We start from the raw sequence: 72,089 nt of genomic DNA on the forward strand, positions 1-72,089 counted from the left end.
AGAAAGACTTCTTTTTAAAATAAATTCTCTTCTTTTTAACTTTTCATTCATCAAAGAATCCTGAAAGAATATCACAGTTTCAGCAGCACAACCCTGATAATAAATCATCATATTATAATGATTTCTGAAGATCATGTGACACCGAAGACTGAAGTAATGATGCTGAAAATCACAGAAATAAAAAAAGATTTTAATGTATATTAAAATAGAAAAATGTTGTTTTACTTCATAATAATATTTCACTTTTTTCAGTGTACTTTTGATCAAATAAATGCAGTTGTGATGAGTAAACTCCTTAAAAAAAAATAATAATCAGTTTTTTCATCAAAATAAATCATTCTGATCCCAAAGTCTGAATGGTGTGTGTGTGTGTGGCACTTACACACTAATCCCCACAATAATAAAGATGTTAAATACTCACCTTAAGAGGAAACAATGTTGCATCATAATGAAAGGTTGTGTGACGTACACTTTTCTGTAAACTGAGCCAAACATTTTTTCACTGAGTAAGAATATTTACTGTATTGCGCAAGTTAGTTCATACTTAGATATACTTTTATATGCAATATTACCTTTTCTTTTCATCATCATCTTTAAGAGTTCATGATAATTTCTATTCAACTTTATTCCTCAGTTGATAAATCCATCCAAAATTAATAAAACACAACACATGCAACTGAGGTACAAGAAGGCTTTACTTTCAAAAGTCATTGAAATCATTTAAAAATCAAATCGACAAGTAAAAAAAAAAAAGCCTGGTCCAAATATTCATTTATCACCAATTAACTGTTTGACAAAAACTTCCTGCTCCGATGTCCAGATCTCAATTTAAAAAAATCACAAACAGGCTCCGAAGTGCCGATCTGAATCAAACGAGTCGCGTACAGGCTCCGAAGTGCCGATCTGAATCAACCGAGTCGCGAACATGCTCCGAAGTGCCGATCTGAATCAACCGAGTCGTGAATAGGCTCCGAAGTGCCGATCTGAATCAACCGAGTCGCGAACAGGCTCCGAAGTGCCGATCTGAATCAACCGAGTCGCTTACAGGCTCCGAAGTGCCGATCTGAATCAACCTAGTCGCGAACAGGCTCCGAAGTGCCGATCTGAATCGAACAGGCTCGGAAGTGCCGATCTGAATCAACCGAGTCGCGAACATGCTCCGAAGTGCCGATCTGAATCAACCGAGTCACGAACATGCTCCGAAGTGCCGATCTGCCGATCATGCAACTGATGTACAAGAAGGCTTTACTTTCAAAAGTCACTGAAATCATTTAAAAATCAAATCGGCAAGTAAAAAAAAAAGCCTCAGGTCCAAATATTCATTTATCACCAATGAACTGTTTGACAAAAACTTCCTGCTCCGATGTCCAGATCACAAACAGGCTCCGAAGTGCCGATCTGAATCAACCGAGTCGCGTACAGGCTCCGAAGTGCCGATCTGAATCAACCGAGTCGCGTACAGGCTCCGAAGTGCCGATCTGAATCAACGGAGTCGCGAACATGCTCCGAAGTGCCGATCTGAATCAATGGAGTCGCGAACAGGCTCCGAAGTGCCGATCTGAATCAACCGAGTCGCGAACATGCTCCGAAGTGCCGATCTGAATCAACCGAGTCGCGAACAGGCTCCGAAGTGCCGATCTGAATCGAACAGGCTCCGAAGTGCCGATCTGAATCAATCGAGTCGCGAACATGCTCCGAAGTGCCGATCTGAATCAACCGAGTCGCGAACATGCTCCGAAGTGCCGATCTGAATCAACCGAGTCGCGAACATGCTCCGAAATGCCGATCTGAATCAACAGAGTCGCTAACACGCTCCGAAGTGCCGATCTGAATCCAAACAATCAACAATACATCCTTAAAGAGTTCTATTTTTTTTTAGAAAGAAAGAATAAATTGTACTGACCACAAACTGATAACTGTAGTGTTTATTGTTAGAAAGACTTCTTTTTAAAATAAATTCTCTTCTTTTTAACTTTTCATTCATCAAAGAATCCTGAAAGAATATCACAGTTTCAGCAGCACAACCCTGATAATAAATCATCATATTATAATGATTTCTGAAGATCATGTGACACCGAAGACTGGAATAATGATGCTGAATATCACAGAAATAAAAAAGATTTTAATGTATATTAAAATAGAAAAATGTTGTTTTACTTCATAATAATATTTAACTTTTTTCAGTGTACTTTTGATCAAATAAATGCAGTTGTGATGAGTAAACTCCTTAAAAAAAAAATAATAATCAGTTTTTCATCAAAATAAATCATTCTGATCCCAAACTCTGAATGGTGTGTGTGTGTGGCACTTACACACTAATACGCAAAATAATAAAGATGTTAAATACTCACCTTAAGAGGAAACAATGTTGCATCATAATGAAAGGTTGTGTGACGTACACTTTTCTGTAAACTGAGCCAAACATTTTTTCACTGAGTAAGAATATTTACTGTATTGCGCAAGTTATTTCATACTTAGATATACTTTTATATGCAATATTACCTTTTCTTTTCATCATCATCTTTAAGAGTTCATGATAATTTCTATTCAACTTTATTCCTCAGTTGATAAATCCATCCAAAATTAATAAAACACAACACATGCAACTGAGGTACAAGAAGGCTTTACTTTCAAAAGTCATTGAAATCATTTAAAAATCAAATTGACAGGTAAAAAAAAAAGCCTCAGGTCCAAATATTCATTTATCACCAATGAACTGTTTGACAAAAACTTCCTGCTCCGATGTCCAGATCTCAATTTAAAAAAAAAATCACAAACAGGCTCCGAAGTGCCGATCTGAATCAACCGAGTCGCGAACAGGCTCCGAAGTGCCGATATGAATCAACCGAGTCGCGAACAGGCTCCGAAGTGCCGATCTGAATCAACCGAGTCGCGTACAGGCTCCGAAGTGCCGATCTGAATCAACCGAGTCGCGAACAGGCTCCGAAGTGCCTATCTGAATCAACCGAGTCGCGAACAGGCTCCGAAGTGCCGATCTGAATCAACCGAGTCGCGTACAGGCTCCGAAGTGCCGATCTGAATCAACCGAGTCGCGTACAGGCTCCGAAGTGCCGATCTGAATCAACCGAGTCGCGAACAGGCTCCGAAGTGCCGATCTGAATCAACCGAGTCGCGAACAGGCTCCGAAGTGCCGATCTGAATCAACCGAGTCGCGAACAGGCTCCGAAGTGCCGATCTGAATCAACCGAGTCGCGAACATGCTCTGAAGTGCCGATCTGAATCAACCGAGTCGCGTACAGGCTCCGAAGTCCCGATCTGAATCAACCGAGTCGCGAACAGTCTCCGAAGTGCCGATCTGAATCAACCGAGTCGCGAACAGGCTCCGAAGTGCCGATCTGAATCAACCGAGTCGCGAACAAGCTCCGAAGATCTGAAAACTTCGACTAACGAATGTAAAAAATAAATGCATTTTAATATAGTAAAAATAATTAATATTGATCTTCCCCTATATTATATTAACAGCTTAACTTTTAACGAGCAATGCACCATAAGATCACCTTTACACTATATAAAACACTATATTTCAGCCTATATTAATAACCTCCATGTAAAAAAACATAGAATACTGTTCTTACCAAATTCATTCAACACGTTATTAAATCATAATTAGTTTTTAAACACTGACAGGAACTTTCAGATCTGATTCCAAAGTTACTGCGTTTATAAAACAACTTTGTGAAAGACTTAGATCACGTATCTAAAAATAAATCGCTATTGTAAAAGAGAAATAATAAGAGGAGTGAAGTTTCCTGTTCTGCTGCGTTTGGTCCTCATGAGCGTCTGACGCTCGGCGGCGCGTCTCCGCCCCTCACACGCGCGTTAACAGCGCTAAATCAATCATCTGTACTAATTATTATACATATACTTCATTGTCAGCTTCAGGTACTTAATATATTATTGTTCAATGATCTGTTTGAAGGAAAAAAAAGTTGTATTTCAGTGTCTCTGCAGGGGATTATAGATCAACATCGCCACCTGCTGTCGACACACGGTTATTGGTAGTGATGCTACAGTCAAAAATCAGTAATAATACAAACTTATCCAAATAAAATATATAAAATAATGGATTCTATTTTAATATCCTTTAAAATATATTTTATTTCTGTGATAAAAAAACACATAATAAATCATTCTGATCCCAAACTCTGACCAGTGTGTGTGTGTGTGTGTGTGTGTGTGTAGCACTTGCACACTAATGCTCACAATAATCAACATGTTAAATAATCATCTGAGGAGGAATATAATTTATATAGGGGGATATAATTTGATATGCAATATTACCTTTTCTTTTCATCATCATCTTTAGGAGTTCATGATCATTTCTGTTCAACTTTATTTCTCAGTTGACAAATCTGAATCAACAGAGTCGCGAACATGCTCCGAATTCCCGATCTGAATCAAAACAATCAACAATACATCCTAAAAGAGTTCTATTTTTTTTTTAGAAAGAAATAATACATTTTACTGACCACAAACTTTTGAACTCTAGTGTTTATTGTTAGAAAATACTTCAATTTAAAATAAATTCTTTTCTTTTTAATTTTCCATTCATCAAAGAATCCTGAAAGAATATCACAGTTTCAGCAGCACAACCCTGATAATAAATCATCATATTAGAATGATTTCTGAAGATCATGTGACACTGAAGACTGGAGTAATGATGCTGAAAATCACAGAAATAAAATAGATTTTAATGTATATTAAAATAGAAAAATGTTGTTTTACTTCATAATAATATTTCACTTTTTCCCTGTACTTTTGATCAAATAAATGTTGTTTTGATGAGTAAACTCCTGTAAAAAATAAAAATAAATAATAATCAGTTTTTTCATCAAAATAAATCATTCTGATCGCAAACTCTGACCGGCGTGTGTGTGTGTGTGTGTGTGTGTGTGGCATTTACAAACTAATCCCCAAAATAATAAAGATGTTAAATACTCACCTGAAGAGGAAAAATGTTGCATCACAATGAAAGGATGTGTGACGTACACTTTTCTGTAAACTGAGCCAAACATTTTTTTTTACTGAGAATATTTACTGTATTGCGCAAGTTAGTTCATACTTAGATATAATTTTATATGCAATATTACCTTTTCTTTTCATCATCATCTTTAAGAGTTCATGATAATTTCTATTCAACTTTATTCCTCAGTTGATAAATCCATCCACAATTAATAAAACACAACACATGCAACTGAGGTACAAGAAGGCTTTACTTTCAAAAGTCATTGAAATCATTTAAAAATCAAATCGACAAGTAAAAAAAAAAGCCTCAGGTCCAAATATTCATTTATCACCAATGAACTGTTTGACAAAAACTTCCTGCTCCGATGTCCAGATCTCAATTTAAAAAAATCACAAACAGGCTCCGAGGTGCCGATCTGAATCAACCGAGTCGCGTACAGGCTCCGAAGTGCCGATCTGAATCAACCGAGTCGCGAATAGGCTCCGAAGTGCCGATCTGAATCAACCGAGTCGCGAACAGGCTCCGAAGTGCCGATCTGAATCAAAACAATCAACAATACATCCTAAAAGAGTTCTATTTTTTTTTAGAAAGAAATAATACATTTTACTGACCACAAACTTTTGAACTCTAGTGTTTATTGTTAGAAAATACTTCAATTTTAAATAAATTATTTTCTTTTTAATTTTCCATTCATCAAAGAATCCTGAAAGAATATCACAGTTTCAGCAGCACAACCCTGATAATAAATCATCATATTAGAATGATTTCTGAAGATCATGTGACACTGAAGACTGGAGTAATGATGCTGAAAATCACAGAAATAAAATAGATTTTAATGTATATTAAAATAGAAAAATGTTGTTTTACTTCATAATAATATTTCACTTTTTCCCTGTACTTTTGATCAAATAAATGTAGTTTTGATGAGTAAACTCCTGTAAAAAATAAAAATAAATAATAATCAGTTTTTTCATCAAAATAAATCATTTTGATCGCAAACTCTGACCGGCGTGTTTGTGTGTGTGTGTGTGTGTGTGTGGCACTTACAAACTAATCCCCAAAATAATAAAGATGTTAAATACTCACCTGAAGAGGAAAAATGTTGCATCACAATGAAAGGTTGTGTGACGTACACTTTTCTGTAAACTGAGCCAAACATTTTTTTTTACTGAGAATATTTACTGTATTGCGCAAGTTAGTTCATACTTAGATATAATTTTATATGCAATATTTCCTTTTCTTTTCATCATCATCTTTAAGAGTTCATGATAATTTCTATTCAACTTTATTCCTCAGTTGATTAATCCATCCACAATTAATAAAACACAACACATGCAACTGAGGTACAAGAAGGCTTTACTTTCAAAAGTCATTGAAATCATTTAAAAATCAAATCGACAAGTAAAAAAAAAAGCCTCAGGTCCAAATATTCATTTATCACCAATGAACTGTTTGACAAAAACTTCCTGCTCCGATGTCCAGATCTCAATTTAAAAAATTCACAAACAGGCTCCGAAGTGCCGATCTGAATCAACCGAGTCGCGTACAGGCTCCGAAGTGCCGATCTGAATCAACCGAGTCGCGAACATGCTCCGAAGTGCTGATCTGAATCAACCGAGTCGCGAATAGGCTCCGAAGTGCCGATCTGAATCAACCTAGTCGCGAACAGGCTCCGAAGTGCAGATCTGAATCAACCGAGTCGCGAACATGCTCCGAAGTGCCGATCTGAATCAACCGAGTCGCGAATAGGCTCCGAAGTGCCGATCTGAATTGAACAGGCTCCGAAGTGCCGATCTGAATCAACCGAGTCGTGAACATGCTCCGAAGTGCCTATCTGAATCAACCGAGTCACGAACATGCTCCGAAGTGCCGATCTGAATCAACCGAGTCGGGAACATGCTCCGAAGTGCCGATCTGAATCAACCGAGTCGCGAACATGCTCCGAAGTGGCGATCTGAATCAACAGAGTCGCTAACACGCTCCGAAGTGCCGATCTGAATCAAAGCAATCAACAATACATCCTTAAAGAGTTCTATTTTTTTTTAGAAAGAAAGAATAAATTGTACTGACCACAAACTGATAACTGTAGTGTTTATTGTTAGAAAGACTTCTTTTTTGAATAAATTCTCTTCTTTTTAACTTTTCATTCATCAAAGAATCCTGAAAGAATATCACAGTTTCAGCAGCACAACCCTGATAATAAATCATCATATTATAATGATTTCTGAAGATCATGTGACACCGAAGACTGGAGTAATGATGCTGAAAATCACAGAAATAAAAAAGATTTTAATGTATATTAAAATAGAAAAATGTTGTTTTACTTCATAATAATATTTCACTTTTTTCAGTGTACTTTTGATCAAATAAATGCAGTTGTGATGAGTAAACTCCTTAAAAAAAAAAATAATAATCAGTTTTTCATCAAAATAAATCATTCTGATCCCAAACTCTGAATGGTGTGTGTGTGTGTGTGTGGCACTTACACACTAATCCCCACAATAATAAAGATGTTAAATACTCACCTTAAGAGGAAACAATGTTGCATCACAATGAAAGGTTGTGTGATGTAAACTTTTCTGTAAACTGAGCCAAACATTTTTTCACAGAGTAAGAATATTTACTGTATTGCGCAAGTTAGTTCATACTTAGATATACTTTTATATGCAATATTACCTTTTCTTTTCATCATCATCTTTAAGAGTTCATGATAATTTCTATTCAACTTTATTCCTCAGTTGATAAATCCATCCACAATTAATAAAACACAACACATGCAACTGAGGTACAAGAAGGCTTTACTTTCAAAAGTCATTGAAATCATTTAAAAATCAAATCGACAAGTAAAAAAAAAAAGCCTCAGGTCCAAATATTCACAAACATTCACTGTTTGACAAAAAACTTCGTGCTCCGATGTACAAATCTCAATTTAAAAAAAATCACAAACAGGCTCCGAAGTGCCGATCTGAATCAACCGAGTCGCGTACAGGCTCCGAAGTGCCGATCTGAATCAACCGAGTCGCGAACATGCTCCGAAGTGCCGATCTGAATCAACCGAGTCACGAACAGGCTCCGAAGTGCCGATCTGAATCAACCGAGTCACGTACAGGCTCCGAAGTGCCGATCTGAATCAACCGAGTCGCGAACAGGCTCCGAAGTGCCGATCTGAATCAACCGAGTCTCGAACAGCCTCCGAAGTGCCGATCTGAATCAACCGAGTCTCGAACAGCCTCCGAAGTGCCGATCTGAATCAACCGAGTCGTCAACAAGCTCCGATGTGCCGATCTGAATCAACCGAGTCGCGAACATGCTCCGAAGTGCCGATCTGAATCAACCGAGTCGCGAACATGCTCCGAAGTGCCGATCTGAATCAACCGAGTCGCGAACATGCTCCGAATTCCCGATCTGAATCAAAACAATCAACAATACATCCTAAAAGATTTCTATTTTTTTTTAGAAAGAAATAATACATTTTACTGACCACAAACTTTTGAACTCTAGTGTTTATTGTTAGAAAATACTTCAATTTTAAATAAATTATTTTCTTTTTAATTTTCCATTCATCAAAGAATCCTGAAAGAATATCACAGTTTCAGCAGCACAACCCTGATAATAAATCATCATATTAGAATGATTTCTGAAGATCATGTGACACTGAAGACTGGAGTAATGATGCTGAAAATAACAGAAATAAAATAGATTTTAATGTATATTAAAATAGAAAAATGTTGTTTTACTTCATCACAATAATTCACTTTTTCCCTGTACTTTTGATCAAATAAATGTAGTTTTGATGAGTAAACTCCTGTAAAAAATAAAAATAAATAATAATCAGTTTTTTCATCAAAATAAAACATTCTGATCGCAAACTCTGACCGGTGTGTGTGTGTGTGTGTGTGTGTGTGTGTGTGTGTGTGGCACTTACAAACTAATCCCCAAAATAATAAAGATGTTAAATACTCACCTGAAGAGGAAAAAATGTTGCATCACAATGAAAGGATGTGTGATGTACACTTTTCTGTAAACTGAGCCAAACATTTTTTTTTTTACTGAGAATATTTACTGTATTGCGCAAGTTAGTTCATACTTAGATATAATTTTATATAGAATATTACATTTTCTTTTCCTCATCATCTTTAAGAGTTCATGATAATTTCTATTCAACTTTATTTCTCAGTTGATAAATCCATCCACAATTAATAAAACACAACACATGCAACTGAGGTACAAGAAGGCTTTACTTTCAAAAGTCACTGAAATCATTTAAAAATCAAATCGGCAAGTAAAAAAAAAAGCCTCAGGTCCAAATATTCATTTATCACCAATGAACTGTTTGACAAAAACTTCCTGCTCCGATGTCCAGATCTCAATTTTAAAAAAATCACAACCGGGCTCCGAAGTGCCGATCTGAATCAACCGAGTCGCTTACAGGCTCCGAAGTGCCGATCTGAATCAACCGAGTCGCGTACAGGCTCCGAAGTGCCGATCTGAATCAACCGAGTCGCGAACAGGCTCCGAAGTGCCGATCTGAATCAACCGAGTCGCAAACAGGCTCCGAAGTGCCGATCTGAATCAACCGAGTCGCGAACATGCTCCGAAGTGCCGATCTGAATCAACCGAGTCGCGTACAGGCTCCGAAGTCCCGATCTGAATCAACCGAGTCGCGTACAGGCTCCGAAGTGCCGATCTGAATCAACCGAGTCGCGAACAGGCTCCGAAGTGCCGATCTGAATCAACCGAGTCGCGAACAGGCTCCGAAGTGCCGATCTGAATCACCCGAGTCACGAACATGCTCCGAAGTGCCGATCTGAATCAACCGAGTCTCGAACAGCCTCCGAAGTGCCGATCTGAATCAACCGAGTCACGAACATGCTCCGAAGTGCGGATCTGAATCAACCGAGTCGCGAACAGGCTCCGAAGTGTCGATCTGAATCAACCGAGTCGCGAACATGCTCCGAAGTGCCGATCTGAATCAACCGAGTCACGAACAGGCTCCGAAGTGCCGAACTGAATCAACCGAGTCGCGTACAGGCTCCGAAGTGCCGATCTGAATCAACCGAGTCGCGAACAGGCTCCGAAGTGCCGATCTGAATCAACCGAGTCGCGAACAGGCTCCGAAGTGCCGATCTGAATCAACCGAGTCTCGAACAGCCTCCGAAGTGCCGATCTGAATCAACCGAGTCTCGAACAGCCTCCGAAGTGCCGATCTGAATCAACCGAGTCGTCAACAAGCTCCGATGTGCCAATCTGAATCAACCGAGTCGCGAACATGCTCCGAAGTGCCGATCTGAATCAACCGAGTCGCGAACATGCTCCGAAGTGCCGATCTTAATCAAAACAATCAACAATACATCCTAAAAGAGTTCTATTTTTTTTTAGAAAGAAATAATACATTTTACTGACCACAAACTTTTGAACTCTAGTGTTTATTGTTAGAAAATACTTCAATTTTAAATAAATTCTTTTCTTTTTAATTTTCCATTCATCAAAGAATCCTGAAAGAATTATCACAGTTTCAGCAGCACAACCCTGATAATAAATCATCATATTAGAATGATTTCTGAAGATCATGTGACACTGAAGACTGGAGTAATGATGCTGAAAATAACAGAAATAAAATAGATTTTAATGTATATTAAAATAGAAAAATGTTGTTTTACTTCATCATAATAATTCACTTTTTCCCTGTACTTTTGATCAAATAAATGTAGTTTTGATGAGTAAACTCCTGTAAAAAATAAAAATAAATAATAATCAGTTTTTTCATCAAAATAAAACTTTCTGATCGCAAACTCTGACCGGTGTGTGTGTGTGTGTGTGTGTGTGGCACTTACAAACTAATCCCCAAAATAATAAAGATGTTAAATACTCACCTGAAGAGGAAAAAATGTTGCATCACAATGAAAGGATGTGTGATGTACACTTTTCTGTAAACTGAGCCAAGCATTTTTTTTTTACTGAGAATATTTACTGTATTGCGCTTGTTAGTTCATACTTAGATATAATTTTATATAGAATATTACATTTTCTTTTCCTCATCATCTTTAAGAGTTCATGATAATTTCTATTCAACTTTATTTCTCAGTTGATAAATCCATCCACAATTAATAAAACACAACACATGCAACTGAGGTACAAGAAGGCTTTACTTTCAAAAGTCACTGAAATCATTTAAAAATCAAATCGGCAAGTAAAAAAAAAAGCCTCAGGTCCAAATATTCATTTATCACCAATGAACTGTTTGACAAAAACTTCCTGCTCCGATGTCCAGATCTCAATTTTAAAAAAATCACAACCGGGCTCCGAAGTGCCGATCTGAATCAACCGAGTCGCTTACAGGCTCCGAAGTGCCGATCTGAATCAACCGAGTCGCGTACAGGCTCCGAAGTGCCGATCTGAATCAACCGAGTCGCGAACAGGCTCCGAAGTGCCGATCTGAATCAACCGAGTCGCAAACAGGCTCCGAAGTGCCGATCTGAATCAACCGAGTCGCGAACATGCTCCGAAGTGCCGATCTGAATCAACCGAGTCGCGTACAGGCTCCGAAGTCCCGATCTGAATCAACCGAGTCGCGTACAGGCTCCGAAGTGCCGATCTGAATCAACCGAGTCGCGAACAGGCTCCGAAGTGCCGATCTGAATCAACCGAGTCACGAACATGCTCCGAAGTGCCGATCTGAATCAACCGAGTCTCGAACAGCCTCCGAAGTGCCGATCTGAATCAACCGAGTCACGAACATGCTCCGAAGTGCCCATCTGTATCAACAGAGTCGCGAACAAGCTCCGAAGATCTGAAAACTTCGACTAACGAATGTAAAAAATAAATGCATTTTAATATAGTAAAAATAATTAATATTGATCTTCCCCTATATTATATTAACAGCTTAACTTTTAACGAGCAATGCACCATAAGATCACCTTTACACTATATAAAACAGTATATTTCAGCCTATATTAATAACCTCCATGTAAAAAAAAACATAGAATACTGTTCTTACCAAATTCATTCAACACGTTATTAAATCATAATTAGTTTTTAAACACTGACAGGAACTTTCAGATCTGATTCCAAAGTTACTGCGTTTATAAAACAACTTTGTGAAAGACTTAGATCACGTATCTAAAAATAAGTCGCTATTGTAAAAGAGAAATAATAAGAGGAGTGAAGTTTCCTACTGTTCTGCTGCGTTTGGTCCTCATGAGCGTCTGACGCTCGGCGGCGCGTCTCCGCCCCTCACACGCGAATTAACAGCGCTAAATCAATCATCTGTACTAATTATTATACATATACTTCATTGTCAGCTTCAGGTACTTAATATATTATTGTTCAATGATCTGTTTGAAGGAAAAAAAAGTTGTATTTCAGTGTCTCTGCAGGGGATTATAGATCAACATCACCACCTGCTGTCGACACACGGTTATTGGTAGTGATGCTACAGTCAAAAATCAGTAATAATACAAACTTATCCAAATAAAATATATAAAATAATGGATTCTATTTTAATATCCTTTAAAATATATTTTATTTCTGTGATAAAAAAACACATAATAAATCATTCTGATCCCAAACTCTGACCAGTGTGTGTGTGTGTGTGTGTGTGTGTGTGTGTGTGTGTGTAGCACTTGCACACTAATGCTCACAATAATCAACATGTTAAATAATCATCTGAGGAGGAATATAATTTATATAGGGGGATATAATTTGATATGCAATATTACCTTTTCTTTTCATCATCATCTTTAGGAGTTCATGATCATTTCTGTTCAACTTTATTTCTCAGTTGACAAATCTGAATCAACAGAGTCGCGAACATGCTCCGAATTCCCGATCTGAATCAAAACAATCAACAATACATCCTAAAAGAGTTCTATTTTTTTTAGAAAGAAATAATACATTTTACTGACCACAAACTTTTGAACTCTAGTGTTTATTGTTAGAAAATACTTCAATTTTAAATAAATTCTTTTCTTTTAAATTTTCCATTCATCAAAGAATCCTGAAAGAATATCACAGTTTCAGCAGCACAACCCTGATAATAAATCATCATATTAGAATGATTTCTGAAGATCATGTGACACTGAAGACTGGAGTAATGATGCTGAAAATCACAGAAATAAAATAGATTTTAATGTATATTAAAATAGAAAAATGTTGTTTTACTTCATAATAATATTTCACTTTTTCCCTGTACTTTTGATCAAATGTAGTTTTGATGAGTAAACTCCTGTAAAAAATAAAAATAAATAATAATCAGTTTTTTCATCAAAATAAATCATTCTGATCGCAAACTCTGACCGGCGTGTGTGTGTGTGTGTGTGTGTATGGCACTTACAAACTAATCCCCAAAATAATAAAGATGTTAAATACTCACCTGAAGAGGAAAAAACGTTGCATCACAATGAAAGGATGTGTGACGTACACTTTTCTGTAAACTGAGCCAAACATTTTTTTTTACTGAGAATATTTACTGTATTGCGCAAGTTAGTTCATACTTAGATATAATTTTATATGCAATATTACCTTTTCTTTTCATCATCATCTTTAAGAGTTCATGATAATTTCTGTTCAACTTTATTTCTCAGTTGATAAATCCATCCACAATTAATAAAACCATGGGCGTAGGTTTGGTCTCAGCTTTGGTGGGGACACCCCCATCAAAAATTAAGTTGTACGTTTGAAGGAGTATTTCTGTTCCAAAAATACTCCTTCCGGTTTGTCACAAGTTTCGGAAAGTTTTTTTCGAGTATGGCTCTGTGTGACGTTAGATGGAGCGGAATTTCCTTATATGGGTCCTGAGGCACTTCTGCTGGAAGAGCGCGCGCTCCCGTATAGCAGAGCAGAGACGAGACATCCACTGGCCAGAGCGAGAGCGTCGCGGAAAGTCACAAAAGAAGTGTGTTTTTGGTTGCCAGGGCAAGACAACCCTGCACAGATTACCAAAAAAAAAAACAGAATAAAGGGACCAGTGGATGGAGTTTATTTTTACAGAGCATCAAGGGAGTTGTGCAAGTGTTTTTGTTTGTTCCCTGCATTTCGAAGATGCTTGTTTTACAAACAATGCCCAGTTTGACACCGGATTTGCACATCGTTTATTTCTTAAGGATAATGCAGTCCCAACGAAAAAGGGTCACGATCGTGTGTTGGAACCGCAGGCGGTGAGTAAAAATGCTTCAAATATCTCTGTGTTGTTAACTTAGCTATCGGCGCGTAAGCACATCAAGTAAACAACATGCGATGTTGTCATCAAACTGCACTTTCCACATGTACAGCTTAAAAAAAAAAAAAAGACGACATAGAGTGGAACTTAGTCATTTTCCAAAACCGCTAAGCAAATATATACAGTTTAAGTACATACCACATAGAGACGTCGTTGCGGAGGTTGCTCTTGTTAAATTTCAGCCTCTGGATCTGATTCTGGATCATAAATATACACTGAATCTGACTGTTTAGAAGGCTGCATTTATGAAAATAAAACACCTAACCCTAAAAAAATTCTAAAAAAAAGTTTCTCAGCTGTTTTTTGTAGTATTAGGTGTCCATAATAACATACTAAAAGTTTACCAAAGTTTGACTACTAGAAAGGTGTAATTTTCAAGATGGCGTCCAAGATGGGCAGGTAGCCCTTAAAATATCCTTACTCCATTATTTGAATTTGTCAAGTAATCTTATTTTCTAACCCCATGTTTTCTGGGTCTGTGAATCCATTGGGCTTGTCTAAATTGCACTGACATGATTACATACTTATGGAATACATGATTTTGTGAGAATTCTGTAAGGTTTTATCATTGTTTGGGGTGAACCAAAGATGTAAACAATTTAGCCTATGCCATGTAACTTGTTTTGCTAAAACATTCTATGTAAAAGTTATTGCACCCAAAAGTAACTTAAATTGGAGTTGTATAACTTTTGATCATAAACAACCCTGTATTAGCCCGAACAGAGGCCTGTGTGTGAAACCTCTAAAATGGTCGCTCTTTTCAATTTTAATAAGGTAATTAATATGTAATGCCTCCTTTATAGATGTTTTAGAGTATAAAGGTGGCATTATACTAAACCCAACAAACATAAATTCACCATTTTCAGCAATTCAGAAGATGGTAGAATAGAATATTGACATTTGATATTGCGTGACTCATTGTAATGTTGTTGGCAGCACAGTGTATACCATTTTGCTCAAACAAAATTCATCCTTGACTACTTAAAAGAAAAGTTCTTTATTTTTTGTAATTTAATTAAAAAAAGTAAACTTTTTTTTTGTTTTAATTCTGCTTTTTACGACTTACAGCTTAGGAAAATAAAAAATTCAGTATCTCAAAAAATTGGAATATTCCATTTTGAGCTTGATTCGTTTTATTAATTATGAGTATAAATACTGGGTACCTCCTGGGCTAGTTCAGAACATGCAACCACAATTATGGGAAAGACTACTGACTTGACAGTTGTCCAGAAGACAATCATCATAACCCTCCACTAGGAGGTTAAGCCACAGAAGGTCATTGCTGTAAGGGCTGGCTGTTCACAGAGTGCTGTATCAAAATATATTTATATAAAGTTGACTGGAAGCAAAAAGTGTGGTAGGAAAAGGTGCATAAGCAACAGGAATGACTTCAGCCTTGGGAAGATTGTCAGGAAAAGCAGATTCAAGAACTTGGGAGAGCTTCAAAAGGAGTGGGCTGAAGCCGGAGTCAGTGCATCAAGAGTCATCAAGCTCAGACATCTTCAAGAAAATGGCTACAGCTGTCACATTCCTAAAACCAAGCCACTCCTGAACCAAAAAAAAACATCAGAAGCATTTCACCTGGGATAAGGAGAAAAAGAACTGGACTGTTGCTCAGTAGTTCACAGTCCTCTTTTCAGATGAAAGTTAATTTTGCATTTCATTTGGAATTCAAGGTCTGGAGGAAGACTGGAGAGGGACAGAATCCAAAGTCCAGTGTGAAGTTTCTGAAGTCAATGATGATTTGAGTGCCGTGACGTCTGCTGGTGTTGGTTCATTATGTTTTATCAAGACCAAAGTCAATGCAGCCATCCACCAGGAGATTTTGTAGCACTTTATGCTTCCATCTGCTGACAAGCTTAATGTAGATGCTGATTTAATTTTGCAGCAGGAATTTAGCACCTATGTCAGGGATCTAGGAGGGAGGACCCAATTTCATTGGGAGGTAATAAGGTTTTATTGACAAAACAGACTGATACAAGAGGGTAGTGAAGTGAACAATAGATAACACAACAGGATAACAGTTAACAGGAGCAGCTAGGGGAGGCCCCTGGGAAAGCTTCAGGAAACAACTGGCAGAATACTTGGCAACAGAGGGGGCAGCAAAACCAGGCTGATGGAGAAGACCACACAAGGCACCGTAGAGCAGATCTCAGACACTTGTTAACCACTGACTCTGAAACAGACCAAGTGCCAGGTAGGTAGAACCAGGACAGGACACATGGGGACAGGTCAGGAACTCAAACACAAAACTAGACAGGACAAAGCTCCACAAAAACACAAATTAAACTCAAGACAAGGAAATATATAAGCCAATGAACTAATAAAAGGTTAAGTAACAAGATAAGAAATTACCAGTTTAACCAATAAGAATCAAGACTAGAAAAGCCAAATTAATATTACAAATAAAAGCCAAAAGCAAGAACAAACAAATTACTAAAATAAGGAGCAAGACAAAAACATAGAACTACAAGGACTAGACAAGGGCACAAGACCAACCAGACAAGGAGACACGGGCGCGTATTCAGCCACATACAGAGACAGAGAGGGTGTATGAACCAGCAAACAAAAAAGGGTAATGGTCACTATAAATAAGGAGGAAAATACATGAGGGACAGGTGAGCACAATAAGACTGACCAGGATGACGAGGGGGGTGTGGTAAACAGGAAACAAGGAGGAGGGGCTAAAGGAGCACATGGCCGAGAAAACAATTAACAAAGCCATGTGCTGATACTAGACACAACAAACAAAACATAAAACAAAGTGCAAAACCCTCACAACCTACCCACAGTGCCAAAACCACTTCCAAATGATTTGCTGACCATGATATTATTGTGCTTGATTGGCCAGCCAACTCACCTGACCTGAACCTCACAGAGAATCTATGGGGTATTGTGAAGAGGAAGATAAGTAACATCTGAAAAACAATACAGAGGAGCTGAAGGCCCCATCAAAGCAATCTGCAGTACCACAGACAGTAATTGCAAAAGGAGCCCTAACCAAGTATTGATAGCATAATTAAACCTACTTTGGAGATCTTGAACATTTCTGCTTTGTAAATATTTTTTTTGATTGATCTTTGAGAAAATATTCTAATTTTTTGAGATACTGAAGCTGTAAGTCGTAACCATCAGAACTCAAACAAAAACTCTTTACATATTTCAGTTTGTGTTTGTGCAATAAATGTAGAATATAAAAGGTTTGCTTTTTTAAATTAAATTACAAAAAATAAAAAACTTTTCCATGATATTCTATTTTTTTTCTTTTTTTTTTTTTTTTACATGTACCTGCATGTACTTAAGGGAAATTGTACATATTTTCCCCATAAATATACTTGTAACCAATTGCTTTAATATATAATTGGACTTGTAATCACTTATCTATCATGCAAATATGCTAGTTATAATATTACATGGCAAAAACATGTATCAGGCACCAATATGTCTGGTCTAGGAGGAATACAAAGGAGTAATGATCATTTTAAGGACATGGCGGCAGCCATTTTGAAAAACGGGGCCTTTCTTGGAGTCAAACTTTGGTAAACTTTTAGTATGTTTTTAAGTACATTTGATACTACTGTAAACCACTGAGAAACGTTTTGTTAGAATTTTTTTGGGGTCAAGACATATTTGCAGCTGACTAGTTAGCCATGGTTTGTTTTGGTTGGTTTTTTTCCTCAGCTTCCAAACGCTCTCAATGCAAAAGCCTACTGGCGCTCATGATTCTTTAGCTCCGCCCACACGTCATTTTTTTTTCCAGGAAAAGTCGGTACAGACTATCTTTCTCTTATGAATATAATAAAACTAAAGACTTTTTGGAGTTAGGAAGGATGCAGTACTACTCTATAGGTACTCAAGATTAACAGGATATTGAGTGAAAACGAGCATTTCACCCCCGCTTTAAGATAAATTATTATGTACATTAGTATTTAAAATATTCTGCCACAAGGAAACAAATCTAAATAAATATAATAATCTTTTTCTATTATAAACACTATTTACCCTCCAGTACACTCACGTTTATGTTGACTGCAAGATCCTAAGTTAAGGTAACTTACAGGCTAATTGACGTTCAGTTACTTGCTAACGTAGCATTCTATCTGGGTAATACTATCACCAGTTAATACTATTTTCCACAGAATATGCATTTGAAAGCCTGGTCAGTCACTACTGCTAGTTTTCTTGTGGCTAGCTAGTTATTTTGCCTACTTACACTCTGATCTGCTTTATGAAAAAGCTTATTATGTCCCCTTTCTTCTTCTTGGGTGGCATCTACAAAGTACAAAAAGGGGCAAAAACCCTCCCCAGAATATTAAAATGTCTTTACTCTGGCCTTTGTATGTGGCAGAGAGACAGCCCTTGTAACTTACCGTCGGCGTCCTCAACATGCTCGCACACACAAACCCAGGGGCGTGTCTAGAGCATTTTCTGTGGGGGGGCATGCTGGGGCACTGCCTCCTAATGGGGTGGCCGCCAGTGCCCCCCCCCTCCCCCAAAAAGTGAAATTCTACAGTGTATTATGTATATCCTATTGATTTTATTATTATTTTTAATTTGAATAAGTTACTTGTAAACAAATGCAGTAATAAAGCACATTTTTGATTCATTTAGTTTTTGTCATCCCTGTATATATCCAGTTAAATTTGAGAATACATATATTTATTTATTTTTTTCATTGAAAGGAACTCCCTATATCTTTACTTCTTTTCATGGCTTGCCACTGCTCTCTTCCCTGCCTTCAAAAGAAACACTTATGTGTGTCTGTTTTTCTCAATCTCAAAAAAAAAAAAAAAATCAAATTGTAAATGAAATGCACAGAATGCATCCACAACATTTCATGTGTAAATGGCTAAGTTTGGCCTGACTCTCTAACTGACTTACTGTACTCTCATGCATTAACAAGTAACGTGTCACCAGACAATTATTATTGTGGAACATTCTGTGCATATTGTCATTTGGTGCAATCTTGCTATATGTGGTCACTGTCAAAAAAAGAAATGATACAAAATATGATTTGATTGAAATCAACCACGACCAACGCAAGCAGAGCCTGACATTGATCTGAGAAAACCATACAAACATTTTAAACCATACAGAAAGGTTACCTACCAGCTCTTTGTTTGGTGTCTTGTGATGTGTCGTATGATGTTGTATGATTTATGTCTTTTGAGTTCACCCTTCAGATTAGACTATAGAACTGTAGTGTTACTTGTTTAGGATTCAAAATGTTGTTTGCTTTTAATTTATGCCATTATGTCCTTTTTGACATATATTATTAAAAATGGATTAAAAATTAAACTAGGCTATAAATACTTTATTAGATTATTATATTATTATATAGCCTAGTGTTTATTTACTGATAGACAGTCAAAAAGACAAATTAATCAATATTTTATTTATAAAAAGGTTTTATTCATTTATAAAATAATAACACCACAGATCCTCAAGAAACAGTAACAAAAACACAGTGACATAAATGTCAGAAATAGCGCATGGGTCTGTCACGTGATAAGGAATGATTTGAACCCGAAGACTTGTCAGACACGAGGTGAGTTAATCACAGACTGAAGACCCAGGTCAAGAATTAATTAATTAAGTCCAAGATCGCGACGAGCGTTTCTCTGAAGACGCTGCACTTCTTTGAATCGCGAACTTCAGTAGAGTCTATAGACTGATTTGCCATAAAATGAACCAGTCACAAGACATCTTATAGGGGAGGCACCTGGGGTGGCCAATCGAAGACCCAGGCGGCAAGGAACTCGACTGGAAGTTGAAGTCGGGTGGGGGCTGCCATCTTTTAGCAGAACTTCATTTGCGTTAGCATTCCCATTGACTCCCATTCATTTTGGCGTCACTTTGACAGCGAATAACTTTACATCTGAGGCGTTTAAAGACTCCGTTTGTCCATTATTTATTTCTAAAGATACACGACAATGTATAAAGGGCTCCATTACCTTCTATGTTACATTATGGCCCCGTAGAAACAGTTTTGTAAAAAATAGGCTAACGATTGTGTCATAACCACTCAACTCTCTGTCGCATTACCGTACAGACAGGAGGAGAAGCTCGCAGGCAATTAACTTAATATGGCGTACTGGCGTTACATTTTAAAATACTATACAAAATAATTAATCAGAATGCTTACTCCTGCTCACTCAAGACAAAGAACTCCCCGCTCAAGCTCCCCGTCTCTGCAAGATTAACGATGGCAGTTTACACGCACAGCTACTAGAAGATTTACATCTGTCAGACAGGTTGCTGACGTCGTCAAGCTTCGTTGAGTCTGCGCGTCAGAAACGAAAGAGCTAAAAAAACGCTAAAAATGGGCTTCACTTGTCTCAATTGAGTTCCAATGGGGTCGCTGTGTCCATTTCTTTTATTGTCTATGCGTAGACCCGCCCCTGCACAAACCACCCGCTCGCTGCTAGTGCAAGCACAAAAGTAAGTAGTGCAAGCCCGCGCGTGTAGCTAGCCTGTCAAAAGCTCTTGCAGCAGCTCAACACTGGTTTTCTCTGAGGTGGTCGGAACACATCAGATTGTGGTTAATCTTGCAGATCATGACTTATATCTACTCTTCCTCTCCCTGCAGTTTGGTAATATATAGATTCCGCCTTTGAACTCCCACCTCTTATGTTTTATTGTTCTTGGTCTGAATCTGGGCTTCTGGGCTCTCAAAAAAGAAAAAAAATTCGATCTCCTAGGTGAACGAGTCTATATTTGCGATTCGCGAACCCGCTCCGAACTCCCGAACTGACTCAAATGATTCGCGATCCCCAAATTGACTCAAATGATTCGCGAACCCGCTCCGAACTCCAAAACTGACTCAAATGATTCGCGATCCCCAACCTGACTCAAATGATTCGCGAACCCGCTCCGAACTCCAAAACTGACTCAAATGATTCGCGAACCCGCTTCGAACTCCCGAACTGACTCAAATGATTCGCGATCCCCAAATTGACTCAAATGATTCGCGAACCCGCTCCGAACTCCCAAACTGACACAAATGATTCGCGAACCCTCTCTGAACTCCCAAACTGATACAAATGAGTCATGCTCCAAGCTCCAAAATTGACTCAAATGATTCGCGAACCTGCTCTTGAATTTGCTTAAAATGTCCTCACCCTCAGGTGATTCGAGTTTTGTTGGGCTCTCATTCTGACGGCACCCATTCACTGCAGAGCATCCATTGCTGGGACACTGATGCAATGCTACATTTCTCCAAATCTTGATTTAATCAGCGAATGACTAACCCACCGATGCAATAATTGTCCTCATTATAACTGATCTGGAAGATTAATAAACCTCACAATGCTAAATTCTCTGTGCCGACCTAATAGATAATTTGTATTTTCCTTCAGTTTTTAATTTGCAGTTGAGGACTCTGGGAATCCCATGATGGTCTTGTGCTGTTTTAACCTCTACAGAACAGAATGAAGGAGTTTAATGTAGACGGATGGTAACCAGGAGGCTCTGACAGACCTATTTTAAACCAATATTAGCATATGAAAAGTTAAATATATAAATAAATAAAAATAAACTATTGCTAAAACAGATTTTTTTTGTGTCTGAACGTTACTCCTTAAGATGTTGTTTAATGTGCGGTGGCGATCGTGCAGATATATATATTAATAAAAAAAGGACTTTGTGTGAAATGTCCTACACCATAGTCACAGCTATTTTATAAAAAACAGAAACCCAATAAAATGCTATTTGTTTTATTTGTCATCATTTTGATGACATTTCTTCCCCACTATGTGTAATTGCAGTATGGCATGAGAGAGCGCTCAAAACTCATCAGATGATTGCATAATTTAGTGAAACGTAGTAATATATTATCATCCTCTGTTAAGAAATATGGTGTGAACATTTGAGAATTGATCATTATCTTTCTAAATGTGCGCTCTTTGGGCTAAGGCTTAATGGAGCTGTTTAAAGTAGTCATGCATAAAATCCCCCCAAGATAACAAACCATTCGGTGCAGACGCGGTTCAATATGTGTGTCCTTTTTCTATGTGAAATAATCATAAATACCAGTTTATGCTGTTTGATAGTGGCATTGATGGTCGTAGTTGTAAACTGCAGCCCCGGCTGGCTCGTTTAGATCTTGCATGCACGGTGTAAATGCAGCTAATCATTTCTGAATTCTGACTGGCATATGACTAACAAACCAAACAAGCTAAACAGGAAAAGGCTGCAGCCCACTCAAGCCCAATGATAAGTCCAGCCAGGGTTACAACCAAATATGGAAACAATAGCAGAGAAAACATAATAGCCTAGCCATACATTATGCTGTAAATGACTCTGCAACTGAGGGACAGACATTGCGTGTCCCACAGAAAGATGAGAAGTCAGATAAAGGGTGGAGGTGCATGACTTCATATTTTTTTATTTTTTTCCTTCAGGTAAGCCGCATTTAAGGAAGTTACCTAGTAATAAATCTGCATGCCATACCGGCATACCTAGTTCTCTCAAATAAACACATCCCTTTTCAGGTGTCTGCAAACCTCAGTCTGAGTCCGTTTACTATTTGACAAAGCTTGATGGGTGATCTGACATATGTTTTGATCTTATGAAGTCCAATGAAGAAAGATGGATTACAGAAAGACAGTGCATGTTCCTCAGGTAAGGATTTTTATTTTCTTAACTTATTTAGTGAACTACAATTGTTGAAATAGAACAGATAATCATTCAATTGTTTATTCAAATAAAATGGGCATCGGAAGCTCAAAAACACATTTTAAGTGCTGTAAATGAATGTAATACTGTGAATTTACAAAATAATAATAATAATTAGTGTTCTCGCGTTCATGAACAAATTTGTGCATTTGATTTCCCGCAATGACATTGTAAAATGTCTCTATAAAATGTCATAAAACAGTTCAAATTTACAAGAAGAGCAAACACGTGTCATGTAAACTGGTGTCCACAAATCTTTCTGAGATGAATAAGCATGAACAAAAAAAAATTAAATGAAAAATAACTTCCTCATTTCAACTGTTTGTTGAGAGTGAATTCATTGTTGCCAAATAGTGTTGCATGGAGACTGCATGTGCTTGTCTTACGAATAATCACAGTCACTGACTAAAACTCTCATTGTTTCTACAGCTTAGCAACGAAATGCAGCTGAATGTCATGAACTGGGTGAAATCAGGCCAAATGAGTATCGATGAAGCTCTGATGCGGGCTAACAATGACATGTTACACAAGCAGAGGAACTTTGAGCCGGAGGTGCAGTATGGGATATGTTTAAAACTCCTGACATTCATGTTAAATGAAGATTTAAAGATCTTATCAACATTTTACAAATGTTTTTCCTTTGAGTTGTGTTTTATTAAATCAGAAAATATGTCAGCAATATGGCTGTGCAAGTCATTCAGAGGACATATTTTTTCTTAAGAACTTTAAAGTGGCTAGTATGTTTTGACAGTTTTTTTTTTTAAGGAAATGATTTGTTGCAGAACCAGTTTTCATAGGACAAGCCCTAATATATTATAATCGCCTCTGTATGGTGACTGTAATTAGTCCTACTTGAGTTTTGTAAAGTGACCTTTTGCAACGAGGAAGTATTATTAGTTATTTCTTGAATCCTTTGTTTAACATTATCATCGATATCTCTGTTGCAGGAAAAACAGTCACAGTACAACTTCAGTGTCCGCAAGTTCAACCGCTATATATGGCAGAAACGGGTGTTGCAGGTGTGTATCGACACTCTGAGCTGCTCGAATACATCTCTGTTCTATAGAAACCACGTCTAACAAGTGCATGCTTTTTTTGCTTCAGATTGATTTCAGCACAAGCTTTTTGTGCAGCATCGAGAAAGGCATTGTAAAACGGCAGCTCTGTTTTTCTGAGGTGAAAAACTGCCACGATGCACCAGGTACCAGGTTCTCCATTTCGTTTAGAGATCGGTCGGACTATGAGCTGGAAGCTGCGTCCTTAGAGGACAAGCAGCAGGTGAGAACATCACATGCTACGTGGATTGAATTTAAACTTTGTTCCAGATCATTAAAGAGATAGATCACCCAAAAATGCTAATTTACTTCAAGGTTACAATCCAAGGTGTAGATGCATTTGTTTATACACTCTATTTGGAGAAATTCTTGCTCACCAATGGATGCTTTGCAGTGAATAGGTGCCATCGGAATGAGAGTCTAAACAGCTGATAAAAGCAATAATCCACAGCACTCCAGTCCATCAGTTAATGTCAAAGTCTTGTTGAAACAAATCCTTTATTAAATCTGTTTTTCAACTTCAAACCATAGTTTCCAGCTAATATTATTGTCTCCAGTGAAAATTGTTATCTTGTCCGAATCAGGAGAGAAATATGCACAGATCATGCATGCACTGTTTACAAGTCAAAACGGATCTGAACAAAGATGTTAGTAGATCTTTGGGTTTTTTCCACTGGAGAAAGGAATATAATTGATCATGAATTTATATTTTGGCCAAAATCAATGGTTTACATTTAAAACACCGTAATGATGGATGGACACAGTTTTTTTTTGCTTCAAATAATGTTATCTGATGGACTGGAGTGGTGTGGATTACCTGAGGATTATAGTTTTGTTTTCATCAGCTGTTTGGACTCTCATTCTGACGGCACCCATTCACTGAAGAGCATCCATTGATGAGTGATGGAATGCTAGATTCCTCCAAATCTGTTCCCATGAAGAAACTCATCTACATCCTGGATGACCTGAGGGTGAGAACATTTTAGCAGGAATATTTATTTAAATACAAAGCAGATCTGCTGTGCTTTCTACTGTAAATCATTGTTATTATGAGTTTGCGTGCTTATTTGATGATTTAATCATAATTATTGATTTAATCAAACTGGGTTTCGGATGACTTCAGATCATGCAGCTGATAAATCAGATCATCTACAGTAATATATACAGCCCTCTTGTGAACGGGTCTGTGGAAACCCGTTCTTCACCCTTGCCTCCAACTCCAGACAACCTCAAAGAGGGGCAGATTTTACTGCAGAGAGGAGGACTGGCATCATTCAAATGGAAGAAGTATGAACATTTTGTAACTTTGTTTTCTCTCTGGTTCTTGTAAACAAGTGATTAGGAGTTGTTATACTAGTTAGACTGGAACATAAGTGACAAGCATCTTATTACTTCATCTTTAGGCCATGTTTGTTATCATTGTAGTGGTGTTTACTCATTATGACTCATTATTTGACATAGTCAACACTGACAAGCTACTACTAAATATACTGTATAAACGTAATTTTCTGTAAAGATGCTTTTTTTTTTTTTTTACAATTTGTACCGTGAAAAGCGCTATACAAATAAACTTGAATTGAATTGAAAACAGGTAAAAAAAAATCAGATCATAAATAGGAACCAGGAGCCGGATTCACTAAAATCTTATTTTGAAAGAAGTTAAGAAATTTACTTAAGATTAATTTGAAATTCATATGCATTTTCCTAAGTACAATCCTTGAAAAACTTTAAAGAAGTTCTCAAATATGTGCTTCAAAACATCTTATTTTTTCTTAATTTTTTTAAAATATATTTTAATATTCTTAAATACAAAAAAAAAAAAAAATGTACATTAATTTCTATATAGATTATTTTCAAGAATTTGAATTATTCTTAAGTCATAAGAACAATCTTAAGTGAAAAGATAAGAACATTCTTAAGTATTTTAAGGAATACAAAATTTATTTTCTAAAGAAAGTCAATAATAAAGAAAATATCAGTTAAGAATAAATTTATAATTCATATTGTTTCGTGAATCCATCCCCAGAATATCAGCAAACAACCTTGCAACCACACCAAACACCCCTTAGAAATACTGTGTGTGTATATATATATATATATATATATATATATATATATATATATATATATATGGATCACGTGACACTGAAGACTGGAGTAATAATGCTGAAAATTCAGCTTTGCATCACTGGAATCAAAAACATTTGACAATATATTGAAATTGAAATAACATTGCACGTCTCTAGTTTTGCTGTACTTTAGGGTCCATTGACTGTTCTTCACTCTTAGATACGAGGCTCATCTTCAGACTGGTCAGCTGACCTTGCTCCCCGTCACTCAGCAGTCTGCCGGCGGTGATGCAGGCTCGTCCGTTTCCTCTGACGAGTTTGTCTGGAGTCTCTCGGACATTTACGCCAGTGTGGATGATGTCAGGTGTGCTGGGGGTGACGGGACAGCTCTTGTCATCCATCTTTCAGACGGTAATGTCAGGGTGGACGTCCCCTGCAACACCGACACCTTCACGCTGCGCAACGACAAGAATAACTTTGTGTGAGTCCAGTGTGCTTCCAGTGACTGATCTTGACCAGTCAGGAGGAGTAGATGATCGTGACACCAAAAGTTTCTCAACAACACTCTTTTGTTTCATGTCTTTGTTAGGTTCCGAATACCAAAGAGTGACCACATGACCCCAGAGGCCACAACAAATGAGCGAGATGCCTGGGTGAATGCGATCAAACAGCTGTGTGTGGACTGGAAACAAAAGTCAGAGCTTGAACACTTCTATGAAGCCCCTGAGAAACGTCTCACTGATGTTACAGAGACAGAGAGTAAGACAAAGAACAGCCACGTGCCGCTCGCACCTCCACCGGTGCCACGTTCAGTGAGACCACGCCTCCCCAGAACCTTCCCGAATGTTCCTGTAGCTTCTCCAGCAGCACCAGAGCCAGAAACTGCTTCCCTGGACGCATCAGAAGCAGAACCGAAGCCAACGCTTACAGCACAGAGCAGAGCTGTGCCCCAGCCTGACCGGACGCCCTCAGCAGTGGACATGTGCTCATCCCCGGCTCCGTTTGTTTCGCCCCCGTCGTTGCCTGTCCCATCAGCAGTGCCAGGTCCTGTCCCTCCTGCCCCCTTACCCCCTCCGCTACCCACCAAATCCAAACAGCTTTCAGAGAGGACGAAAGCTTTTCACTGGGACCTGGTGGCTCAGGACAAGGTATCAGCTTCTGCCTTCTGCCTTAGATTTGGAAGGGCTCCAGACATGGCAGATTTTTGGTCAGACTAGTGTCATTTAGACACTATTGTAGATCTTATGGATATTTTTAATTACTTTTATATTTTCCATTTCATTTTAATTCTGAGTAGCCTTTTGGTATTTCTGTTTTTAAATATGTCTGTATATTTTTTATACATTTTTCTTTCAGTGTTATTTTAGTGTATTTGAAATACTACTATAGTTTTTTTATGAATAGTTTGAATGTTGAATATTTATCTAAATATAATTTTAATTTCAAACAAGTGTTAGTGAGATCCTACTACAGTTTATATTAATATTTTAAATTAGTTTATATTTTTATATTTTTATTTTACATTTTTAGTTTAAAAGTTTTAGTAGCAATTTTTTATAATATGCCTATATATATATAGCTTTTTAATATAGATTTCCATCCATTAAATTAAATAAAAATGAGAAATGTTGCTGAACTAGCTGAAGTAAAATATGTAGATTAAAATTATTATTTCATTCAACATATAATTTAATAATAATGGTGTTAGCTTTAGTTTTAGCTATAATAACCCTGGTCCAATCAAAATACCATTTCAGCCATTTTTGTATAAATGCATTTGTATCAAAATTGCTAAATTAAATTTTGGTTAATTATTTAAGATCATGAATTATGCGCATGTATTTGAAGAATTCACTTATGCCCAGCAAGGCTGCCTTTATCTGATCAAAAATACAGTCATATTGGGAAATATTATTACAATAGCTTAAAAAAAAAAAAAAAAAAAAAAAAATATATATATATATATATATATATATATATATATATATATATATATATATATATATATATATATATATATATTTTTTTTTTTTTTTTTATGGTTGTGATTTCAGTTTCTAGTTTTAGTTATAGTTAACTACAATAACCCTGTTTGACACTAAATTTGATTTAAAATGCAGAATGACCATTTGCATGTTTGGTGAAAGAAAGCCCCTGCATGGGGTTCATTTTTATTAAATGTGTGTGATGATGTTGTTCTTTTATGAATTCACTATACAGAGTAATTCAACATTGCACGTTGCAGTTGCAGCTTGGCTTTGTCTTCAGTGAAATTGTTTGCGCTAAATCTGTTTTTGCTGAAGATCACTTGCATTCAAGGCAATGTCTTGATATGAAATAATATCATACGAAATAATGGAGGTATCGACTGTTCCCTGCCTTCACAGATTGAGAAGTCAATGTGGTCTCGCAGGAACCCCAGGAAGATTGAAATTGACACGACACGCTTGTTTGAGCTGTTTGGAGTGAGAGAGACAGGCTGCATCAGCACATCAGACTCCATCAGTACGATGGAAATCATGTTGAATTCAAAGATCGCTCACAACTTCAGTAAGTAGCTGCATGTTTTTGATGTTTTGACCTTTCAGACCATTAGCAAATCTTTAAATGAAAACTTACCCTTAACATTTAGAAAATCACAATTTTTTAAAAAGGCTTGAGGATGACTAAATGATGGCAGACTTTAATTTTTAAGTGAACTATTCCTAAAAAAAGAGGATCATGGCCTTCTGTTGTTGCTTGAGGAGACCTGTCAGGCCGTGGCTCGTTATAGATGCTGTATTTGTTGTAGAAGTTGTTGAATCAGTCATGGTGGATGAGTTATTGATTTCTGTGGAAGGATAAGAGCTGACCATTACAACCTCTCATGGATTGACATTGAGTAACAATAGATCTCTGACAAAACAATTTACGGATAGTTTAGTCCTCAAAACTCTGCTTTTTTTGTTTCTTATGCTTATGTGCTTATTAGAGGTGTTGGCTAATGCCAATCTCACTGTTAGTGTTGATTACACTTTTCACAGCCCACTTTGTGCTTCAGACATGAATAATAGCTTAAATCATGTGACTTATTGAAGAGAGGTATGCTGTTATCTTTCTAAGCAGTAAGGTTTTTTACCTGGAAGATGATAAAACAGGCAGATGAGATAAATTCTAGATACATTTAAAGATAAAGGTTTTTGTGTAATGTACAGTTCATTGATATATAAACATACACAGTGAGGCCAGAAGTCTGAGATCATGTTGAAAATCTGAATCAAAAGCTAATGTAAAGGGAAAGATAGTGTAGTTCACCCCAAAATTTACTCACCTTGAGGTTACTTCTTTTATTTCATTAGTGTGCACTCCTTCATACAGATCAGTGTTGTATTTGCTAAAACTAAAACTATTAAATTTTTTTATCAATTTTTTTAATAAAGCTGAAATCTGGAAGCCCATTTCTACCACTGAATAACAACAACAACAACAAAAAAATCATAATAATAATAATAATAATTGGTAGGCTAATAGCAATTTTTTCTTCTTCTCAATTGTGATTTTTTTTTCTTCAGATTTGTAAAATATAAACTCACAATTGCCAAGGAAAAACAAAAATAGTTATAAAATAAAAAAGGTGCATTTAACTTTTTTGCTATTTTATTCAGTGACGGAAATGTGCTTCCGTACTGAAATTAATACAAATATAAAAAAATAAAAATAAATAGAAATGTGCATTGGCAGCTAACTGAAATTAAAATAAGTTGAAGTACTACAGTTTAAAAAAAAAAAAAAAAAAAAAAAAAATCTAATAATAAATTAAAGCAAAATATATATATACAAAGACAAATAAATAGCCTAATAAAAATGACGAGCACAACAAAAATACTGAAACTTTAATGAAAGTCTAATGGCAAAACGGAATATATATATATATATATATATATATATATATATATATATATATATATATATATATATATAAATGTGAAAAATTATTTAATAGCAAATAATACTAAATTAACACTAGAACAGAGGATTGAAATTCAAATTTTCACTTAGAGTATTTTTAATGCTGATTTTTATTTTTAATAATTTTATAAAATTGGAAAAATGAAAAGTCGTGTGACTTTTTGACTGTAGCTTATGAGGTGTTTAGTTTTCTTAAAAATAAACTTAAGCACTGACACAACAAATGCTCACATTGCTCAGGAACAGTTTACATATTGACAGAAAGATCTAAACCCGATGAATCTCCATCTAAACACAAAGAACACAACTCTGAAAGATACAACTAGGTGGCAGTGTTGCATTAAACTGGAAATTGCAACATAAAACAAGTTTACTACAATATTCCTCTGCCCTCCAAGTGATACTAAAGCATGCAATATGTTGATTCATCACACTGGGTTTCAATTGTTCTGTTGAAAATAACTCTTGGTGATGCTTGTTTCCCAGAGGCCAAGATTCAGTCGTGAATAAGAAGCACGTTGATGTTCTCTTAAGAGTATCAGAGGTTGCACAAAGCATCTGTGATTTTTGAGCACCTTGTTTATTTCTAAATGTTGTTTTGCTAGCTTTGAGATGCTTTCTTAATGGTATTCACTGATTAAAACAAAAATAGACAAAGATAAAACAGATTTGCAAATGGAAGTAGGTCCTTGTGATCTAGGGTGTAAAGTATACCTAGCAATGATATAAAACTTTTTGAGGACAAATTGAGAGTTGAAAAGGATTACCGTTACCTTGCACATGCAAAGTTCTGCACCAAAACAAGGCGTTTCCACAACTTTTACATTCTGTTTTCACCTGAGCTATTCTCAGAGAGGTAAACCAGGACCTCCTCCGCTCGGGAACAAAAGAGATTGGATTTCAAAAGCGACAAATCCCTGTAAATCTGAACGACGAGAGCAACACCGGCAGCAAGCAAACGGCTGTGAGTTTCTCAAGCAAGTTCCTCAATTAGGGGAACGGTATGAAAAATGCATGCACCCTTACTAGCCTGTGTGTCAGCTATCTCTTCCCTTCTAAGTGTCCTCTTCCCCTGTCTCTGACAAGTTGCAGCGGTAGGCAATCAGGGCCCAGAGCAGCCCCCAGGCAATTTATCTCTCTGCCAGTCTAACACAGAGGGGCAAAGGGCTATGGAGCTCTGCAAAATGATAATGCCTCCTCAGATGAATATTGCATGTTGATCAGTAATAACTCAGCCAGAAAACTCCCCGACTGCATGGAAAAGGAAACAGACTCGTGGGGTGATTGAGCCTTGCATGAGATGTGAAGAATATCTGCATGATTTTCCAGTCAAATAGTTTCTTACCACATCAGTATTATGACATAGATTGTTTATGTATCTTTACGGGTTTTGCCGAAGCATTACACGACAAACCGGCGGTTAGAAATGCAATGCCTTAGCCGGATTCATTACCACGTAGTTTTATTCCAGAGACTGTAGCAGACATAACTTAAAGATGCTCTGCACACCACAGGATGCGGTGAAAATACAAATGGAGGAATTATGAGATGTGCATTTCACTCGTGTCCGGGTCTTATCATGAATCAGCTTTCCATCCACAAGTAACCGTTTCAGCTAAATTTACCACCCCCTCGTGTGAATAAATAAACAGAACGATTACAAATCATCACTCAGTGAGGTTTATTCGAATATAGAGCATGTGATATTATCTTTGCTCCAAAACATAATTTAATAAACATATATATATATATATATATATATATATGAAATTAGTTACTTATGCTCACCAAGTCTGTATTTATTTGAGCAAAAATACAGTAAAAACAGTAATATTGTGAAATATTATTAGAATTTATAAGAACAGTTTTCTATTTGAATATAGTTTAAAACTTAATTTATTTCTGTGATGCAAAAATCTGTATTTTCAGCATTATTACTCCAGTCTTCGGAGACACACGATCCTTCAGAAATCATTATAATATGCTGATTTATTAGCATTATCAGTAGTGCTGTCAAATGATTAATCGTGATTAATCGCATCCAAAATAAACGTTTTTGTTTACATAATATATGCATGTATGCTGTTTATATTTATTAAGTATATATAAATACACACACATGCATGCATGCATATATTTCAGATTTTTTTATGTTTTTATATTAAATGTAATATGTATAATATCAATTATATGAATATAAATATAAACATGTAAATACATGTAAATAGTTTCAAAATATATGCTGTATATGTGTTTATTTCTATATATACATTATAAATATACACAGTATACGCACATATATTGTGCAAACAAAAACTTTTATTTTGGATGCGATTAATCGCAAGTTTGACAGCACTAATTATCAGTGTTCAAAACAGTTGAGCTGTTTCATATTTTTGCGGGAATTGTGATACATTTTTATTTTCAGGATTCTTTGATGATTAGAAAGTTCAACAGAAGAGCCTTTCTTTAAAATAGAAATGTTTTGTAACATTATAAAAGTCTTTCCTGTCACTCTTGATTAATTTAACCCATCCGTGCTGAATAAAAGTATTAAAAGTGTAGGCAGTATGCAGTGTTAGGTAGCTGGCAGCTCACTAGGGTTTGGAACAGATCCATAATGTCCATTATGATTACTTATTATGATTCTTGATATACTTCAGAAAGTGTATGTCTTTATAATATGACAAACTCAGAGACTAATCTGTCAGACACTTTGGAGGACTCTGTTGAGACTTTTAACACAATCTTCCAGCCATCATTAGAAGCAGGGCTTTTATCCGGAGAAAAGTTTTATTGTTGCTCTTCCATGTCTCTGTAGATTTAAGGTGAGATCTCTGACTTTTAATTGCAGAATTTGGTGTCTTTTAAAATCTCGGCACACATGTAAAATACTAGATTACTGATTCGACCTTTGCTCTTTAAAGCTGCAGTAGGTAACTTTTGTAAAAATATATTTTTTACATATTTGTTAAACCTGTCATTATGTCCTGACAGTAGAATATGAGACAGATAATTTGTGAAAAAATCAAGCTCCTCTGGCTCCTCCCAGTGTCCTATTGCCATTTGCAGAAACTCCATCGCTCCCGGTAAAAAACAACCAATCAGAGCTGCGGTCCGTAACTTTGTTTGTGTTCAAAATGTAGAAAAATGTATATAATAAGCGAGTACACCATGAATCCATTTTCCAAACCGTGTTTTTAGCTTGTCCTGAATCACTAGGGTGCACCTATAATAAGTGTTTATATTCGGACTATTTTAGATTGCTTCGGGGGTACCGCGGCGGAGTAACCCAGTACCTTTGTGATTCTTCATAGACATAAACAGAGAGAAGTAGTTCCGGCTACGATGTTCTTCCGCAAGACGCAAGCAGTTCTGTTTATTAACCGCTAGAGCGTCAAAAGTTACCTACTGCAGCTTTTAATTTTTTTTTCTGCCACAGGTATGGGTTTGTATATACAAAAGTCTGAGACCACGTGGAAAACCTTGTTTATTCAAACAGAAAATGATCAGAAAATATTAATTTTATGCCATAGATTTTCTTTAGGTAAGATTTGCATGTGAACTTTGCCAAAGGGTCAGATTTCCATTGAAGCACAAGATGCTCTTTGAAACATCTCAAATGATCTCAGATGAAGATGCAAATATTAAATCATTCTGTAATTTATGTAAATTTTTCATGCACTTTCATTGAGAATTTTCACTAATTATCATCGACTTTAAGACCCACTATATGTGCGTTCATCTTTCATTCTTTCTTTTGTACAGAGAGCTGTAGCTAAAAGCTTTAAAGTGAACAGCACCCTTTGAGCCCAGTTCTTAAACAATGATGGCACCACAGTCTTCATTATTAAAGCAAAAAATTCTGCATATTTCTGAAATCAAGGGCTGATTCATAGCCCTCCATTTCAATGTATTTTTTTTCTTCTCTCCTGCTGCATATACCACCTGTAAAGAAAATAAATAGCTAATTTTAACCCTATGATTAGTGTCGCAATTACAGCTTGAAAACATTTGATATGGGTTGGGCTGGAATCAGGAGTCTGAAGTCCTTGTTAGCTCTGAGCAGTCTTTAGTGCAATCACACACTTAGGAAATAAGGAGAACAGCTTATAATTTTACAAAGGTGGCATATAAAAGCACGAGGACAAAATTATATGTTAGTGCTCTTGTATAGATTTTAAAGTTACTTGAAAAACCACTAAATAAAATTCCTTGTTTTTCTTTTTTTTTTCATGATAGTTCCTTTAAAATGTTATTGTCACACATTTATTATCTTTGCAGTGTAGCATTTGTTTTGTTGTTGTTTTTTTATATACAATTAAATAATTGGGTTTGAAATTGTCGCTGTACTAAAAAAAAAAAAATGTTAGGTAGGACTTTTTTTTAGGTTCACAATTTTAAGGTCCTATTCTCACTATTAACTAGCATGTATACTACTAGCGTATTTGCTGTTAATATATATGTAAATGTCTTATTCTGGAAGACTATATTTTAGATCCCTTAATCCTTCCCCATACCTAAACTTAACAGCTACTTTACTGACTATTAATAAACAGCAAATTAGGAGTTTATTATGCCAGATGTTGTAATTAATAGTTAGATATTAGTGAGAATTGGACCTTAAAATAAAGTATGACCAAATCTTATTTTTACTTTTTATTAAGAGGACAGCATATCTGAGATTAATAATAATACGTTTTTGAAAGACGTTTCTTGTGTTCATGAAGGCTGCATTTGTTTGATAAAAAAAAAATGGTAAAAACAATAATATTTTAAATATTGCTACAATTTATAATAACTGTTTTCTATGTTAGTATGTCTTACAATTGAATTTATTTTTGTGTTGCAAAGCTGAATTTTCAGCAGTCATTTCTCCAGTCCTCAAGGGACAGTTCACCCAAAAATGAAAATTCTGTCATCATTTACTCAAGTTGCTCCAAATCTGTAAGAATTTATTTCTTCTGCTGAAAACAAAAGAAAAGTTTCTGTGGAATGTTGGTAAACAAACAGCCACTGACTTCCACACTTCAACACACACAATGTATGTTTATACATATATATGTGTGTGTGTGTGTGTGTGTGTGTGTGTGTGTGTGTATTTCCTTGCTTGGCTCATTGCTGAGATGAAATAATTTCAGCCATGAAAGACCCTTCTTTATTATAATAGATTGATAATAGATTTTGTTTAAAAAATGAAAAATAGGCTTAACATTGTAAATGTATCCTTGAACCTGGTGCCACTCCATGGAAATCTGTATATGTCGCCATAATAAGCGTTATCCCAACCGCCACAGCTCCTATTATTCATACTGTTCTTATGTTTGCAGCTTTAGCACAGTTAGGTTTATTAGGTGAAATGAAATTCTCATCAGTTCAGGTTTTGTACAATGCAAATCAGCATGCATCTGGCCCTCGCTGGTTCGTGTAGAGAGAGGTAATTAAGCACACAACCCTTTTGTCTTCAAATTGCGCTTGGAGTTTTGCATCGCAGGTGGGAAGAGCTGCTGTCAGGAGAGGTTGTTTTAAGGGTTGCTCAAGACTGAACGCTTACGTGTGTGTGTGTGTGTGTAACTTTATTTTGTGTCGTCCCCACAGATATTTTCCTCAAAAGTTTCCCCGTGCATCCAAAAGAGCTCAAGGACAAATTGTTGATAATAAATGAAGAGGAAGGGGGTCTCTCTGACGAGCATATTGCCTCTCTGAGGAGGTAAGAGTTACTGCCTGCCAAACTCCACAGCTGACACAATAGTTCATCTCTTCACAAGTGGTGGCGTATTCGTATTTTAAGCAGGGTTGTTGTTTGATAAATTGTTGCTTCATGAACACGTGCAGATGTCGTGTTTTGCTGCTTTTTTTCAGTATCTCTTGGCAAGACAGCTTATCAACTTAAGTCAAGTTTAAAAAAATGTGTGCTGAATATGTATAAATTTCATGCTGATCCAAAGTAGTTTATGCTCATCTGGTGCTGTGCTGAAATTTAATTTAGTTTTTCTGGTCAAAGATAGCTTGTAAATCTCTCATATAGCAAATTATCACAGAATCCTGGATTAAATCATGTTGCCAACTTGTTTTCTTTTATAGCACAGATTTTGTATTTCTTTTCTGGAACTGGTTGGTAAAAAGATTGAATCCAATATAGCATAAAAAGAAATTGATAAGCAATTTTGTTGCAATCCAAAATGGAAACGCTACTAGTTTAACAAGGTGGAGAGAAATAAGAGTTAAATAAGAGTTAAATAAGATAACATTAATTAGCATTTATGTTCACAAGATTTCATAGAACTTCTTCAGTATATCTGATAGAAAAATACGATACATCACATTTATACTATATCTGTGAGAACAGTTTATGATATTATCTGCATTAGAATTGTTTTTTTAAAGATGTTTTTGTGCTTTAATAGTGTACAATCTCAGTTTATTGGCTTATTATCTGATTTTTTTATCTTCGCATGCTTTAGCAACTTTAGCAATGTAACACTTCAAAAATTTGAGGTCCATAATATTTTTTTTTTTGTAACCATCTCCCCTTTCTGTTAAACAGATCTGCTACAAAATATTTTGAGGGAGGGGCACAGTCTTAACATATGTACCTTGAGATGTACCAAATAATATTGAATCAATACAGTATATATTTAGAAGTTTAAAAAATTTAGAAATTCAAATAAACACACAGATGTGGTTTACAAGATTATTATCGAGAAGTAAAAATTGTCATGAACAAATAACTAAATATGTAAAAAAAAAAAAAAAAAAAAAAAAAGCATTAGAAATCAGAAGACTCAGAAACTTGTATGAATGTAAGCATTTGGCATAAAAGCAAACATTTTTTTTTAAGTCTATCATGATCTAATCATTTAAAAGCCAAAACTAAATAGTCATAAAAATACATATATCTATAACACATGCATGCACATTTTAACACCAAATGTTGATACTTGAATAAAAGATGCATGTCCATCTTTTTTGTCAGCGACCCTTTTATGAAATATAAATGAAAATAGAGCGGTGGAGATCAGCAGACCACAGTTAAATGTGCCAGAACAGAGTGTGGCCTGTGATTTTTGTAAGATGCTCCAGCGGCAGATCTAATGAAGACCACGGAGACCACGAGAAGTCACCGGCAGTTCATGTCAAGGAGCACACCATAGCATTTCTTTAATGCTAATATAAAAGAGCATATGCCAGGCTCTCTTAACAGAACAGCCTGCTTATAAAACTTTTATCGGATGTATTTGAGTAAAAGGAAACTATTGAGTTGCCCTGAGGGAAGCTGGAGAAATGCTTTCTCCTCCGCATTTGTCTGCAAGAAGCATCCTGTGATGACTGCGGGAGTCTGACCTGCATGCTGGAGCCATAATCTAATGTATCCTACTGAGAGATTTATATTTATTTAGCAAATGCAACAAATTTTTTAGTGTGGCTTCTGAATGCAATCTTAACCAAGATGGTCCCAGCAGAAGTTGCAATATTAATGGTGGGTGGCTTTGGTTTCTCCATCCGAATATCCTTGGGCTCATGAAATAGTCAGTGTGGTATAGATTCAAAATGCACTAAAACGACCTGAACACAGGTCCATTTTTAAGGTGAGACGGGTTCAAACAGGATGCACGTCGGGAACAGCCAGAACATCAACTACCTGTGCACTTTATTCAAGTGGACTGCAACTTGGCTTTTAATCATCCCCTGTTCCAGAGGAAATCAGAATAGCATGCACCCTTTACAGAGGACTAGAAGGAGAGACGCAAAGAGAAAAAGAGGCAATCTCAGAGGAGATAATAGGCTTGCTAGGCAGTCAACCTGGAAAAAGGGAACAAGGGTTGTGTGACATCCTTTTAGAATTGTGCATGCTTTAGAAATGGGCATCTGTTAAGTATTAATGAAGCTGAGAGTTTGGCCCGATGTAGAACTAAATTAGGGCAGGCATTTCAGTGCTTTGCCCTGTTTACATTTGTTGTGCTCTTCATCAGATACGTGCCCACTCCAGATGACATCGAGATGTATAAATCACATAAAGGAGAGCCGAGTGAACTGCATGTGGTGGACCAGTACATGATGGAGGTAAATCTGCCATCACACTTAATCAGTGAAATAACAGAGCTGATAACAAGCAGACGTGATAATCACACGATGTGCTGTTAATGATTTGAATTCAAGTTTTTTGATTGCATCTCTCCGCAGATACCTTTCAGAATTCATGCAACTTTGATTAGATTATGTATAATTTTCTAAATGTATTTGATTGCAAAAAAGTGTTATAATGAAAAGCCTAAAGTTGTACAATAATATTTTGTTTTTGCATTATCGCATTATATCAAGGATTAAATCATTTCTATGTTCTGTTCGAATATATTTAATATTTTAATTATATATATTTAAGATTATATGATTTATGATATTCATCTGGACATTGTTGTCAACATTAAAAGAGCATTACTCTGCATTTTCTAAAAGCGTCCATAATATTTTGTGATTTGGGAACCATAACCATCATATCATATAAATCTCTAATGTATGTTAGTTCACATTATATATAACCTATAGATTCTGTGCCATCTCGATGTGTGACAGCCATAGTTTCATAAGTCTAAGTGCATCCAATTCTTCTGATCCTCATTATGTGCAAAATCCATGGGGGGATTTAATTTGGCAGCTGTTGCTTTGAATTCTTAACCTTCATATTCACAATGCAGACAAGCACACGACTTGATGAAGGGATTTTTAATAAGAGAATTCAGCAGTTGCTGTCTTGTGTTTGAGAGGAATCTTTAATTTGAACAAATCGTGGATATGGTGTTTGTGATTCATTAATCACAGTGCCAGTCAATCCTAAAGGGTTGAGGATCAGATTTTTACAAGAGATCTTATTTTTTCAAACATTATTCCTGGATAATGAGCCTTGCATAATGATTTCTTACTGAGACAGCTTCCAGCAGCGGTGGTCACTTAATATGTGAGATACGGAATGCATAAAACATGTGAAATATGAATGTCTTACCTTGAAATATATATATATGCTTGTATGTAACCTGAGGGGATACATCGTAATTGTGTTTCAGCCGATATCTGGGAAACTGTTGAATATGTATATCACTGAATCTCACAAAACATGTCACGAGTCAGATTTTCAGATTTTTTTTTGCATTATTTTCATGAAAGTTTACCGAATATCTTCTGAAATCTAATATCTTAGTGAAAATGAGTGATTAATAAATGCTGTAAATAAATAAATAAATGTGTTTTGCTTTAGATTTTGGTGTGCAATATGACCTGCACATGTTCTGTTTTACATGCATATGATCTGAGCATGTGTATAGCTGCATATCTTGACATTGCCCATGCTGTTTTATGATACATCACCTCTTCCTCAGATGTGCAACATCCCGAACCTCAGCGCCCGTCTGGACCTGCTGCTCACGATGCGAGAGCTGCCCATCTGTATGGAGGACCTCACGCCGGTCAGACTCGCATTACAAACACCTCATATGCACCTGTCAGTCATGTTTGTGTCAGCCTGCTTCTGTTTCTCTTGCTTTCCCCGTCTCTTTTCCACTGAACTCTGCTGAATCGCTTACTGATAGGGCACATTCAGAAAATGCATTTATTTCAGAAAGAGAGGCTCTTTTGGATGCATTCATTATTACTTTTAAGTTACAATAAGCAGTGTGCTTGTGAGTGTGTATTAATTTGCATGTTTGTCTGTGTGCTGGCATTTTATTTCACAGTAAGCATCGCACAGCTCTGATGATTATGATTGACAGAAGAAGCAAATGAAAGTTTGTTTGTGGGAAAACAATTTCATGTGAACTCAAGTCTCACAGTACGCCTAGAGTAAATCAGTAAGCTTCGCACAGGTGGCTCCCGAGGCACACAGCTGAAAAAACTAAGAGAAAGAATAAAAAGCTCATTTACTAATGCAAACGACAATCTTGGCAGACAGCAGGCGCTCAGGAAAAAAAAAAAATCAATGAAATGGACTTGAGGTGGAAAAAAAGAGCCCTGCATTAATACACAGAGGTTCTGTTCGCAACGAATCAGCACTTCGAGTGAGTTTCTAATGGCAAATTTCCTTCAAGTCATTTATTAGTTAGAGAGAGTTAGTGGTGGGCAGGAGATGTAGCCCAAAGAGCACTCTGAAGGCTTTTTCTACCTGTGAGTAAAAAAAAAAAAAAGTTTAAATCCCTCTTGTACTTTCAGTGCATCAAAAGTTAGTCTCTCTATAGCCGTCTTGCTCTTCTGTTCTGCACCACTGAATACATTTCATTCTGATGTTGCATTCTCTCTGGGCTCTGAAATGGGATGCAAAGACGTGACATAGATCTTCACAAGCTTTTCTGTGTGAACAGATGATTATATACCGGCCGCAAGTTTAAGCCACTAAGTGTGGAGGTCAGAATCGGCTTGACTCAGCATTCGGGTGTCAGTAAGGGCTCATGACTTCACCTCAGGGAATTGACAGCTATTTTAGCAGATTTTGCTGTTCTGTCCATCTTGCTGTGCTCGGCCGTGTCACTGACTGCCGTCAAAGATGCCAGAAGTGACTGCCATCTGAATCGCTCATACTTTTGTGTCAGTAGTGAGAATCAGGGTTTCAGCAGGTCTTAAACAGTCTAAATTCAGACTTCTACAAATCAATGCCTTTAACGGTCTTAAGTAGGAGCAGAAAATCGTACATTCTTAAACGTATGGCTTCCTTAGTATTCATATTCCTTAGTTTTCATCTCTTGTTTTTCAGTTCAAATATGTAAACATCCTTAAATCAAGATGCATTTACTTGAGATTTAAAATTAATGAATTCTGGTTTTCTGTAAAATGACATTTTGAAGTTATTTTTTAAGAAACGAGTATATGCTTAAAACAATAACAAATATATGTCAGTGGGGCATGAAAATAGTTTTCTATTTGAATTAAATGTTTTTTTTTTTACCTTATGTATCATAATGCTTCTGTCATTTTGTTTCTCAGTTTATTTTGATTTAAGAATCTTTAGTCATTTGTGCTGGAAAATAAGACTAAAATACTGAACAGAATGGTAGAGTAAAAGTGATTGATCACACGTTACAATAAGGTCCCATTAGTTAATACTAAAATTAACGGATATGAATCATACATTTATTACAGTATTTGTTAATGTTAGTTAATGAAAATACAGTTGTTCATTGTTAGTTCATGTTAATTCACAGTGCATTAACTAATTTTAACAAGCACAATTTTTCATTTTATCAATGCATTAGTAAATGTTGAAATTAAAATTAACTAAGATTATTTAATGCTGTAGAAGTATTGTTCATGCTTAGTTCATCTTAACTAAAGTAGTTAACTAATGACTTTTATTGTAAAGTGTTACCAAGTTATTTCCATATTCTAATTAAGCATTTTTTTTATTAATTAAAAAATACAATTAAAAAGATATGTTGGAAGTTGTATTTTCTAACTTTGAATACTGTTAATGCAACTCCTTCGGCACTTCCAAACATGACGTTTTGTGTTCTCTTTTTCTTCACTTAATATTAAAGTGATCTTAATATAAAAAGTCTAAATGTAACCTTCATAAAACCTGCAGAAACCCTGAAAATGCACATGCATATAGGATTTGGTTTGACATCCTCAGCTACTTTTATTTATTTATGCTCCCATTTTCCATGCATATTAAATCTGTCTAAACAGAATGGGTTTTTGATGGCATCACCATGTCTGATCTCTTTATTAAAATATACATGAGCCCTTTGACTAAATGTTGAACTAAATATTCTGACGGGGCACATGTAATGCTGTTTAATGAGTTTGAAAGGCAGCATCAAACTTTTTTGTTTTACTTTCGTTATGTAACATTTTAATTTCTTAACCTAGCCAGCGCCTTAAATTTCATGAACTAACAATGAACAAACTTATTTTTAGAGCATTTATTAATTTAGATTAATTTGTAATAGGTTCATATACTGTATGTAATATTGTTCATTAATTCATGTTTATACCTAATACATTTCCTAACAAGTGTTAATTTATTTATCATTAGTATCATTATCAGTATATGTAAAAATTTACAAGATAATGTCATGGTAACACTTCCTTCTTTTACCAAATATTCCACTATTTGCTGTTTTTCTGGTAACCTTTATTTGATTAATGTTAACTGGAATTAAATTACTCCATTAGTATTGGAAAGATTTTAGATAATTTACAACAGAAGTCTAAAATAATTACGTTTTAGATAAATAATGTCAAGTGATTTCCAAATAGGTATTTATTTATTTAATTAATTAGAAAATAATGTCAATTATTTATGGTCTTTGTCAGCTCAAAAGCAAAGTCATTTCAAAGGTAGAGCAAGTTAGTGATTATTGGAATGATGAACGTGTTTGCAGCAAATAAATTGGGTCTATTTTGATTTCATGTTCACTTTAAAGGAACATAATGTTAAAGGAAAAGTATTTTTTGTCAATACAATGGAAGTCAATGGGAACCAAAACTGTGTAGTAATGGTGTAGTAATTTGTGTTCAACATAAAGGTTTTGAATGACATGAGGGTGGATAAATGAATAATTCACACAAGTTTGAACATTTTGCTGTTTCCATTGAATCCAATGAATTTTGCACAACTTATATGCACAAAATCTTTTATATTGCATAAAACATTTGCAAATAAAATGTTGTGAATTAACTTGGTAAACTGGTGCCAAATATCCCTAAGTAGTACTTCGCTGCAGTAGGAGAAGCCTTTTGAGTCTTTCTTGCAGGCAAAATGCAATAAATGCGCTCATGTTATCATGCTTTCGGAGGTGGATGCCTGCTGTTTGGGAATGCAGTAGTGTAATTATACTGAACCACTTTGACATTTCAGAATGACCAAAACAACATTTCAGATGCTGTGCAATGAGTTCAGTCAGTTACGCTGTCCCATTGCAACATTTTGATTCACATTGCAAAATATATTCAGTAAATGTGCTACCATCATGGTTTATGCACATGTTTTCTTATTGGATAAATAAGTGCACACAAAACTCAAATACATGTGGAGTGAGACGTTCTAGCAGACCAATCACAGTGCTTGTGGTCCGCATAGAAATGATGCCCTGTTAGATTTTTGGAGAGGTGCACTTCAGGGAGTATGTCTACACATAGGCTACAGCGTATGTCCAATGCATAAGTATAAATCAGCCTTTAGGCACATCTAGGCATTTATTTGTTTTGCAAAATCCCAAAAAGTGGAACAAGAACATGTAAATGAAATCTGAAAAATGTCCAAATAATGAAAGTCAATGGATTTCAATTTTGTTGTTGTTTGCACCTAGCTTTGTGTTCCACAGAAGAATGAAATACAGGAATACAGGTCTAGAACGACTTGAGGAGGAGTAATGATCGTTTCTGGCTGAACTAGGCCTTTAAGATCAATGCTTTTTCTGTCTGAAAATTTTATACAGTGACTCAGTTTGGGCCCTGTAGAAATATCCTCCATTGACTTCCCAAACAACTGTTTCTACTGTCACCATTAAATCCATGGGATTTTCTGACATGGTTGACTTTTTATACCTGTAACATTAAGGCGGATTTACCCACCATCTGACAGGCTGGGTGCTAGGGTGGAAAATTGTTCTGGCTTAGAACGGGGAATATCGAAGAGCTCTTTAGGTGTGTTGTTGTTTTGTCTTAGAGCTTTCTGAGGAATGCTAACTCTTTGTGGCATTGTGAGCTTTTAGCAAACAGACAGCGTGCAATGCTCCAAGAGCTCACGTGAGGAGCGAAACGCAGGAGTTTGAGTAAAAATGCAAGAAGATCACTCATGTGGGGTGTTGGAAAGAAGCGTAGCTGAAGTTTCTGCCAATTGGGACTTGATTAGCATAGATAGCTTTGGTCAAATTAGTGGTTAAGGTTGTGAATCAGGTAGAAATCAAGCAGAGGGCTGAAAGGAAATGGATTGAGTCTGTGAGCAAATGGGAAGGTTGCGATGGAAAAAGATGGGCATATGGTCTTATGGTTGGTTTCGTAGATGTAAAATCTAGCTTTTCCTTTGGTTGTTTTCTTCGCTGTTGCTCTTTACTCAGGGGCTCAGCTAAAGTGGTTGTTAAATAACTAATAACGCAAACATCTTAGGCAATTAATGCTAGCACCTTTCAGCCTTACCTGTTTATCTTGGCTAAATCACAAGGGCTTTTCCCCAAGAGTAGCATAAACGTGTTTCTTGAGGTATTAATATAGGAATGTTAATCAGACTGCCTGAATGAAAATGGTGTATTTAATTTGGTGAATTTAATTGGTAGTAATCCAGTGTGGTTCTGGGAATATTACACATTCAGTCGGCATCACTGTGAGTTTGTTGATCACAAATGCAACTTATCAGACTAAATCTCTAACGCTTTACATCATAGACAAATGCCTTGGTGTAAATATTATGCATCTGGTATTAATGCAATTTCTTTTATCAACTATTTATTGCATTCAAATGCTATTTTGATTGTACTTTTTAATAGGTAAATATTTTTTTAAAGCGTTTATTTATTTATCACATAGCATTTTCTATTTGAAATAATGTTAATGACTATTATTATTTCTATCACGTTAGCTTTTATTTTATTAACCAGCATTAATTTACTGCATTAACTAGCTTTTAGAAAAGCAGCATTACTTACAACATAGCCTAAAACGATGCTGAAATAGAAATAAATAGCTTCAGAGGCTGAACAACCATTATATTTTGATAAACGATTAGAAAGGCAGCATGCACAAGAACACCAGGAACGTGCATTAAGGAAGTAAATAGGGTCAATTTTGATTTCACGTTGACTTGAAGTTGTGTCAAGTAATCATCCGCTGTAGTTCACTGGGGTTGTTTTCGGTTAACCTTAGTCATATACCATTCTGTTCCAGTGTTTTGATTTAGCATGGGTTCTTAAGAACTCTTGTAATAAGTGTCTTGTTGACGGATGGTAGTCGTTGATTGTTCCTGGTACTTGTTACTCCAGCAAGAACCCTTAACCTGATGGCTACCAATCATCAGGTTTAACTTTCTTTCCAGCTTGAAATAATAAATAAAAACACTTCCTGTGTAGGCTCTGATATGTACTTGACAGGTATGGTCTGTGTCAACAGGAACTTAAATGCCGATGGCTGTTAAGTGAGAGGCAGGAAAAAGTTTGCTGTTCGATTAGTTGGAGATGACATGTTCTGGCCTCTGTGTTTGTCTTTCAGCTGATTATCCAGAAGATCCGCATGTGCCAGCAGCTGTGGGCTTGTGACTCATTTGTCAGCGTGCTGGAGTACCTTCTGGCCGTGGGCAATTACCTCAACCAGAACGCAGGCAAGGACAGGGCCAAGGGATTTCGCCTCTCATCCTTAACTAAGGTAAGACCCGCAACCGCCAGCAAATGACCTGTGAGGGATGTCAAGGAGAGCCAGGGATAATAAAACTTCTTATTGGCATACAGGACAAACATCTGCTGGGTTTATTTCTCTTTCTTCTTTCACCGGTTCTCATTTCTGAACCAGTTGTTTTTTGTTTTTTTTGTTTTTTTTTGTTCTTTTGGTCAGTCTTGGTATCAACATTGAGGATTTATCTAACAATGTAGGATGTGATTTTGCAAAATAATGCAGGTTTAATGCAAGTAATGAATACTTTCGTTCAAAACAAATGTATTCATTAAACATATCAAAAGTGACAGTGAAGAGATTTATAAATGTTGGTTACTTAATTTATTACATTTTATATTCTGAAGCACTCAAATTTTTTTTCCTTTTCTCGTAATATTACATTGATTATTTAGATTATTTTATTAATATTTTTTAAGAGATAGTATTTCCTAAGGACAAAATACAATATATTGTACATTTAGTCAAAAATATTCTCATATAAATAAGAGTTTGTAGTGACACTGACTCAATTGCATTATTATTCACAATTGGATTGGGTGGTTGCTGCTCTTTTTTTTTTTTTTTGGTTGTGTTTACAGAAATTGAAAGCAGCATATATCATTGCTTAACAACTGCAAAATGTTTTGTTAGAAATCAGTTTTTACTTCCAGAACCCCGTTGTTGCACTCTATTTTGATGCATGGAATGGCAACTTGTGGCGTGTCATAATGTAATGTATGCCATATAGTTTTTCATGTTTGTAAAACTGCATCCACTACACAAATCAGATGTGCCACACAGCGAGTTTCTCTTTGTTGTTCGACTCTACAAACTCTTGCTGCAGTGACCCAATTGCTTAGTCACTAGTGACATGCTGGTAATTTGTATTGATTTTTGTGGCCTGGATGCTTGAAACCCAGTTCCTCAGTGACTACATTTAAGGGCACTTGCACCATAAACTGAATGACTTCCTCCTTTGCTAATGAGGATCTGAGTGCACCACCCCTGCACTTCCTCCATGGAAATATGACATAGAACATAATGGCATGCTTATTTTAGAGAGATGAATTTAAACTTACGATTAATGAAACACCCTGGCCTCGCATATTCACCATGACACTTAAAAAAAAAAAAAAAAAAGCCATTTTAAAATTTCATATTTTGTTACCGCATTATGAAATTTTAAGACTTTTGCACATTTAGTCTTAATTATATATTAACATTTGAACTTATGTCAATGTTTAAAAGCAAACTTGAGACAACATTCTGGATTAATTGATTCTGAATGGTGAATTGTAGCATTTTATGGTCAAATATGTTTGTATGATCACTGCAAAACTATATAAATAATGTCTTGGTTACATATGTAACCCTTGTTCTCTGAAGGAGAGAATGGAGACAACACTTTGTGAGACCAATCTACTTTGTGTGTATACTAAAACAAGCCAATGGACATTGTCTTGCAATGATTGCATCCAGCTGCCGCCGATCAAAGCATGAGCATAAAAATTAACAGGTGCAACTCATACCAGGTTTTTGCGGAGGAGCCGAGCCAGTAACCCAGACACGTGAGGCAGCGATTGTGACCATCACCCGTCTGCATCCAGAAATGCACGGTTAATACATTGTTTGTAGCAGGATGCAGTGACGAGTTTGGGAGATGCAAAGTTGTCTTTAAAAAGACATACACATGAATGCTGAAGCGCACAGAGGAGATGGCTGCCTGCAACACAAATGGGGAAGTGCAGCCTGATGTGTGCAACCCACTCGACAGAGGAAATCACCACCGCTGAAGTGCCATACCACCGTCATGAAGAGCTCTCATTCAGTTTTCTTTCAGTAGAGTAGGCAGGAACAATACAATGTGTTCCCTCGGCTCAGAAGAGCAAACCTGGTATGAGTTGCACCTGCTGCCTTTTTATGCTCACACTGTGATCAGCGGCAGCTGGATTCAATCATCACATGCCAGTGTCCCTTGGCTCGTTTAGTTAAACTAGAAATAGATTGGTCTCTCGAAGCAAGATCCCAATTCTCGTAGTGACTGACTGAAAGAGAACTTTTGTTTTATGTTTCTTATATATCCCAGTGCTCTTTTTATCATCACATGAATAAATAAATAAATGCAATAAAATAAATTTTTCATGCACTACATTTCAAAAGTTTGGAGTAAGTAAGACTTTTAAATGTTTTTGAAAGAACTCTTTTCTGCTCAATAAGGTTGAATTTAATTTATCCAAAAATGCAGTAAAAACATTATTATTACAATTTCAAATAACAGTTTTCTATTTGAATATTTTTTTAAGTGTAATTTATTTCTGTGATCAAAGTTGAAAGTCCTCAGTGTCACATGATGCTGCATCATTCTGTTGATTTGCTGCTCAAGAAATTTTTTTTGATTCTTATCAATGTTGAAAACAGTTACTTAATGTTTTGGTGGAAATCATGATGCAGTTTATATTCCAGGATTATTCGATTAATAAAAATGTTTGCACATTTTGAAATTACAGTAAAAATACAATATTTTGTTGCAATAGTAGCAATGAAAAATATCCACTGTCACTTTTTTTTTATCCGTTTAATGTGTCCTTGCTGAATAAAAGTAATTTAAAAAAATCTTACAGACCCCAATCTTTGGGAACAGGTGTATGGATTTATTTATTTATTTATGTATTTATTTATTGCGTAGTCATGTAAGAGGAGCCACCAAATATACAATGTAGAAAAAATAGACATTATAAAACACATTCATACATTTTTTTTAAAGGGCAAATTTACGTTTAATACCACAAATTCTGTCTGAACTAAGCCTATGCTTTGAACAATCAGTTTATTTGATTCCTTCTGGTCATCTTTTAGTTTTGTAGAATGGGTTCAGGTTTAAAATTGTAAACAACACAACCTAAAAACAGAGCCCCCTCTGAGTTTTAAATTAGCGGCTGCTGAAATTGTTGCAGTGGCCTCATGTCTACATGCATTACCATAAAGAATAGGTCTAGAGTGCCTGACAGATCTCCGCTCTTGTTCTCTGTGGACCTCTTTACATGGAGAGCAGTTGAAACAGTCGCTCTTAAACATGCATGCTAGTTTCTGTGGCATGAGTACTTGCTTTACATTTTCTCGCTTTAAAAAGATGCAGTTTTAGATAGGAGCAATTGTGTTTTGCACGTATCACTTAATTAATTTTAAGTGCTTGGGCTGTTCATGTTATTGCTGGATAAGTGTGAAACCTTTTTTGAATTAGCAACTATATTTATTCTTCATGATCAAGATTATCACTCTATAGCCTACTGTACAAATTCTCAATCTTCAGTAAAAAGCAATCACCTGATGCTGCGGCGCTCAACAATATTTACGTTGTGGTTAATCAGAGAGCAGAACCTGAGAAGTCAAGGCTTGTTTAAGTCAGATGTTAACCGGTTTTCCATGTGTGGACAACAGAGGTGGGCTTGGGTACAAGGACGTTATTTTCTTCCAATTTTAGCTGATGGTAATAAACATGTGGGTGTTAAATTGTCAAACCTCGCTCTTTCTCTGGCCTTGGACAAGGTATTGGTATTCAAAGATACGTGCATGAGCATGCATAAACTCTCACAAACACACACCCAAGATAAATATCTGTTTACCTCCGGTCAGATGGGATATTTCAGTGGGGATAAAAGAGCAGTGGTTCCCGGACCTCATCCTAATTGTTCCCAACTGCATGCCTACATAGACAGCTGCCTTCTAAGGAAGCATCTGAACTGTTATTGAACCAAAAAGTTTAACTTAATCCTTGTGTGTGTGTGTGGGGGGGGGGTGTGTTTGTTATTTTTAGTTTGTCTATATATTTTTTATACAGTTTTATTTCAGTTTTAGTTTTTATAATTTTTAAACTAAATAACAAATTGGAAATGTTGCCTTGTCAACTAGCTGAAATAAAATATTTTTTGTATATTTTATTTTATGTAAGTTCATTTTAACGTTTTGTTTGAAGCAACAATAAAAATACTTATTTGTTTACTATCTATCTGTCTGTCGGTCTATCTATTTATTTTAAGCAGTTATTTTATAATTGTTTGCATCTATGTTTGTTTGTACAGTAAGTGTGTATTTAATTTATTTATTAAATAAAATATTTTTTTTATGAACCAGTTACGTATTATCATATAATTTCATACGTGTTTGTTTAACTATTTAATTTTTATTTAAATTATTTTGGTATTGAATGGAAAATTGCATGGTATTTATTTGTAGTAATGTCTGTCACCTCATCTGCCATCTTAAATTTATTTTTTTCATCAAGGTTGTCACAATGCAATTGTGGAATTTTGGCTAAATCAAAATAAGTGTCTACAGTGCCTTAAAATGCTGTCTGGAAAGGTTTTTTAACAGAGTACATCTATCATCTTATCTCAAGAGCAGGTGCATGGAAAAAAAAATTCATTCACAAACACATTCATTATTTTTCCCTCCTTTTCCCAGCTTTCTCAGCTGCGCGGGAACAGTCAGAATTTCACCTTGCTGCATGCCCTTGTGGAGCAGATCATGTTGCGAGAACCACGTTTGGCCACCTTTTTCCTGGAGCTTGCAGAATTTGAGACTGTTCCTGGAGGTACTTTAATCAAAACTGCAAGGGAAGATGTGCTAGATGTTTTTTGGGCTCATTTGATTGAATGCCTTCTGATTGTATGTTTCTGTGGTTTTCCTGCAGCTTCGGTTAAAGGTCTGACAGCAGAGGTGGACGGTACGTGGACGCGGATGTATTTTGTGATGCAAAATAAACTTGCACCAAACTTGTTTGTAGATGTCAGTGTTGCAGAAAGGGATGCTTGACTGAGCACATCTGATTACAGAATATCACAATTTCACTGCTTTATTCGAGCAATTCTTACAGTTTATAACTTTTTAATCAGCTGAGCATTACATTCAAACCTGTTGCTGCTTGGCTTTGTGTGTGCATTAATGCATTAAGAGTGCAGAGGGTCCATAAATGTGATTGATCACATATTTTTTTCCCCTTTGTCGTTATTTAGTAGTGAAGAATGAATTTCAGAAGATCATCCAGTACAAGAAAACATACAGTAAAAGAAAAAACGAAGTCAATCAGCACCCCAAATTCTTCAAAGACTTAAAGGTAATTAACAAATATAACCAATTATCTCTGCTGTATTACATCAAATAATCAATTTACTTGAATTCATTATGAATTAGAAAGAAAACATTGGTATTAATGGAATATTAACGAGATTTAATCTGTTTTATTAATAGTCAACAACAATCAAGTGGAACTGAAGATTTTTTTTATTTTCAAAAGCACCAAAAAAGTATCATTAAAGCAACTAGAAATGTATTGTGTGATATTTTCAACATCTTTGCAAGTTAGGTCATTAGTTGTTGATTTTCTCATTTTCAAGCGAGCTGTTAAAGGGTTAGTTCACCCAAAAAGGAAAACTATGTCATTAATAACTCGCACTCATGTTGTTCCAAAGCCGTAAGACCTCCGTTTATCTTCGGAACACAGTTTAAGATATTTTACATTAATGACATAATTTTCATCTTTTGGTGAACTAAACCTGTGACCATTTCATTGATTCAATGAGCTGAACTCCAGAATCAATCAGATTCACTGTGTGAACTGGATTAAAAGATTCAAAGGAATGGCTCAACTTGGACACAGCTAATTCCCTCAGTGAATAATGATCCAAATGTCAATCTTTTTGAAAGAAAACATGGATAATAGTGCCATGTCTTTTGATTATTGTGATTGGAGTAGTTTCTTTCATGAAACATTTCGAATTATATATATGTCAAAAACAATAAATGGGGACTGAAGTTTTTTTTTTATTTTTATTTTGTTTTCAAAAACAATGCAAAAGCACCATAAAAGTATCACGAAAAAAAATAAAAAATATTGCGTGATATACTCTAAGTCATTGCAATTTTAATTTTAGTCTTCTCTTCAAGCAAGCTGTAAATAAACTGTGACCAGTTCAGTGTTTCTTTGATTCATTGAAGAATCAGTCAGACTGCAAAGCTACTTCTCTGAGTGAATAATATTGGTCTTTTCCTCACACAAAGCTATCATATGACTTCAGAAGAATAGCAAGTCACATGATGTCCCATTATGATGCTTTTATGCTGTTTTTTACTCAGTTTGGAGCTCGACAGCCTCTGTCCTTACTCATTTTCATTATTCTGACCGGCCAGGCTGTTCTCTAAAAGAATCTCTGCACTGCATTATTCTTGAACGACTCCACAGAGAAAGGAAGTTAATCTAGCTCTTGTAAAGCACAGGTCCTTGAAAGCTGCTTTTGTGATACACGTTTTCACTGTATTAAACCTTGTGTGATGCAGTCTGGATGGAGAGAAATAGGGATAAATCAAAAGCCTCAGAGGCTGATAGCGCTAAGAATTCCAGTGCTACTTCTCCAAAAATGGGAAAAGAAGGAGAAAGCGCAGCCATAACACCTCTTCCTTTTTCTGCGGCTCTAGACGACCATTGAGAAGCATGAGGCTGATTTCACTGAGCTGATGAAGAGGTGTGAGGAGATGAGGAAGCTCTACACTGACATATTGGTAATCTTTGAGTTATCATTTCAATATCTTCTGTTGTGTTGCTTTGGGAGATGGATGGGCCGGGATCTCCGACTATCTGGAGATTGGCCTTTCTCTGCTTATCTGTGCCAGGTGGACTGAGGTGGAAGAGGGGGATATATTTCTGCCCACCCATTCATCAAGGTGTTTTTTTTTCCCGTCTGAGGGACAGGATGCTGCTTTGAGATTGATTTATGATCGGTGTTGGGCAGTAATGCGTTATTAGCGAATTCATAATCTGCGCGCACACTTTCGCAATCCGTTCCCATGGATTTGTAAACTGTAGCCTACTCACGGATTCATGCAGCAAGCTCCTACGTGTTAACATACAGTTTTAATGAATATTATTATGAGGAATGGGTCTACAGCAAAGTGTCTTAAGTGATTCTCTGTATGTTTTTCTCATACAGGTGAAACATTGTTGAAAACATGCAGCCTGTCTCTACGGTGGAGTCGCCGGCTTTCAGTCAGCTCCTTAGCATGATAACATAGATTTCATTTTTAAGCAGAATTTATATATGTATATATATATATATATATATATATATATATATATATATATATATAGGGGTGTAACGGTACGCAAAATCACGGTTCGGTACGTACCTCAGTTTTAAAGTCACGGTTCGGCTCATTTTTGGTACAGTAAGGGAAATAAATGCAAACATTAAACTGCAGGTTGTTTATTACTATAAACTTTTTTTAACAATTTGTATATAATGCTTTTTAATAAAATATATATAAAATATAAAAAGAATAAGAAATAAAATACTGCTGCAAAGTTCTCCACTAAATAAAATACTCGCAGTCTCAAATATCATATAATAAAATATAATGAAAATATAAATAAATAACTATGATTACAGTGCAGCATTACCATTCCCAGCTTCTAGGCCTGCTCATATTTAAAAATATATATGTATAAATTTTCCAAAGTGTAAAGTGCAGCATCAACAGTTTCAGTTTTAAGGTCTGCTGAAATGGCTGAGATGCGGAGCGTGAATCATTTTAATCATTTCGGGAGCTCGGAGCGGGATCGCGAATCATTTGAGTCAGTTTGGGGATCGCGAATCATTTGAGTCAGTTTGGGAGTTCGGAGAGGGTTCGCGAATCATTTGAGTCAGTTTGGGGATCGCGAATCATTTGAATCAGTTCGGGAGTTCGTAGCGGGTTCGCGAATCAATTGAGTCAGTTCAGGAGTTCGTAGCTGGATCGCGAATCATTTGAGTCAGTTCGGGAGTTCGGGTCGGGATCGCGAATCATTTGAATCAGTTCGGGAGTTCGTAGTGGGTTCGCGAATCATTTGAGTCAGTTTGGGAGTTCGGAGAGGGTTCCCGAATCATTTGAGTCAGTTTGGGGATCGCGAATCATTTGAAACAGTTCGGGAGTTCGTAGCGGGTTCGCAAATCAATTGAGTCAGTTCAGGAGTTCGTAGCGGGAACATGAATCATTTGAGTCAGTTCGGGAGTTCGGAGCGTGATCGCGAATCATTTGGATCAGTTCGGGAGTTCGTAGCGGGTTCGCGAATCAATTGAGTCAGTTTTGGAGTTCAAAGCTGGTTCTCTATCTATCTATCTATCTATCTATCTATCTATCTATCTATCTATCTATCTATCTATCTATCTATATATATATATATATATATATATATATGTATATGTATGTATGTATTTTTCTTCGAAATTGATTCTGAATAATTGGACTTTGTGTTGTATAGACCATAATGCATAAAAGCGCATTAATGGGAAGAAAGTTCTTTAAAAAAGTTACTAAAAAGTTACTTTTAACAGTAATGCATTACCTTTTGGTGTAAGTAATCAACAAAGTAATTGAAACACTGCTAATGATAACAGCTCTTTAAGATGTCCATGGTTTGTTTATGACAATAAATATGTTATGAGCACAGAAGATAGCAAAGCAACAAGAAACGAAACATGAAATAATAATAATAATAAGGTTTTGTTGTTGAATATTTGTTTTCTTTCGTTTATTTTTATTTTTTTTAACAATATTTGTTATTTGTTTTGGCTACTGAAAACCAGAGTTAGTAGACATCAAATTATTATTATTATTATTATTATTATTATTATTATTATTAGAAATTATTATTAAAGAAAGAATTTTTTTTTTTACTATAAAATATTTATAATTTTCAATGTATTAAATATTTACATTTAGAGATTTTTATAAAACAAAACAAAACAAAAATAATAATACACAACATACAGAAACAATGTATAGAAACATTCCTTCCAGCTCTATGAAGAAAAATAAACGGTTTGCTAATTTTGTCATCTTATGGCCTTCTGGGTAAATGTAAGTTAATCCTGAAATTCTGTATATTTGACGCCTCAGGCTAGAATTTCTAATAATTGTGATATACACTAACTTTTAAAAGTTTAGGGTCAGTTGCTTTTGAAAGAAATTCATATTTCCTTATTTAGCAAGAATGCATTAATTGATCAAAAGTGATTTAGTTTCTATTTCAAATAAATTATGTTCTTTTGGACTCTCTTTTCATCAAAGAAAAAATTTAATAAATAATAAGATCTATCACGGTTTCCACACAAATATTATGCAGCACAACTGCTTTCGACTTTGATAATAATAAGAAATGTAAAATCAGCAGATCAGCAGATCAGAATGATTTCTCAAGATCACGGGACACTGAAGACTGGACAAATTATGATGAAAATTCTGGTGTGCAACAGATGACAAAAATAAATAAATTTTGAAATATATTTAACTTTTTTTTTTATTGTAAAACATATTTCAAAATATTTTTATAAATACTGTATTTTAAATATATATATATATATATATATATATATATATATATATATATATATATATATATATATATATATATATATATATATATAAACATTTTTCTACTTATTTCTGAGAGAGAGCTTTTTGTGATAAAAGTCCAGCTGAACTGAATAAGTGGCCAAAAAATACACAGCTTTCCTAATAATGAAAAACTAATTCTTTAGAAGAGTCCTTTTCCTCTGTTTGTAATGTGTAATGTATTTCCCAACTGTCCCAATTTTCTTCTTCAAGACCATCCATAAAGACTGCGAGTAGTTCATTGTGAACGTTCGGCCTATTGTGAGCTTGACAGGAAGAGAATCACTTCAGTTTCACAATTACAGCCCAAACTTTCAGCCTTGGGCAAAAATACAGCAATCAGCAACTTGGGGCTGTTGAGCCAGAAATAATGGGGAGAACAGAGCTCAGATAAAGAAAAAAACTGAGAGTGATTGGAAATAAAACAGTTTTTATTTATTTTTTTGTTCATTATAGTCTATTTCTTTTAACTTCAACATTACGGTTTATAAATCTGCCATTTCTGGTGTCTACAGGTATGAAGGTCATTGGACAGTGGATCACTGCATTAGTTGGTCAAAAAAACTCACATTTTCAACCAATATTTGCAAAGTAACTAAAAATGCAGTCGGGAGTTCGCAGCGCGAATCATTTGAGTCGTTTCGGGAGTTCGTAGCGGGTTCGCGAATCATATGAGTCAGTTTGGGGATCGCGAATCATTTGAGTCAATTTGGGAGTTCGGAGCGGATTCGCGAATCATTTGAGTCAGTTCGGGAGTTCAAAGCGGGTTAGCGAATCATTTGAGTCAGTTTGGGAGTTCGGAGCATGAATAATTTGAGTCAGTTCGGGAGTTCGCAGCGCGAATCAATTGAGTCATTTCGGGAGTTCGTAGCGGGTTCGCGAATCATTTGAGTCAGTTTGGGGATCGCGAATCATTTGAGTCATTTCGGGAGTTCGGGGGGTGAATCATTTGAATCAGTTCGGGAGTTCGGAGCGGGTACGCGAATCATTTGAATCAGTTCGGGAGTTCGGAGCGGGTTGGCAAATCATTTGAGTCAGTTTGGGAGTTCAAAGTTGGTTCGCGAACCCAATGGTTTTACATAGAACCCCAAATGAACCCTTTTTTCTAAGGGTGTTGTCCAGTGTTGGGCAGTAACACGTTACTGTAACGCAGTTACTTTTGACAGTAAGTAATACTGTAACACTGTTTTATTTGTAAAATTTGTTTTGTTTTTGAACAGTTGCTTTTTTTTTCAACTACTGTGTATGTGTTACTTTTTTGGCCACTACTGTTTGTAGACAGCAAATAAATAATATATATATATATATATAATGTATTTAATTTTTATGTTAAAGCTAAATGCTACTCTTTATTATTTAGGAATTTAGGAACAAATGTGACAATATCAGTGTTCACACTAGAAATGTAACAAATATTTTCCAAGCAAAGAAGCTATTTTTTATTTTATAAAGCGATATATGAATAAACAGTGCCACTTTTCTTCCACAGATAAAATTCGGAGAGCCTTTGGATCAAGACTCCCAAGAACTTTTCAGATGGGTTTTCCAGTTTGTGAATGACTTCAAGAAAGTGTACTCTGAATACACTCAATGAAGCCAAATTTCCATTCACATTTAATACAGTAGGTGTTCGTATGTCTGAATTTGCACCTACTTTCATGTCATAAAAGTGAATTGGGAAGGCATTTGGACCGTCTGTAGAAACTCTTATCTCCAGACTGCGACTGATGTTTTCTGGATCTTCTCCAATGCTTGTGTTTGGTTAAAAGTCTTGGTGAGCTGGATCGTGCGATTCTTTGACCTGGTGCTACAACAAACAGCTCTTTTTATCTGTAGAGGCATATCATTTTAATGCTTGTCAGTGATGAAGTCAGAGATGGCTGTTGTGTAAGAGGCATTCTGGTTCCACGTGCGTCTGCTGAATCGCCGACTCTCTCTGTGTCCTTGAGCACATGTGTGTTTTCTGGATGATACAGAGTCGAGTCCTCAGCGGAGGTTCAGCAGAGGACATCTGCATTTCACACATTTCAAAACAGACTCCTCTTCGTTATTCTTTTGAGGATTTCATTCACTAAATGAAGAGGACATATAAAAGAGGAAGAAACAAATCTCTTTGTAAGTCTGATTTGAATAACTCTGGGATTTACAAGCGTGTGACTTGTAATCTCTTTGTAATGAACATGCATTGCAGTTTGTCCACCGTTGCAGGGATGGTTCACCCAAAAATGAAAAGTCTGTCATCATTCACCTTTGTGTCATGGTTTTCTTTCTTCTGTGGTACACAAAAAGGGATGTTAAGCAGTATATTTAGTATGTTTACAGTATATTTAGTATGTACTTTTTTATTATTATTATTATTTCATATCCATCTGTCCATTCTGAAAACTGGGTTACAGTTAGACAGATTATTCTATTCTATTCTATTCTATTCTATTCTCCAAGCCAGTTATCCAGAACACACCGTCAACATTTATTTTATTTTATTTTATTAATTTTTTTCATCTATCCATTCTTCAAACCACTTATTCAGGGGTCATTGTGGATAGATGGTTCATTTTATTTTTTATTTTATTCTGTTCTCTTACCCACTTATCCAGGGTCGGCAGATTTTATTTTATTTTTTATTTTATTTATTTATTTATTTATTTATTTTTTAATTTATATTTATTTTATTTTTTTTTATTTAACTTTTTTTTTATTTTTATTTTTTTTAATATTTTATATTATTTTATTTTATTTTGGACTGATGTCAGTAACCTGTTCCTATAAATCTTATAAACCAGCACAGTAGCAACATAGCTGTATAAATATGACCTTGTGACCTATTTGTTGTGGCCTCCTGAAATACAGATTCATTATACAGTAAAAGAAGACAATAAAGTGAGTTTTGCACCCTGCAGTAGGGCACATAAAGTATTCTGTGTTCCATTTCGTGACCTGCAGGAGTTTGTCAGCTCAAATTCTCTGCTTCGTCAAACATAAAATGCTTTCCTTCTGCATTGTGGCAAAAATTGAGATTTCTTTTCTTTTTTCTTTTTCTTTTTTTTTTTTTTCTTTTTTTTTGTTGCAAAAATGGAGCACGATGTGCCCTTGACTGCACTGGCAATGATTATTTTATTCATTAAAAGATGTATTCATGTTAGAACACTGAAAGTTTTTAATCAAGCAAGCTTAATTTATCTTCTGAAGCAGTGATTTGCATTAATGGTTGTTTTAATTTGTACTTTTATAAAAATAAATAAAAAACAAGTCTTCTGGCATCTCTAAAAGCATGTTGTGCTGTCACTACCTGAATTGCTTTAGTGTCTTTTTTCAACATTTTGTAAAAGCCTGTGAACATGTTTGGTTTTATATTAGAATAAGCGAGGGGATTACGTCTCTTGCCTGAAATGATCTGACCTGCAGCACACAAGACTTTTACAGTGACATCATTTGAAATCTTACCTCTGTTCATCTTCTTAGGTACTTATATATTTTTTTGGTTTATGAAAGAGTGCGACGTTTTTCCTGTGCGTGTTTTGCCGTCAGCTGGTGTCGAGCTGAATGCTTTCATCTGTACAGCTGGTGTGAGTAAACGTCTGCTGGAGCGGTCTGTGAAGTCAAGGTCTGCTGGTCATTATTTACAGACGATTCAGGCACGAGTCTGTTAAAGTGGCATCTCTGCTGTAATGCTGGAGGTGTTGAATAACTCTTTCAGATAATAAGACCATGTTTTTATGAGTTGATGTTGTAGGTTTGCACCCAATTTCATGTCATAAAAGTGAATTGGGAAGGCGTTTGGACCGTCTGTAGAAACTCTTATCTGCAGACTGCGACTAATGTTTTCTGGATCTTCTCCAATGCTGGTGTGATTTATTATTATTATTATTATATATATATATATATATATATATATATATATATATATATATATATATATATATATATATATATATATATATATATATATATATATATATATATGCAGAAGAGATGAAAACCTCTGAACAATATGTTATTTTTAAATAAAAGCTCATGCTACCTGCATTAAATGAAGCACTTGCATGTGAATATTTGCATTTTATTGTTTTATTTTTATACATATAATTCCCCCTTCATTAAAATAACTTCTCAATTTGAAAAAAAAACCTTCCCAGTTTGTTTTGCTCTGAGTTTCTGGTTTCTTGTCATCAATGCACAAAACATAAAACCATAAATGCAGCAGTGCATGCGCTGCCCTCTTGAACGGCGCTGCACAGAAGCGTTTAGACCGTTGAAGAAAAATCACTCCAGCCAAAGTGCTCGTCCCATGACCCCGTCGTATAGACATCAGATTAAACAATTTCTCTTGGACTGTTTTGTGGAGCGCCTGCCAGGGGTCAATCTCTTGTCAGCCAGCACAGACAGTCAAGATTGGGACCAAAGAGAAGTTTTTCTCCTCAGATTTATTTGGGTCACCTCATCGGAGGTGTGTTAACAGGTGGCTTCAGCTCACACAACACAGCTGTGTGTGGGGTACAGTGTGATCGTAATGATTATTAATAGCTGTCAAAGCGGTCACAGAGCTGCTGCTACCTCCGATCTATATACTTCCTCCTTACGCTGCATAATTACTCAGAAAACCACCTTTTGTGTCCCACAAACTGTTTAGAACAACATGAAAGTGAGTAAATTCTGACCATCTCAAATGTTTATTTTTATTTATGGAACTATTTTATTGGAACACTTGTGGTTGTACCTTCGCTATATGCTTGAGTACATAGTGTGTAAGTGTATAGTGTGTCATTTGGGACCCAAGTTTGGTCATTCTTTCTCCTTTTGTGTCTAACAGGAAACCCTTCAACATGAAGGTGAGTAAATAATGACAAAATAACAAATTATTGGTGATCGGTTCCTTTAAAAGATATATTATAGAATAAAGCATTAAGCCCAAGAATCATGAATCAGAACTATCTGTTTTATTATGGATAGTTTAAAATAAATAACATTTTCTGAACAGATTTAAATTAAGGTAGTTTAGATTCAGAATAAGATATAGAATATGGACTTTTTATGTAATTTTAATGTATGTACGGATGGATAAATGCCTGTTTAACTCCATTCTGGGGAATGAGGGAAAAGGACTTTGTTTTATTCATTCGAATTCTGAGCATTTTTTTACTTTTTCTCTCGACTGGCACCCCGGTTAGTTTGGTCACCACCAGAGAAAGCTGTTTGTTTGAACTTCAGGAAAAGAGCAGGGCTTTGTTTGATGGATTTTAGTGTCATTTGTGTTCTAAGTCAATGTCAGCTTTGGGGAGCTGTTCACCCGAAGGCCTTCCCACCCAAACGCTGCGGGCCCAGCGTTACTTTGAGCTTTGTGCAAGGACACACAGAGTTCCACCCACACATAAACACAGACAACTTCACAGCACTCCACAGTCCTCTGCTGATCGCTTCACAACCCACTGAATCATAACTGTACTCTGAATCGGCCCAGTGAGGCGCTCGATCACCCTCTCTCCACAAACAGTGTCCATGGTGTCGGGAGAACCAGCCTTTCCTTCACGCCTGCGGCCGTGCTTACCTTCCCTGGCTGAGAAGACAGGTAGAGTGTAGGTCACAGAGGGTCCATGCATTTGAAGCCCTTCAAGTGCAGCTCATTTATCTTACTCTCATCCAGGAATAGATTCACTGCGCTCTCTCTCTCTCTCTCTCTCTCTCCCTCTGCCTCTCTCTCTCTCCCTCTCCCTCTATCTCTCTCCCTCTGCCTCTCTCTCTCTCTCTCTCTCTCTCCCTCTCTCTCTTTCTCTCTCTCTCTGCCTCTCTCTCTCTCTCTCTCTCTCTCTCTCTCCCCAGCTGCTGGCCAGCAAAAATCCAATACTCTTAATCAAATATTAACTCCTTATGTCATCATTTGTGTTAGAGTCTTAAAGGATGGTACAAAAGTAATGCATTCTGGAAACTTTAAAAGTTTTAAAAAGTGAGTGAATGTCTGTCTGCTATTTAAAACACACACACACACACACACATATGCACACACACACACACACACACACACACATCTTTCTCATTTTGCATTATATGTTTATTACTTTCATGCACATTTTTCCTGAAATTATCTTTACTGCAGTGCAGTTGAACTTTTTTAATTTTTCATTATTTTCAGTGATGAGTCTCATTAATTTTAATTACTGTGATGGTCATTTTTACTGTTTTATAAAACATTACAAATAGTACAATAAATGCTGCATGTGATGCATAATGTATTAATAATTTATGAATATTTAATTAAGATAAAACAAACAATTATATAAATTACAAAGTAATACATTTTGAAAACTTGTGACTGAATATATTACTATATAAGAAAATAATAAACAAATATAACATATTTGTTATATACTACTACCAGGGAAATTGAGGCTATTTTATGGAATATATATAATACAATATGTCTTCATGATGTATAAATAATTTGGTAATACTTTAGTATAGGGTCCAATTCACACTAATAAGTAGTTGCTTATTAGCATATCTATTATTAACACATTGGCTGTTAATTAGTGCTTATAAAGTACATATAATGCATGACATCCATAATCCTACCCAATACCCTAAACTTAACAACTACCTTATAAACTATTAATAAGCAGCAAATAAAGAGTTAATTAAGGCAAAAGTCATAGTTAATGATTAGTTAATAGTGAGAATTGGACCCTAAAATAAAGTGTGACCAATATTTTTTGTAAATAATTTAAGTTATAAATGAGTTATTTCTTTTCTTTAAATTATTTTAAAAACCTTTTTTAAATAAATTATACAAATGTATTGCTTTAAAGTGATAAGATATGACGATGGGGTGTTGTGTGTTGGAATAGTGTCACAATTTTAATGGTTCTTTATCAGAATATTGGGGTTTTCTTGAATACTGATAATAACTCAAACAATAAAAATATGTATTAATATGTTAAAGCAACAGAGAACTTAATGTTACTGCAACCCAGTCAGATAACATTCCCATCACTAATAAAATTATCAGCAAGATGTGAGAAACAATCTCATTACAATTTTACCCGTGTGTGTATTTTGTGAATGACTTTGACCCAGAACTATGAGGTCTAAACGTGAAACATTTATGATTTTTGAAATATGCATGGCCACATCAGAAGCTGTGTTGAAACTCCATCCACATTTTAGCACAGTAAAATACTAAATGTGTTTCACTGTCATGCTGTCCTGTTGTTAGTTCACCTAGGAATTATAATGTGCTGAAAATTTACTCACTTTCAGGCCATCCAAGATGAGAATGTGTTTTTCAGATTTTGGAGAAATGTAGCATTGCATCACTTGCTCACTAATGGATGCTCTGCTGTGAATGGGTGCCGTCAGAATGTGTTAAGTGAAGTTAAAAACAACCTAATGGTGGATTGGTTTCTTAACTGATGGACTGGAGTGGTGTGGATTATTGTGATGTTTTCATCAGATTTTTGGACTCTCATTCTGACGGCACCCATTCACTGCAGAGCATCCATTGCTGAGCAAGTGATGCAATGCTACATTACTCCAAATCTGTTCCCATGGAGAAACTATTTAAATTTTTGGATGAACTATTCCTTTCTCACAATACAATCGTGAGTTTACAGTCAATATTCCCTTCTCTTTTAGAAGGCTACATTGGGAATATGACGGTGGTGAGAGGAAAATGAAGAACATTATGAAGGTAAACAGCCATAACAGCTCACATTTATTTATTAATTTCCAGAGCAACTCAATAGGTTCCCAGGTGAGTTAACTGTTAATTTGTTCTCGCAAGTCTTCCATCCTTAATTTGTTTCATAAATGAAAAGCATTGCATTGCTTAAGTTCACCTTAGAGAGCTTAAAATCAACGAACTGAGGTGAGTACAAAGTGTATCACACATTTTTCATTGACGTCTGAACTTCTGAATCTGAACTTCATTCCTGGATCTTGATTGCATGATCCTGCATTTATCGATTGAGCCCTGATGAGAGCAATTCATTTATAAACTCATATAATCACAATGTCCAGTCAAAAAAAAAAAAAAAAAAAAAAAAACACATTGACAGAATTGCATTGCTTAATAGTCCAGCATTAGAGCAAATAACATTCATGACTCCAACTTAAGATGCATAAAGCAGAGCCAAACACATAAAGCCAAATACTGAAACATTTCAAGGCTCCATTATATTGCACATAAATTGCTTGTCCCTCTTATAAGTTCACTCAGTTTTATATTTTTTCATTTTTTTATTTTACATATATTTATGCATGTTTTGGTTTGGTCCAATATTCCGATATTAATATATAAATTATATTATTTATATATGTATACAATTTGGCAATGTATTCATACATATATTATTTATAATTGTTATTAATATTTTCATTAATAATAATTTTGTGATTAATATATATATATATATATATATATATATATATATATATATATATATATATGTGTGTGTGTGTGTGTGTGTGTGTGTGTGTGTGTGTGTGTGTGTGTGTGTGTGTTTTATTTATTCATTTATAATATTATTTATATATTTCTATAAATCATAAAATTCATATTATTTATTCTTAATATTTGTAATTAATATATTAATAACAATTATTAGCATATATGTATATTATTAATGACACAGGGCTCAAAAGCTGCTGAGCTTTTATTATGCCTCAGTCAATCGCTTCTGCTCCTTCTGGTCTTGCCTATAGCTATGTTTTAGAAAGTTTGGTTATAATACTACTCTGTGCGGTCATAACCTTTCTATTAAAATGCACAACATATTAAAGCGTCTTTGGTGTTTCCATGTTTTTTACAAAACAAAACCGGAAATCGAATGGGGGTATGACGTCATAGTGGTCCATGCCACTAGTTAAAATCGCTTATCTCTCTGTATTTAAACTCTCTTCGAAACATTTGCGATAATGTAATTACACAAGTCAGCAAAATATATAACACTGTTGTTGAGGTTTTTGGATATATTATTTTTAGTTGTGCCTTTAAGGGTGTGCGCGCGCTCGTGAAAGTGTCTTTTGGTCGAGAGAGAGACCGAGAGGAACCTTCACAGACGTGCGAAGAGGGTCATTATAGTTTCGCTTTAGTTTACGTGCTTAGTTTTATGGCGTAAAACTACTATGGACAAAATCTGTCTGTTGCGCAGGCATTGTGGGTAATTATCCAAGTGCGCACTGAGCGGATTTTACGCGGAGTCGCCAGGAACCTACGGTGAACCTGCAACTCTCCAAACCTCGCACGACCGATCCTCCGGAGTTGAAAACTATCAAAATCTTAAGGAAATAAGTCTAACAATTAAAAAAAATGAATATAGACATAAAGTTGGTGCTTCCACCTACGCGCGTTTGGTGATTTGTAAATGAGCAGCTGGTGTCCGGACCGATGTTTGGCGTAAACGAGCACAAACACGGAGCAGAAGCGAAGTGAAGAGACCGGTTTGGATTTTGGCTGCGCTGGAGATCGTTCATCATGGTGTCTGTGAAGCGCTTTAATAATGCGCGTGTCGACTGCGTGGCTCTGTTGTTCTGCCTGGCCGTCATGTGGGAGCTCGTTTTGGCTCAGAATGACACGGAACCCATCGTCCTGGAGGGCAAATGTCTGGTGGTTTGTGACTCGAACCCCGCCGACTGGAAGAGCTCGTCCTCGCCGCTCGGCATCTCCGTGCGCGCCGCCAACTCCAAAGTGGCTTTCTCCGCGGTGAGGAGCAACAACCACGAGCCCTCGGAGATGAGCAATAAAACGAGAATCATATATTTTGACCAGGTACGGCTGATTTGTATGTTTTATGCAAATTATATTGAAATAAATAATATTTTGAATAGATTTTGACTTCGGAGACCGTCTAACTTGGGTGAAGCTCGTGGTTTAGACAAATATTTTCGGGTTACACGTAATACATTTTTATCAGGCATTTTAAAAGTCAATTTATGTATGCTTGCACACATTACAGTTTTAACTACATACATTTTTTTTTAATAAAAAAAAGACCTTTTGACAATACAGTATGTTGTCACACTATATGGGGTAAGTTGTCACAATGTCATTAAACAACCTATTATAGGCTCATCAGCAAAGTAAAAGACACTTGTGAATAAATAAATAAAAGCAAAAATATATAAAAAAGTACCAAATAGATCATTAATTTGACCAACAAATACTGTAAGTAAAAATCAGCACTGACCCAGTATTTAAAGCTTATTTTTTTGCCTTCACATAACAGTAATTTATAATTTTTAAGTGAAACGTATTAGATAAATCAGTTAATTTTTCATCATTGTGGCAGGTCATAATGAATTAGCATTAGTTAATAAGGGTCTAAATTAGATTACTGTGATAACTGCATTAGGTCAATTATTATTTTGACTTTAATATGGACATTAACCTGAGTTTACAGAATAATGTGAAAACATAAATCAGCTGGGATGAATTTAAAATAAATAATTTGCACAAGAGTTCAGATGTATAAATTCAAGATGGATTTTATGAACATATTTGTGCATGGAAATACACAGGCATGAAACACCAGTGTTATAGGTCATTAATGATGAGCCAAAATGTCAGGACTGAAAAGGGCAGGGATTTGTTCTTATTGAATTGTTTATTTTTAGCCGTTTGTGGAGAAAGTGTTGGTACTACACTCATGCATTCACACGTTATGCTTAACTTCAGCCTTTAGCTTTATGACTGAAAAAATGTGATTTAAAACATTCATACATTTGCTGAATTCATGGCATACTGTATTTCAAAAGAACTTTAATATGCTTAGAAAAGCATACAAAAAAAAGTGTGAATTTTTCTATTCCCTGCATGTTTTGATGCATCCGATTTCATTCAGTTAGCTTTCTAGGTCAAAGACGTGCTAGAGTTAATAAAGGAACGTCATTATGCAGGGTCAGATCCAACACAGAGACTGCATGATGTGCATCCCTGAAGAAAACTAAACTCTTTTATTACCAATATCCTTGAAATTAATTAAAATTTATGCTGGAGATGAAGCCAACGTGTTTTTGTGTTTCATGATTTAATTATTTCCTAAAAGGAAAAGGTGGGGTTTTTGGAAACAACTTTTTCCTCATCGTTTGCGCACACTCCTGTTGTTTCAAACCTGTCTGACACAGAGGAAAATATTTAGACTGTGCAATTAAAATGAAAGGGAACTGGAGATATACAGTACATCCTACTAAAGGATATAGCACCATAAAAGTGATCTAACATAATTTGTACATTTTTTTCGCAAGGTTTCTTTTTGTGTGGAGCAGATTGAAATGTACTTCGGTATTCACTGACTGAAAGTGTGAAAAGTTAATTATTCACGCGGTCCATCTGTGAACAATTCATTCTTCTGAATCATATCTTTTTATCCAGGGAAACAATTAAATGTCATGGATCAGGCTGATTGATCTGACTGATGCGATTCTCATATTCAACTCACAGACTCAGTATATTATCAGACATAAAGTTTGATGTGTTCCTCACACAAAGGTATTGTATGCCTTCAAAAAATTCACAGTAGTGTAGTGCATGACTACATTTATTATACTTTCATAGTGCTTTTGCATCCTCTTTGATGATTGAAAACTCCCCATTTATTAATTTATTTTTGAAGTTATATTATTGGAGTACTTTATGCAAGAAAATACTATTTCAGTACAAAATTTGATGTTTCATTCAATGTTTCAATGCACAATTTTTTTTTTTTTTTTTTTGTCGATTGTCAGATCATGTGATTTTGACTCAAAATCTTGAACAAGAAACAGGTCAGACTACCCGAACATTCATCTCTTGCTGTTTTTAACGATGTGCATACTGTCATTGAGAATGTGCCATCAGGGTAATCAAACAATGTCTAGCAAACAGTGTGTTGTCGTCAGAAAAGCCCCAAAAAGAGAGAAAACCTGACCGTGGACACAAATCTGGATTACATCAAGAGGCCAGTAAGAGAACTGAGGTCAAGTAGTTTTTATTTGACATTTTTTCACTCTGGAAGTCCCTTGAAGGAGTTTTATTGCCATAGCTCCACAAACATTTCCTCCACTGTAAGAGTCCATCTAGCAGGACCGATACCGTTGTCTCTCTTTGGTTTTGGCTTGTTTTAAAGCTTGTAGGAAGGCTCTTCTGTACTCCTATTGGCCAGTGTCACAGATGTGACAGAACCCTAAAAATGAGACATTCTAGTCTTTCTGTAGTGATGTCGTGAAAGGTCGCAGATCGCTGTCGTCCTCTGTGACACACTACGTGAGATGAAACGATTGAATATTTTATTTATGAATCCCCATGAAACCCATCAAGCAGATTGTGCTGAAATCAAGTAGTCTGAACAGAGCTTTACTTGTCATTTCTTTGTCAAGTCACCTTTATTTCTATTGCACTTTATACGATACTGATTATGTCAAAGCAGCTTTACATTGTCAAACAGGAAAATAGTTTGTCAGTGATGCAAGGGGACAATAACGGAGTCACTGATGATTCTGTGATGTCATCTTCCAGTTCTGCTCTCTTCCAATAATGTCTGTGCACTCAGTCAAGTGTCCCCAACTAAACAAAACTCCATCGGTGACAGAAATGGAGAAAAAACTTTGGGATGAAACCAGGATTAGCCAGGGGTCCGGTCAAGGTGATGAGGTCTTCGCAGGGGCGCATCTTTGTAATTGGATTTTAAATTTACTAGCAATTTCTCAAATTCAACTCACCAACTCAGTGATTCATTCACACTGGTCACTTGAAATACTGTCAGATGAATGAGACATCAGTTATGTTTTTTTCCAAAAAGCCATCATATGCCTTGAAAAGATTGGAAATATAGCGCACAACTAAATTTATGATACTCTTATGGTGCTTTTGCATCATTTTTAATGCTTAAAAGCTCAGTCTCCATTTACTGTAATGGAAAAAGAAACCAAATACACTATAAAAAGAATGAAGATTATCGGAGTATGTTTTAGAAAAAAAAATACTATTTCAGTTTTTCTACTTCAAAATTTCACGTTTAATTAAATGTGCTCCTTGCGGTTTTCTTGTCAAATTGACAAAAAAAATCCATTATTGTAATGTAAAACGAAACCAACTACACTGTAAAAAAAAAATAAACACCTGTAAATGCGATTATTTTTATTAGAATAGAATTTTCTTCAGTGTACATAATTCAAAATATTTATTTTCTGTTCCACAGAAGAAGGAAAGTCACAACATGAGGGGAGAGTAAATTAATTAGCATTTTAAGATGATCTATTTCTTTAATTCCCAGAGATTTGGACAGATGGGTTGGGATTGAATTGTTTCTTTTTGCTGAGATACACAGGAAGCTGTGCCCTTGAGGAGCCATTATTCTCCTCTCATTGCTTTGCCTGCAGGAAAATGAAAAATACAAAGTAAAAGAAAAGAAAAGGGGACAGGCATGGACTGGCATGTCTCTTGCTCACGGGACGCCGCTGGGAAAGGCTGCTTGGAGCTCACAGACTGAGAGAAAGAGAAAGAGAGAGAGATCTGCCCTTGTGAATGTGCCAAGAGCTTTGTGAACCAACAAAAAAGCTCAGTGTTTGGGATGCTGAGTAATCCTAGTGCAAGATCACAGCTAGTTTATGTGCAAAGCCTTTGTTACCTTCACATAGCGAGTCCTGCGTCACTGCAGCGCTGCTCTATAAATATTCATGCATTATATCCAACAAGGTCCCAAAAACTGAGAGTAAAAGCATGTCTTATATTAAGTTTAATACCTGAAACATCACATGAAAATTATACTATTAGCATAACAGTTGAAGTGTGAAGCTGAATTTAATGGAATTAACTAGTGTCTTAGAATTAGCTTTACCTGACAGTAACTAAATTGTTTTCCAGCATTATTTGAGATCTTATTCTTCAGTACACTGGATTTTACACTGCAAAAAATAATTATTTCTCAGTATTTTTGTCTTGTTTTCCAAAAAAAAAAACACAATAAAAAACCTTCTTAAATCAAGATAAGATTCACTAGAACTAAAAATTATTTAAAATAGCTCAAAATTAAATTTTAGCCTTAAAAGGTCTGCAGATGCAGGGTCGTAAAACAAACTGTTTGCACTGTTTTCTCTTTTAAATTATGTTTATTTTTCTGACCCCAAAAGATATGTATTTTTTTCATGTTTTAGGATTAAACATTATAAAAAAAACAAAAACAAAAAATAAAAAAACAAGACTTAATATCTTCATTAACTTTGCTTCAAGTAAATATTGATTTAATCCTCTGATGCTGTTTGTGTGGCAGTCAGAAATTACAGATTTCTTTAAATACAAAAATTAAAACAACCATACAAAGATTGGTTTTGTGGTCCAGGGTCACAAAATGAATCATTTTACATCAGAACTTTATTTGATTGAAAACTTTCTTTTCAGGTTTAAAAAAAAAAAAAAAAAAAAAGATTTTCAAAGTGCTCTCAGATTTTTAGTGAGTATATCTGTGATCGTTCACAAAAAGCTGAACTATGAATTCTCCCTTTTGTTTGAATTCTTCTTAAGGTTTAATAAAGCAAAGATCAAAAGAGAAAGTGCAATGTACAAATGTACCTTTGTGCATTCAGAGGGTCCATGTACGAACTCTGTCGACTCTGTGTCTACAAGGTGAAAACAATAAATACTTCCTTTTTTATGTCTACTACAATCGCTTTTATAACATAACATAACCTAAAATTTCATCATTTTTGAGAACTGCGTTTTAAACCTGTCGTGGGACGTTTGGCTCTAATAACATTTGATTTGAGTTTAGTTGTCCTACATTTCTGCCAGAGTAGTAATTTTTCTGGGGCTAAATCTAGGAAGATGACATAGGTGGAGTTTAAGGTGTTATTATAATATTATAAAATGACCATGCAAAATGTGGCCCTGGAGCATAAAACCAGTCTTATGTCACTGGGCTATATTTTTAGCAATAGCCAAAATTTTTGATTTTTCTTTTATGCCAAAAATCATAAGGGAATTAAGTTAAGATAATGTTCCATGAAGATATTTTGTACATTTCCTACTGTAAATATATCAAAACTTAATTTATGGTTAGTAATATGCATTACTAAAACCTTAATTTGGACAACTTTAAAGATGATTTTCTCAATATTTAGATTTTCAAATCGTTGTATCTTGGCCAAATATTGTCCTATCCTAACAAACCAAACATCAATGGAAAGTTGTTTTATGCTTTCAGATATAAATCTCCCAGGGTCACAAATAATATAAGAAAATGCATTGTTTTTATTATAATTTTATAGGTGGCATGATGCTGCTATTTAAATCATTCCCAAACCCTGGAATTAAAATTAGGCCACGACTGCCCCACATTTGTTATAGTTCATGTTGCCATCAAATGATTAAAGTTGAATCCTGAGTGTTGTTGCACTGCTGCAGAGAATTAATATTTAAAAGTCCACTTGTAAGCATGAGTGCATTCTTTTGTAATCGCACACTAATGTTTTTTAAAGATTTTTGAATCATAAGCAGACATTTCACAGAAAAAAAAAAAAGATAGGATGTTTCATTGTAATTGTGTGTTACACTTTTTGCAGGTTCTTGTCAACATAGGAAACTATTTCACACTGGAATCCGTCTTTCTTTGTCCCCGGAAAGGAATCTACAACTTTAACTTCCACGTTATTAAAGTGTACCAGAGCCAGACTATACAAGTAAGCACTGAATATATCTCTCACACCAAGAAAATATTTAATCAAATTCATTCAATTTCCTATTTGAGTTACATAATGAACAGAGTTAGAGAAATAGGAGACTGGGTAATATTTGAAGCCTGCATAAATATTGCATTTTAAATGTGTTCTCAGTTCATTACAATACACTGTATAGTCTGTATATTCTCATGAATTATTGCAATATATTATATTATTATAATCAAATTTGTTATTTGTCATGCAGGAACTTCTAATCAGTTTTCACTGCTTTTTCATACAAGGAAACTCATACTTTAGTTGCTAAAAACAGTTTTTTTTACATTAACATACACACTTTTTTTTCTTGATTAATAAATTAGAATTAAAATATCCATATTTTTGAAAGTTTGTTTTTTTAATTAAAAAGCAACAATTTCCTCAATTTATGAACTTGTACTTTTTAAACCGTCATTTTAGAATTTTGCAATAAATGATTTGATGTTCTCTGTTTTCCAGGTGAATTTAATGCTGAATGGAAAGCCAGTGATCTCTGCCTTTGCCGGTGACAAAGATGTGACGCGGGAGGCCGCCACCAACGGAGTCCTGCTGCACCTCAACAAAGAAGACAAGGTTTACCTGAAACTGGAGAAGGGCAATCTGGTAGGCGGATGGCAGTACTCCACCTTTTCTGGCTTTCTTGTTTTCCCTCTGTAAAGCAAACAGAAAGACCTCCATCTTTGCTGTCCAATTGTCATTGTGTAACCGGTCTTTCAGCATTTATTGGAGGATCTCAAATGGAATCATAATTCCAGACATTCATTCAGCTGTTGTCAGTACAGACTACTGGAAAAAAGCAACAGTGACGGTGAATCTGGAGAGAGGACATCTTCTTCAGTGCAATATCGCTTTCTCCTGCAAGTCGTTCTTCGTGTCTCCAGGAGGTTCAGCACATCTTTTCAGACTCTTCGTTTGTTTCGTTGTAGATGTTTGTGTTGCTTTTCTTTAGCGTGTGGTTTTTAATGAAATGAGGAATCCTGATCATAATCTCTTTAATATGGACATTTCCTCGCAGAAAGGAAATGCATGAAACATTCTGGCCAATTGAGGGTTCAATATTAAAAAAAAAAAAAGGTTATATGTTATAGTAATTAATAATTAATCAATTCTATTATCGCAGATGCAATTTAGCTTTCAGCCCTATAGAAGATGTAGATGAGTTTGTTTGTTTGTTTATCAGAGCAGATTTGTAGAAATCTAGCATCACATCACTTGCTCAGCAATGGATGCTCTTCAGTGAATGGGTGCCGTCAGAATGAGAGTCCAAACAATAATACACAAGTAATCCACACCACTCCAGTCCATCAGTTAATGTTGTTTTGTGAAGTGAAAAGCTGCATGTTTTTAATATACAAATTCATCACTTAAGCGTTTTTAACATCAAACCATTGCTTCCGGTTCATATACAAGTCCATAATCCATAACACTTTTTCCGGTGAATAAGTGTCTCGTCCGAATGATCAAAACACTGTACTAACACCATTTACAAACAAAAATAGTTTTAAACATGTGTCAGTGGATTTTGATGTGAGAAAAAAAAATGGACAAGGAACTTTCCACTGAAGGAAGAATGGTTGATGAGCTCACATTTTGGTCAAAATCTACCGTTTAGGGTTAAAATGCCTGAAAGGGTTAGTTCACCCAAAATGAAAATTCTGTTATTAATTATTCAGCCTCATGTCGTTCCA

General features: G+C 35.6%; 2 protein-coding genes across 2 annotated transcripts; both read left to right on the forward strand.

Annotated features, from left to right (window-relative positions):
- The first annotated feature begins 22,578 nt into the window (after window positions 1-22,578).
- LOC113065301 (formin-H-like) lies at window positions 22,579-57,085 on the forward strand. Its single transcript, XM_026236536.1, has 17 exons — window positions 22,579-22,826; window positions 23,310-23,432; window positions 23,828-23,899; window positions 23,985-24,158; window positions 25,059-25,222; window positions 26,225-26,485; window positions 26,594-27,152; window positions 28,392-28,554; window positions 35,551-35,662; window positions 37,926-38,016; window positions 39,327-39,413; window positions 45,142-45,294; window positions 49,762-49,891; window positions 49,991-50,023; window positions 50,313-50,413; window positions 51,772-51,855; window positions 56,213-57,085. Exons 1-17 carry the CDS (start codon window positions 22,794-22,796, stop codon window positions 56,315-56,317), a joined length of 2,445 nt encoding a protein of 814 aa, XP_026092321.1. The 5' UTR covers window positions 22,579-22,793; the 3' UTR covers window positions 56,318-57,085.
- A 6,667-nt stretch (window positions 57,086-63,752) lies between these two features.
- Window positions 63,753-71,408, forward strand: LOC113065668 (cerebellin-4-like). The gene is made up of 3 exons (XM_026237114.1): window positions 63,753-64,483; window positions 70,249-70,365; window positions 70,861-71,408. Exons 1-3 carry the CDS (start codon window positions 64,190-64,192, stop codon window positions 71,056-71,058), a joined length of 609 nt encoding a protein of 202 aa, XP_026092899.1. The 5' UTR covers window positions 63,753-64,189; the 3' UTR covers window positions 71,059-71,408.
- The last annotated feature ends 681 nt before the right edge of the window (window positions 71,409-72,089 follow it).

The sequence above is a fragment of the Carassius auratus genome, chromosome 48 (assembly GCF_003368295.1).
Source record: "Carassius auratus strain Wakin chromosome 48, ASM336829v1, whole genome shotgun sequence".
Taxonomy (NCBI): domain Eukaryota; kingdom Metazoa; phylum Chordata; class Actinopteri; order Cypriniformes; family Cyprinidae; genus Carassius; species Carassius auratus.

Excerpts from the sequence above, each read along its gene's own strand:
- LOC113065301 (XM_026236536.1), top strand. The coding sequence starts at position 22,794 with ATGGATTACAGAAAGACAGTGCATGTTCCTCAG. Across the intron at positions 22,827-23,309 it reads AGACAGTGCATGTTCCTCAG|CTTAGCAACGAAATGCAGCT; the intron begins GTAAGGATTTTT and ends TTGTTTCTACAG. Across the intron at positions 45,295-49,761 it reads GCCTCTCATCCTTAACTAAG|CTTTCTCAGCTGCGCGGGAA; the intron begins GTAAGACCCGCA and ends TCCTTTTCCCAG.
- LOC113065668 (XM_026237114.1), top strand. The coding sequence starts at position 64,190 with ATGGTGTCTGTGAAGCGCTTTAATAATGCGCGTGTCGACTGCGTGGCT. Across the intron at positions 64,484-70,248 it reads GAATCATATATTTTGACCAG|GTTCTTGTCAACATAGGAAA; the intron begins GTACGGCTGATT and ends CACTTTTTGCAG. Across the intron at positions 70,366-70,860 it reads ACCAGAGCCAGACTATACAA|GTGAATTTAATGCTGAATGG; the intron begins GTAAGCACTGAA and ends TCTGTTTTCCAG.